This window comes from Tenrec ecaudatus, chromosome 18 (genome assembly GCF_050624435.1).
Source record: "Tenrec ecaudatus isolate mTenEca1 chromosome 18, mTenEca1.hap1, whole genome shotgun sequence".
Classification (NCBI taxonomy): Eukaryota; Metazoa; Chordata; class Mammalia; order Afrosoricida; family Tenrecidae; genus Tenrec; species Tenrec ecaudatus.
Window position 1 is genome coordinate 57,921,407 of NC_134547.1, and position 60,948 is coordinate 57,982,354.

The window sequence follows — 60,948 nt, forward strand, 5'->3', positions numbered from 1 at the left end:
AAGAGTCGACTGGTAGTTCAAACCCACCAGTCACTTTGCTCTGTGACCCTGTGCTTCTGTAAGGACTACAGCCTGAGAGCCCTATGGGGCAATTCTGCTCTGTCCTGGGTGGGTGCAATGAGTCAGCATCGAGTGGATGGACGTGAGTATGCTTATGTAAACAAGTGTTACCCAGGCTTCCCTTGGCAACCGACACTTAGAGCTGGATTCTCATACAAAGTATGAAGTTGCGCGAATGCTAGAACGTCAGTTTTTAAAAAGACCTTCAAGGCTGTCAGAGCCGCCATCCTTGGGGAGCTAACCCAGACTAACTCGGAGACTGGTGTTTTTGTGCCAGCCTGGTACATCCATTCCTTTTCCGGTGGCATTACAATGTCCACAGTGATTCACAGTAGCCACAAGGCAAAGATGAACAGGTGACCCAAGCTTGGTCTGCTAAAGTCAACTGCAAGATCTTTGTAAGGTAAGGAGGAAAGAGCCGTTCTCAAGTCTCTGGTGGAGCGGCCACCACATTAAGGTGAATCCATATGTGAATGATGCCAAGAGCGAGGGGAAAGCAGCCAAGAGACAGATTCCTCTGTTTCAATGACCCACGACTGCATCAGGCGTCTTGTCCTTCTGCTAGCATGTGCCTACGAATAATAACACACCCAAAGACTAAAAGGAAGTCTCGCCATTCTTGCTGTTAGCTAAGGAGTCCTCCTTTGTATTTCTTCCACGACAGACGTCTTCACCCTTCTGGCAGTCCCTGGTACTTTCAATGTTCTTCACCTTCCATCGTAATTCATTTTGCGTACTGTGGATGCCTCATTAGAAGAGACCAGTTCCTGGAAGAGGACATCATGCTTGGTAAAGTAAAGAGTCAACAAAAAAGAGGAAGTCCTCAGGAAATGTTTCAGACCAAACAATTATGAGGATGACGCAGGACCCAGCAGTGGCCCTGTTTAGTCCACGTAGGAAAGCTCACAGAGAGACAGGGTTTCTTCAACTTTAGGGGCTCCTTGCCATTCAGGGGTCTCTCTCTTGCTATCTGGGCCGACCTGGCCACATGCCCCTGGATGAATCCTTACCTATTTTAGGTCTGATTTTCCTGAACAACAAACAGCACAGAAATACTTTCCCTCTTGACCTTGAAGGCTTGGGAGGAAGATGTTCTCTGCTCCTGTAAAGATTTTTTTTTTTTAACTCAAGTTTTGGAAATCTACTGAGAGCCTTTCTAGTCTGTCCTATCTCCCCCAACCCCCACTTTGGGGGGAAGAGGAGGGGTCATTAGCCATTTGGGGTCGCCCTGAGTTAGAAGTGATTCCATAGCAGTGCGTTTGATTGGGTTTTCTTGAAAAGGGTTTAAGAGGATCCAGTGGGCGTGGTTGGGAGATTGCTTTGAAAACTGGGCTGCTCTCCAGCAAGTGCAGAATCTCATACCTGAACCTCATCTCGAAATGGCTTCTCTTCGGAAACAATTTTTTAAAAGCCTTAAAAACACACACACACACACACACACACACACGAGAAAAAACCCACTTCAGGTCTTAAAATTCACTTAGAGAGCAGCTTCCTCGTGGCATCTGGGGCAATAAGGAGCTGGCCCTGGGGGCAGTTCTCCGGGGAATAACTTCATCACCTGCTATGGGTTGAGTTCTTGAAGAAGTTCTGCACATGAGGGGCTTCGTAAGGAGCGTCCTTGTGCCCCAAACTTGCTGCTAGGAGATAAATGAAGCAGGATTGACAAGAGAGAGAAGTCAAGGTATACTGCAGGTCCAACGACAGCCTCAGGGGATCCCATGGGCTGTTAGGGCCCTTTCATGTTGCCCCGCCTGCCTTTATACCTACTTACTTCCTCCGTGATCAGTCTTTGGGTCTGAGCTGTCCCAGGGCTGAGAACACGCCCAGGTGTAGGGGCAATAAGTTCTACGTTGAAGGGGGATCTGGGTGACACATGACCACCAACACCGATTGGTGACGGCCAACCTCAGTCGCCCACAGTCCCTAAGTCGCAAAGCATTCTGGGCTCTCCCCTTGGTCAGCGGGGATGGGGTATCTTCCGTTTTTAATACACACACACCCCCAAAATTTTTTTTTACTTTTTGAAATGGGGGAAAGTTCACAGAGAAAGTCATCAGTTTGCCACTCAACCATTGGGACACCTTGTGTTTTATTGCACTCATTCCAATCCCCGCCCACCCTCATCCTACCTCCTCCCTGTATTTCTTTCCCACCTCCCTCCCTTCAATTCTCACCCTTCTGGGTGTTGTCTTTGGGCCAATGCTGCCTCCTTGACCTCAAAAGTTTAATTATTCCAAGGTGTGAACTTGTCACTAGTGTTATTGCTCCCCTATGGGGTATCTTCCTATGATCCAGGGGCCAGGGCAGGCATTGGGGAGGGGATGCTCTGGGTCTGCCATTCTGCCTGGCTCCATTGAGAAAAGACCCCTCAGAGCCTTCTGAACCCACCTTCAATGAAAGATGATGGTTTTTATTTTTTATCTTGACAGAGAAAGGACAGGGAGGCAAGTTAGACCGAGGAAGCCAGCCAGGGGTGGAGCCTAATTCATAGCCTATTGACTCCGAAGAGTCACTGAGAGGAACGGACCATTGTCTGCTTTAGGAATTGTCCCCTCTGTGTTTCTAAAGGGCAGGTAGGCTGGTAAGGTGACCAGGGTATCAAAGTGTTATCAGCAGGAAGACCAAGGGAGAAAGCTCAAAGAAGACGCATTTGGATTCAAGAGTCAATAACAAGCTGAAAGTAAGTGTTGAATTATTCAACCTCCTTTATTGATCCATTGATTTCTATCTGCCGAGGCTTGGTTTATTCTTAGCCAACATTTCCTGTGTCTGAGACACAAAGAAAACACATTGGGGGTGAGAAGAGAGCAGAATTTTGAGACTCAGGAAGAGAGGTGATGTAAAGAGCAACTTTGTCCTGTGGACCAAAGAACCTTCAAAAATCCATACCTTTCGGCCAAATGATGCTCTTTCTGGCCTAAGGACCTAAAAATCCCTATTCGGCTGTTTAAGAAAAAGCCGTAAGCATCACCACGGTCACAGCAGACCCTGGCCCACTGCATGGAACTGACTGTGTTCACACAAGGGGCTGTTATGGGACGGTCACCCCGTTTTTTTAATTAACTGTGAGTTGACTTACAGAACAAATCCTTTTTCCACTCAACAACTCATACCCCCTTTGTTTGATGTCATCGACTGCAAGGGCCACAAGGCAGCATACCCGCCTCCCACTTCCTCCCCGTGGTTCCTGTTTCCATTCCTCCTGCTCTCCCAACCCTCTGAACTTGGTCCTTGGATAACAAACCTGGTCCTTGTCATTTTAAACGGTTGATCAGTCTAAGTTTTGGGAGGGCCTCCCTGGTATTATTGTTCTCCTTATAGACACGTCTATTGTTTGGCTGCCAAGGGAGTCAATGGGGTGGCTCAGTTCCAGACCTGAAGGGTGACTAAGGGCCAGAGTCTCAAGGGTTCTACCAGGTTCTATCCAACCAGTATTCCTGGTCTTCTTTGTGTTTTTGTGAGCTCATATGTTTTCTTTAAAAAAAGGAGCGAGTTTTCCCAGCAGAATAAGGGGAGGGGGCATGCTACTAGAGGAAATGGCACAGAGGCCTGTGGGAAGCACAAGTAGGCCAGTGTGGCCGGAACGCAGGGTGCAGAGGGAGGCCTGAGGGAAAGCTGCATGGGTAATGGATGTGAGGGATTCTGAAATGCTGCTTGGGCATGGAGGGACTTTCTCTTTCCGCCATAGCCAAAAGGAAGACTTGTGGGACAGGAGACTCTTCGGGGAGGTGGTATGACCGGAAGCGCCCGCCTTCTCTTTTCCTCCAGCCATAAACACGCGAGTAGAGGAGGGAAGGGAGGCCGCCCAGTCAGCAGAGGAGCCAGGCCTCTGACCCCAGTCTGGCCCTCTTCCCACCACATCAGGCTGGGTCCCCATTTCCAGACACCCAGACAACCCTTTTTCCCTCCCTTCCCCCCTCCACCCCCCCTCCCCCATGACAAAGAGGCTCCTCCGTTGGAGCCTGGGCAAGATTTGCAAAACGTCAAACTTGTAATTACAAGGATGAAATCATCTGGTTCCTTTTAAGCAAACGGGTTTATTGATCCCCACACCGAAGAAACGCTCCTGCATCTGTTTGCTTTCTTCTGCCTCTGGGAGGCTGGGCTGTGGAGGGAAGGGTCTGGAGCTGGAGGAGGGGGAGAACCCATTGGGAAGGGAGCTTCTTTGGGGTCCCAGGGGTGAATTCATGGTATGTCAGTTTAAAAAGAAAATCTTTGGGGCCCAGGAAGCTGCCTTCTGCGGGCAGATGACACCCTCATACTGGTCTTAAAGACAGATGTCTTCTTCCCCCAAGCCAAAAACTGGATGGAGCCAGGGTTTAGGCACTGTGCCAGCTACTCATTCCCTTCTCTCCCACCCGCCTCGGAGTCTCATTTGTGGCTCCCAGATCCTATTTCTCCTTCAAGATGGCACAATATTTTTCAGCAGCCGAAGGGAAACTTGTTTGCTTAGGGGAAAAAATGGACTCAGGAGGCAGAGACCTGGGAGGCAATGCCCCACCCCCCTCAATCAGGCTGGTGGCCAAAGCTGGACAAAACCATGGTTTAGGCTATGCGTAGGGAAGCGGGCTGTGCAGGCTCTCATCTCTGAGTTGAGGAGGGACAGCCTTTTGGACACGACATGTAAGCTCAAGAGGCCCATGCAGCCACCAGACCCATAGTGGGGTTCTCTTGATTCCGCCTGTTGGGGACTTGTGGGAGCAGGGTAGGGAAGGCTCTAGGAAAAATGATCATGTTGGCAACTCTCAGGGGAGGACCTCTCGCATCCCTCACAGAAGAGACTTTTCATCAGGAAGAATAAGGGCATGGGCAGGTTCTACTAGCTGGGCAACATGCCACTCATTCTCTCTGAGCCTTTGTGTCAGTCTGGATGGACTAAAGAAGACCCACTTGTGTCTAAGAAAGAGCTTTAGATACAAGAACAGTTGAATACTGAGAAAACATCCCAACCCAGTCCAGATCAAGTCCACAGTCCGATATTAGCCCCTATGTCCAATACCAATCTATAAAGTCCTCTTCAGACTCACAAAACACATGCAATGATGTCAAATGCAGGGAGATCACAGGCCAGTGGGTGGGAAGTCTTGTGGATCCATTGGCGTTGTAAGCATCTCAGCACTGGCAGGGTTCTCCACGTGGCTTCTCTAGTTCCAGTGGTCTGGCTCCATCAGCCTCTCTCCATGTGTCTTCTCCACAGGGATGTCTCCCAGGGAGTGAGCATGTGTCCTGTCTCCAGCAAGCTATTTATCTCCTTCGTGCCTCCGAATGAGGTCATCAAGCTGCGACCCGATTGACAGGTTAGACTCCATCCCTTCGATCTGAATCCTCAGATTGACACCAGATTCTGTAACTATCACAGCCTCAGTTTCCTCATCTATGAAATAGGGTCAACCACACCAAAAGTGGCAGTGTCATGGTGAAACGTGAAAGGAGGTCCTGATGGTCACTTCTTTAACTGGTCAGCTTCCTCCATTGTCAGCTGGGGAGAGGAAGCGCTCAGAAGAGGCTCAAAAAAGCACCCAGCTCAGGGCTTCACAGTTGGGCCACACAATTGTGGGTCCCCCAACTCCTTGGTCAAAATATGATACATTCCCCTGATCGCTCGCTGAAGGTCAGCAGGGGCTGGGGGTGGGGGTCATACAAGAGCAGCTGCACACCCAGGAGAGGATGCAGAGGCTCAGGAGAAGCCCCTAAGAAAGGTACACTTCCGGCCTAGGGCTTCACAAAAGCCCGTCAGATTTGGGGAAGAAGACGGTTTCTAGGCAGTTAGAAAAATCCCCTTGGGCTCCCATCTGTGGGACCAAGAAGAGCTGCCATGGGTTGGTCCCCAGGCTCATCCAATCCCAATCCAACAGTCTATAGAAGCCGAGTTAAACATGCTCAGCCTGGGTGAACATTTCTTGTATTCCTTTCTATTTATTATTGCTATTATTAATAAAGAAATTAAAACAAACCTTAACAACAACAAAAAAGGCGTAGAGTTCAGGCAAGGAGATGGTCTCCTTCAGCCGGCAGCTTGTTCCCCCATGGGCCTGGCCCGTTGGATGCTGGACAATGCCCAACAGCGGCCTACTCTGTGGCCTGGAGTCGCCAAAGGACATCCGCAGTGCTGCTGTTGGGTCCAGCCCTTTCTCTGCCATTCCCTCATTCCCCATCCGGTGCCCAGTGACACCCACGGTCCCTGGGCCCTGCCCGCCTCTGCGCGCCCGCAGACCTGGGAGGGATTTGTCTCAACTCTTGACTTTTTCCTTCTCAAAGCTCCATCAAGAGCACTCAAGTGATCTTACAACTCTGATTTCGTCCACATTCCCCAAAGCAAAAAACAATTTCGCTAAGGTCCCACGGGCCAAGATCAGTTACAGGTTCCTGCGTTGTATGAGCTCCACTGGGCTCCATTCCGAGGCAGCGTGCTTGTGGGCCATTTGTTAGCAATGACTCAGGACGTGTCATGCAAAAGGCTCCCTATACAGAATGTGGGTTGTTGGATGGGGCCGTTTGATTTGGGACATCTCTGGGATGCTTTACTCTTTCTTTCCTTCTTCTTTTAAACCATGGGAAACAAGCAGCAGAAACTTTTATCCCCTGGGAAAGAACCTGTGGACAGTCCTTGCTGACGAGAAGCAGTCATTGTCATCAACTGTCCTAGGGCTCAAAGCACTCCTTAGCTGACCCCAGAAGACTTGCGAGAGAGGCAGCAGGCAAAGAGCTACCACTCTATGTTTCTTGGTTTCTCAAGGAGACTGTTACTCGCCTTCCAACTTAAGTTAAAAATATGTGTGTGACTTTGTTTGCAGGCGCTGTTTACAGGAACCTTGGTGGTATAGTGGGAGATTTTATATATATATATATATATAGCTGCTAACCTCGAGGTCAGCAGTTCTTTTTTTTTTTAAACAAAAAGTTTATTTAAATTACAGGACACTTGACTTGAAGGGAAAACTATCTAGGCTTCATTTCTTTGAGAGTAATTTACCCCGTACTTAAAGACAGATTTCCCTACATGTAACAGCTACGTACAAAAAAGTTATAAAATTGTACAATGATAAATGAAAAACATTACAATTCTCCAACTGAACAAGGTATGCAAGGATTTTTTTTTCTGTCGTTGTGTTTTTATGGTCAAACAGTGAGAGCAAAATAACTTACTGGAATCTAAAGAGAGGAGCTGAGTGAGCATGCCGCTGATGAAGAAAGGGGTGTTTTCACAGAAGCAGGATTTTCTCCATCCCATCTCCACTTGGTGTCGATCAAAACATACCATTGGCCATTTAGTAATAATAATAATAATAATAAACAAAGGGGAAATGCAGTATGCTTGTGCACATGCTCCCGTTACTTGATGTGCAGTAAAGGAGTGGGGAAGGGGAAATGAAAGAAACAGAAAAGGATACTGTCGGCAGGAGGAGGTGGAACCAAACCGTGGTTTTCTAATAGAGAATGGGTTCTCTGTCGGTAGGAAGAGAATGCTGGGGGAAAGGAGCAGGCTCCCTCTTAGAAGACGCCTCTTGTCTGCTGCTGGAACACACCCATCATATCTTCATCCTCCACATCCAATGGTGCAGGTGTGTCTGTTCCATTGATTGGCTGTCCACCAAATCGGAATCTGATCTGCCTCATTGACAAACCCTGTCGTTCACAATAGGCTTTCATTAGTTTACTAAGTGGTGTATGCCTCTTAACTTTAAATTGCACCCCAGAATCACCCTGCTCCTCCACTTTCAAGTTCATATGATACTTGTTCTCAGTCTTGACTCCTTCCTTGGGTTTTTCCTCAGCTGTAGTGAGCCGTAGCAAGCGCCTAAGTCTCCTCAGCTGCCACTTCACAAAAGGGGCACCAGGTCCACACCACAGGAGCACAAAGGCAGCTCCAGGAGCAGCAGAAGAAGGAGGCGGCAGTCCAGGTCAGCAGTTCTAAACCATCTGCTCTGTGGGAGAAAGATGAGGCTTTCTACTCCCGTAAAGGTTTAACCAAAAACCAAATTCACTGCCCTATAGTGGTTGCTGATTCACAGTGACCCTACCCAGTAAGATAGGGCACAACTGCTGCTGTGAGCTGCCCAGACTGTAACTGATTATCGGAGTAAAAAGTCTCATCTTTGTCTCAAGGGGCGGCTGGCGATTCAAACTACTAACCTTGCGGATCTAGCCCAATGCGGAACCACTATGCAACTGGGGCTCCTTCCCCATAAAGATTTACAAGCTTGGACATCCACAAGGCCAGTTTTATGGGGTCACTTTGAGTAGGAATTGACTGGGTGGCAATGAGTTTGGTTTGGGGGTTTGGATTTTGTTTGCACTGTGCCAGTGTTGATGTGGAGTTTCCCTACCTGTTTGACCAGAACTTTGGGGCAGCAAAATAAAAACAGCATCCGCTGCCAAACGCAGTTGGTACAAACTGTTCAGTGGGCCCACAATGCATCCCTCCCCTAGGTCACTCCCCTTGGGGAAGCTGCATTCCGGGCTTTCAACCACCAGGTTTTCTCACAGACTGCCTATCACCTAGGGGATGGTTCAGAAGGGTTTTCAGTGGTTTATTTGCAGAAATAGATTACCAGGGCCTTTATTTTAGTCTGTCTTAGTCTGGCAGTTGGCCTTGAAATCTGCCCACTATGGGCAACCCTCGCTGGCATTTGAAAGACCGGGCCAATAACTTCCAACATTGCAAATATTCCAATACAGCACACCGATTCCTGGACGGTGGTGATTTATGCTGGAAATGCACAAAGATTCTTACGTCTATAAAGGCACTCACGCTGCAGCGTTGACTGATTTTGGAAGTACGGAAACGGAGGCTGAAAGGTCTAGTATTTGGCAGGGTAGGGCAGTTATGTGGGGTCCCCGCTCAGATCAATCTGCCCCCACTAACCAACCGAGACCCTTCTCCACCGTAATACGGGTTTCAGTTGAATTCTTTGGTCAGCTTGCCCTTTTAGTGTCCGCTGGGCGCAGTCTAGACTCTCTCCCCTGGGTTTGGGGGCGCAAACTCCTCAAGGGCTCAGGATCCTTAGCGTTCGGGTGGCGATCTGGGGATGCTCCGCGCGGCTGGGGAGTCCAGAAGTTCCAGATCACCGAGGAAAGGTTTGGGAAAGGGTCTGCCCCGGGCGCGGCGCGCTCCGCCGTTAAAAGGCAGGCCACTCCGAGGGGTCCGCCGGCCACGGAGGGGAAAGGGCCGCCAGGAGGAGGAAGCCGGCGTCCGCCGCAGCCCCGCGGCCCCCAGAGCGAGCGGACGGGCGGGCGGCGCATGCGCGGCGCGGCCGCGGAGTTGTGAATGGTGCGTCTTGTTCGCTGGAGTTTGGGGCGGGCGAGCGCGCGAGGGGGCGGGGCGTGGCCCGCGGGGGCGCGAGGTGGGCGGGGCGGGGCCCGCGGGGGCGGGGCCGGCGGGCGCGCTAGGTGGGCGGGGCGGGGCCCGCGGGGGCGGGGCCGGCGGGCGCGCGAGGTGGGCGGCGAGAGGAAGTGGCGGCGGCGGCGGCCGGGGGCGGCGAGAGCTGGGCTGCGCGGGCGGGAGGCAAACGGCTGAGGCGGCATTGGCGACGTGGGCTGGGCTCGAGCGGGCTGCGGCGCCTCCGACTCCCGGGAGCAGCAACCCACGCGGGCGGGCGCCTGAAACAAAGGGAAGCGGGAGCCAGCGCGCCGCGGCGGCGGGGAGCCGCTGGTCAGTCGGTCAGCGCCGAGCCGGCCAGCTGGTGTCTGTCCGCACGAGCCCCGAGTCAGTCCGGCGGGCCGGCGCGGCCTCCGGGCGGGAAGATGCCGCGCGTCGTGCCCGACCAGCGGAGCAAGTTCGAGAACGAGGAGTTCTTCAGGAAGCTGAGCCGCGAGTGTGAGGTGAGGCGAGGCGGGCGGGCGGGCGGCGCGGAGGCCGCGGCGCGCCCCGCGTGGGCCCGGCGCGCTCGGAGTTGGGGCGGCGCGGGCCCCGGGGCGGGCGCCCAGGGGCAATCTGGCCCGCGGACTCGGCCGGCCCTTATCGGCGGGGCGCGCGGGCGGGCGGGCGGGCGGCGGCGGCGCGGATTTGGCTCCTGATTTGGGCCGCCTCCTCCCTGCAGATTAAGTACACGGGCTTCAGGGACCGGCCCCACGAGGAGCGCCAGGCGCGCTTCCAGAACGCCTGCCGCGACGGCCGCTCGGAAATCGTAAGTCGGCGGGGCGCGGGGCGCGCGCGGGGCACTTGTTGCGCGGGGGTCCGCCGCGGCCCGGGCGGCTCTGTGGGCCGGCGCCGCGGCTCCCGGAACTGAGCGGGCGCCGTCTCACTTCCTACTCGGGATTCAAAATGCGAAAGCAGCCACCCCTGGCGGGCCGCGTCCTAGCGCGGCGACGCGGGTTCCCGCGGCGGGTGGGGGCCGCGCCCCTGCGGGGACGGTTCTCCAGGCGGGGAGCGCGAAGCGGGGCCGCCGGGGCCGGGGGCGGGAAGAACCCCCCCCCCCGCACCCCGCAGAGGAACAAGAAGGGGACTTGGAGCTGCTGGGCGGTAGTTCGTTGCTTACAAGTTCGACTTACTGGGCAGCCCAAACGTGAAGCCATCTTTTCGCCCCACCGAGGAAAAATCAACTTTCCCATCACTTAGCTCCTGTACTGGGGGGGGGGGGCATCACTCCATAAAGAACAGGCTGCCGTCCTGTCTCCCGAGTGTTAACATTGGGGCGGAGGGGGGGGTGAGAAAGAAACACCGTGGTCGTCAGACCCGAGAAAACCGCCCCCGCCCCCCCGTTTGCTGCCCCCCCCCCCCCGTGCTAACCCACCCCTGACAGTGGTAGTTTGGCAGTAGATGGAATGCCTCCCCCTTTGGCGTCCCAACAAATTCCAAGTGTGCCTCTTGAGTCCTATTGGAAGTGCAAAGGAGGAGGGGGCGATGAGGCCAAAAAGTGGGTTGGAAGAAAGGAGGTTAATTATTTAAATGGGGGTTGAGGGGGAAAATAGGACTGTACAATGGAATCCTACAAAAAACTTTTGCAGCGGTTCTCAACCTTTGGGTCAGTGACCCCTTTGGGGGGTTGATCGACCCTTTCACAGGAGTCGCCCGATTCCTAACAGTAGCAAAATCATACTTATGAAATAGCAGCGAAAATAATTGGTTGTGGGGGGGTCCCCACAACATGAGGAACTGTATTAAAGGGTCGCGGCCTTAGGAAGGTTGAGAACCACTGCTCTGGAGACAGGAGCTCTGGCCATTTGCAAAGCCAGAATGAAGTATGAAGACACAATAGACATGACTGCCGCCCACTCCTCTGTAGAGGAACAATTTGTTTTCGTTGAGATGTAATTCACATACTATACAAAAAGAGGAGGGCTTCAAAATTTTCGGGGGGAGGAGATTCCATTACTTTTCAGTTAGGTTTTTTGAAGCTCCACAGGCACTCCTTTCAAACAGGCAGTTAAGTGGTTCTTGAGGAGCCCTGGTAGTATATTGGCTTCTATTTGGGGCAGCTATCCTGGAAGCCTATAGTTGGAAACTGCCAGCCACTCCTCGGAAAACTCTGAGGCTCTCATTCCAGTAAGGAGTTACAGACTCAGAAACGTCCGGAGGTGGTTCTGCTCTGCCCCCCACCCAGTGTCAGTATGAATCAGAATGGACTGGGCAGCCATGACTTTGGTTTGGGCTTAAGGTGTTCACAAGGTTGTACCACCATCAGCATCACAGTCACTAGGGAATCCCAGAGCGAACTCACTTTGGGCTTTTGCTTTTTTAATGAATATTTTTATAATTAAATGAAGGTTTTTTTAAAATCATTGTATGAAACGCTCTGGCACATCTGCTCTTTGAAACTTGTTGGGAAAGGAATCTTCTGTTTGTAGCCTCTTGAGCACGTATAGCTTGTGTATGACACAAATATGTAAGGCACATAATTTGAGCTGTGGCCCGGAAGCTTAGAAAAGTCAGTATTCATCCAGTCCCGTCATGGTATCAGCCTTGGCCTGGACTCCCTTTTGCATAGCTGCCTGGTATGCTTGATCAGTGGACTTTCTGGAGGTGATTGATCTCATTGTAAAAAGATGAGATAGAAAGTGCCCTTGATACAGTTTTAAATTCAGAAACCTGTGGGAGAAAGACCAGGCTTTCTACTCTCATGGAGATTTGCAGAAACCCAGAGGCAGTTCTATTCTGTCCTATAGGGTCACTGTATGTTAGAATTGACTCAGTGGCAGTGAGGTTTCTCTTTTGGTTGTGTTTTGGGGATGTTTTTCCCCCATAAGCCTAGTAATGCAGAGCTTTAGGGTGTTTTCTGTCACATCAATTTTCTGCATATAGTTATGAACTGAAAGCTTAAGTGATCACCGAATATCCAAGTGACTGTGTTACAACATTGTTATAATAGTATAGTAGTGCTAGAGGTTGTACTTGTTGTGATTTAACTTTTTTCTACACCCCCCTATCAAATTCTACAGATTTTAGTAGATTTGTTATATCTGACAGGTATTAAAGGTTAAACAAAAAAATGTGTGCAAGATTTGTACTTAGCACACGTACGTATTTTATTGAATGGTGTTATTTGCATCTGGGTAGGGAATTTCACCATTCCTTCTTTCTAGCTTCTCCCTTAATTCAGTACTCCCCACATTTAAATTATAGGATTATTAGTTCCTAGAGGGTAGAGACATAGAACTCTGTGTGTGTGTGCGTGTGCGTGCGCGCCGATCTATCTAGCTCCTCCATTAAGTACTTGGAGCAAATGCCTTATGCATGGTGGTATGTATTTGATTTATTGGTTGCTTAATTTAATACCCCAAATTTTCTTATGGCCAATGAACAGACTGATTTTTACTTAGACTTGGTTGTGGGAAATAGGTAGCAGAAAAGGTATTGTGTCTCTACTCTGACAGACACCATATACAGTAAGAATATATATGTATATTCCCAACACATTTCCAGCCCTAACTACCTCCCCCTATTTTGAACATCGTAAAATCAGTGAAATTAATGAAGACTTTATATTATGTGTAGATGTGAAAGAACTTAAGATCCTTGATGCTTGCCTCTCCTTAACTGTTTTTCTAAAAGCTGAAAAACCTATATTCCTTAACACAGCCTGAAGTAAAAGTCATTAGAAGGGTAGAATCTCTTAAAAGTCTTTAGAGAGGTAGAATCTATTTGGTAAGATCTGATGTATATGCTCTTACCATAGCAAAAGAGAGATAGGTCTTCAAAATAAATGATTAATGAAAGTAAAAATACCAATGCAAAGTATCCTTCATTTCCTGGAACAAAATCAGTAAAAGCTAGTTTATTTTTTAGTCCTGACATTTGAATGATAAAAGGTATAGTGAATTAGCACATAGATGTACAGTTTTTTTTAACACCCATAAAATATAGGTGGGACAATGAATGTACAAATGTGCTTTATACAATTGATGTATGTATAGATTGTGATAAGAGTTGTATGAGCCCCTAATAAAATGATTTTTTTTTAAAGGAAGAAAGCAAAATATAGTTGGGACAATCTGGAAATTGCACATAGAGCATTTTTATGTTTTTGAGCCGAATTTCTCCAACTGTTACATATGTGTAGATAATCCATACAACAGTGATTCTCAACCTGTGGGTATCGACCCCTTTGGAGATCGAATGACCCTTTCAGAGGGGTCACCCGATTCATAACAATAGCAAAATTTAAAAAAAACAATAGCAAAATTACAGTTATGAAGTAGCAATTAAAATAATTTTATGGTTCTCGCAGCATGAGGAACTGTACTGAAGGGTCACGACATTAGGAATGTTGAGAACCCACTGCATTAAAGAAAGAGATGGGGGGAGGGGGAAGTGTGTGTGTTTTTCTGTGATCAAAAAAGTTTGGGCCCTGCTCTTCTAGAGCGATATGCCTCTGAAAGTGCAATCTTGGTGAGATAATGGGCCTAAAGTGATGAAGCAGGAACTCTCTTCTGGAGTTGGCATTCAGACAGGAGGTGAGGTAATGAAATCTGCAGACTGTCTACTTCTCACAGAGCTGTTTGGGGTAAAATGGGTGGGGGGAGGGGGAGAGAGAGAGAGGGAGTGCGCTAGCTCGAAGCATCTTGTCACAGGGCATTCTTCCGTGAGCTGCATCTCTAGCTTATCTACCATGCCTGAAACACATAAATAACATTTACTCCATATGATTGGTTCTAAGTACCTTACAAATAACTTGTGAGGGATCGGAGGCCCAGAGAGGTTTAGCAAGTTGCCTCAGGTCCCACAGACCCGGCAGTTGCTTCTAGAGTATAGGTATTTCATTTGAACTAGTGTTGGTGGCATTTTGGTTGATTCATTTCATTTCATTGCTTTTTAAACCGATGCTAAAAGGGCAGGGCAGGCTTTTTTTTTAAAGACTATTAGTCTCTTAGGGTGCTAGTGTAGTCTACTCACCTGAGAAGTTTGCCACAGTCAAGGGGTTTATTTCAAAGAAACACCATCACACAAGTTGAGAGACGTAGCGGTGAGGTTGGCAGAGGTATCTACAGTGCTGATGTTTAGAATGGGCAGTGCCGTTTTTAATCTAGAGACTTTGAGCTGTAACCATCAGGGGAACTAGTTGATAGCCGAATCAAATGTGACCCCCTTGCTTTCAGATGAAGGCGCTGCCTGACACAAATGAGGCCCCAGAGTTTTACTTTTGTGAAAAAGGAGAAAAACTTTGCCTCGTGTAAGCAAAGAAGAGTTTACATGTAGATGATAAAAAATGTATTTTCAAAAGCCTTTTTACTCATTTATTTTAACTTGTTTCTCAGTTTCCCTCAGGCAGCAGGGCGATTTTCTATTTTTTAAACCATCAGGGAAGTAAATACAGTTAAATTGCTCAAGGGCTACACTGCATGAGACTTCACTGAAATGACTTGTAGCTGGTTCTTTGGAGCTGTGTCATTCCAGTCTGACAAATAACAAATGAGCACTGCTCACTTGGGTTGGAGCTGGAGCCAGGTCTCTGGAATTTCAGTTTTAGAAAGTGCATATTTATTAATTACCCAGGGTTTGAGATGAAAGATGTGGGCACATGGAGTGTCTAGTTTGTCCCTGGAGAGAGTACCCTAAGGGCAGTTTTTAGCAGGGCGTCTAGAGGGTGCTGGGGTTTCTTTGAGCCAGATCAAGAATTAAATGGTTTCATTTGTACCCTTTCAAATTGTCAGATGCTGGAAAATACAGTCTAAATCGGAGGTTTTCCTACTTTAAAATGCAAGTTTAAATGTTTCTAGGGAGACGTTGGCAATGCGCGGTCCTAACGTCAGCAGAAATGACCTGAAAGAAAGTATTGATTCCATGTCTGATTTTATATGTCGGCAGCCAGTGGCCAGTGCCCTCAAAATGAAATCAGATGTTTGTAACTTAATACTAGGAGAAAAATGATGAGTGCATGTTTTTTACTTTTAAGTATTCTCTGTGCTGCCTGACTTAAGACATAAACTGATGTAAAAATAAATGACTGCCTGCAGAATTTATGTAATGTCCTGCTCCTGATCCTGTTTGTATTGATTTTTCTAAAAGGCTTTTGTGGCCACAGGAACCAATCTGTCTCTCCAGTTTTTTCCGGCCAGCTGGCAGGGAGAACAACGACAGACACCTAGCCGGGAGTATGTCGACTTAGAAAGAGAAGCAGGCAAGGTAGGAAATGCATCTTTGGGATCTGAAATGCTGTGGGTTGTTTCGTTAGCGATTGTCTCCGGATGTATGTCTTAATAAAGCAACTCGAGGCCTCATCACCTCGGCATATGATCGGATTCGTTTTTCTTTGTTACAATTTTAAAAAGTCATTGTCAACCGTTTTTTATTACCACATCATTACTAATTTCTTATGTCAAACGTTCACTATGAACTGCTTCTTTCTCCATGTAATAGTTAAAAAAGCTTTTAATGCTTTTTAAACTACTGACTATGTTTACTAAAATGTGCGTTATTACAGTGCTGTAACAAAGACGAAATTAAGGGGAAAGTTTGTAGGCTTAAGCGTTCAGATTTAGAATTAGAAAGCAAATGATTTGAGAATGATGAGGGCAACAAATGTACAGATGTGCTTGATACAATGTATGGATATATGGGTTGTGATAAGAGTTGTATGAGCCCCCGATAAAAAATGATTTTTTTTTAAAAGTTCATATTTAGGAGAAAGCTCCAGGTGACTTTCTAAATAGAGCATATTTAATTTTGAGAAAAACGTCATCTTGGGAAGATTCATTTTCCTTTTGTTTGGAGGAGAGGCTTCTGGGAAAACATCCAATGCTTTAAGATTTTAATGTTAAAAGTTTAGGTTGAAGATAGGAAAAATATAGCTATAAATATTTAAACTAATATCTTCCATTAAACGTACTGTGTGTTTTGAGTGATGTTTTTAATGAGTAATATCTTAGATTGATCTTAAAAATAAAAACTTCTAAATTTATTTTTCTTGATAATATATTCCGCAGAAACGATACCAAACCTACAATTTCTACATGTACAACTCAATGACACTGATTGTGTGATTATAGTCCTCAAATTGTGCAACCATTCTTACCGCCTTTTTCTTAGCTGTTCCTCCCTGTGAACATAAACTCACTAGGGAACTTCAGGGCCTTATTCCGTCTCCTTGGCTCCAGAAGGTTAAGTTGGCTGATCTTTTAATGTAGTTGACTTTAAAGGGGGCTCGGGGGAGAGATCCAATTTTCCTTTGTGATTTGTTTGCATGAAGTTGGTTTTAATCAGTTTGCTGAATAACTTTTCTAAGTTTAGTCAATAATAGCGTAGACTCGCTTTAGTTGCAAAACTTAAGGATCATCTAGAATTCCTCTGAAGAAATTAAAAGATTTTTCTGATTCGGCTATATTTATATATTTTTTTGATTAGGCTATATTGTAAGGAAAATTTCTCTTGTATCTGTATAGTGAAGAGTTTCTTTGTTTTCTTAAATGTTATATTTCATCTTTTATGGCTGACGAACAACTAATTTTTGGAAGGAGGAGGATAGATTATCAGATTTTTTAAATTAGTAAGAGACCGCAATTAATTTGCTCTCCTGTGCATTAGCTTGTGTGTTTGGAAAATTAAAAGCAGTTGCTCTGGATTTTACTATTCACTCTTTTGTTTGTAAACAGGGAGTGCTTAACAAATGCTTAAACATGAAGCTGGTGACTAAACAATTCATAGTTTAAATCCCTTAGAGGTGCCTCAGAAGAAAGACCTGGCAAACCACCAGGGCATTTCCATTTTACCAATATTGGTTTTCATACACCCACTTACCAGCATTAGCAGGTTCTGAAGGCTTGGTCATGGAGGGCTTATGAGCCTTAGAACCTGCAGGCTAACAGCTGCTAGGAAGGAAGAGAGGAGGGTGGCTTCTGCTGCAGCTCCTGAGCCCGGAATTATCCCCATACTCTTCCTGCTGTAGAACTTGCCCCCTCCAGGGCTCTTGATAAAGGGGAGCAGCAGTAGCAACTTCTCCCACCCCTGCTTCGAATGAGCACCCCAGCTGCTCAAGAAAGGCTCCCACAAAATCTGCCCCAGTTTCCTTATTTGCAGGAAGAGCCGAAGCTCCAGCAGGTGGGGTGGAATTGGCAAGGGCTTCAGCTGTGAGCCTGACAGGGTGGCTCGGCTTGCTGGAAGCTGGACCTGAGAAGGAAACATAGGTTAATGCAAAAATAATCACATCGTTGATTTTTGTGCTATTGATATAAATGCAAGTTATGTGTTGGCTTACAGTCTGCACGGTCAACAGTTCTAAACCACCCAATTGCTCCCCAGGAGAAAGACAGGGCTTTCTACTAACAAACACTTACAGCCTTGGAAACTCACAGGGACAGTTCTACCCTGCCCTAGAGGGTCGCCAAGAGTCAGCATCAGCTTGGTTTGGTCATAATTGTGAGACAGATAACCATATAGTCATTAAGTAAGGAGTAGGTATGCTACACTGCACTGTTTCCAGTTTTTGACTATAAAACTGCTATGAAAATTGTTTACAAGATTTCTCTAGATAAATTCCTAAGAGTGAAAATACTAGACTGTATGGTAAAGTTTAAAGAATGTCTGAAGGTAGCTGTTTCAGGAGTTCAACCTTCATGGCTCCAGGAAGTCTGGAGTCAATGGGAATTTGAAATTCTTAAGTGCATTTTCCCTTTTTGGTCAAGATTCTTCCATGGAATCTCTGAATTGTGTTAGTCCAAGTAAACTAGAGAAACAAATTCATAGACACACTCATGTGTATAAGAAAGAGTTTTAAAGAAAATTATACATTAAGAAAACATCCCAGTCCAGATCAAGTCCATAAATCCGATATTAGACCATATGCCTGATACCAATCTATAGTCTTCTTCAGACTCACAAAACACATGCAATGATGCCAAATGCAGGAAGATCACAGGCCCGTGGGTGGGCAGTCTTATGGATCCAGTGGCGTAAGCATCTCAGTGCTGACAGGGGTCTCCATGTGGCTCCAACTCAGGGCACCAGCGTAGCTCCATGTGTCTTGTCAGCTGCAGTGTCAACCCAGAGAGTGAGCATGTGTCCCACCTCCAGCAAACTGTTTATCTCCTTAGTGCCTCCAACTGAGGTCATCTAGGTATAACCTGATTGACAGGCTCGACTCCACCCTTCACTCTGAATTCTCAGATTGACACCAGATTATGTAACTACCACAGTAATGGTAGCCGGGCATTGTCCAGTTCTTTTGGTCTTATGGCAAAGGAAGCAACTGTCCGTGGAAGCAATTGGCCACACATTTCTTTTCCTCCTGTTCCTGACTCTCTTGCTTCTGTTGCTCCTCATAGAGACTGTTTATTATGCCTTGGATGGTCACTTGTCAGGCACTAAAGACCCCAAGCACTAAATGGTGAACTTGGAAGTAGAACAGAAGTACTAAACATGTTATTAGACCAATTAACTGGGACATGCATGAAACCATGACCCTAAACCTCCAAACCAAGAAACCAAGCCTTAAAAGGTTTTTGGTTGTACACAAGCAGCTTCAGCAGTATTTTTTTAAGTTAGTAAATCTCTTTCACAACTTTTACCAGTTCAACTTTTTATAGTCGTATAAGCTTGTGACAACAATTAGAATAATTGTTTTTTTAAAAGGGGGGAAATAATTGTTATAGTCTGTGCGCTGCTATCCTTAATAGTGAAATACATCTATCACTGTTAGCCCCAACCCTGGTAACCACTAATTAACTTTGTTCTCTCTACTGCTTTTTTGGTCTTTTGTTTTGTTTTGTTTTTATTTTATTTTTAAAATTTTTTTTATTTTAACAATTTATTGGGGCTGATACAATTCTTTTCACAGTTCATACATATACATACATCAGTTGTATAAAGCACATCTGTACAGTCTTTGCCCTAATCATTTTTTTCTCTTTTCTTCTTTTACATTTTATTAGGGACTCAAACAACTCTTACCACAATCCATACATATACATACATCAATTGTATAAAGCACATCCATACATCCATACATCCATTCCCTGCCCCAATCATTCTCAAGGCATTTGCTCTCCACTTAAGCCCCTTGCATCAGGTCCTCTTTTTCCCCCCCTCCCTCCCCATTCCCCCCTCCCTCATATGCCCTTGGTAATTTATACCTCGTTATTTTGTCATATCTTGCCCTATCCGGAGTCTCCCTTCCCCCCTTCTCTGCTGTCCCTCTCCCAGGGAAGAGGTCACATGTGGATCCTTGTAGTCAGTTCCCCCTTTCCAACCCACTCACCCTCCACTCTCTGGTCTTTTTTATAGAAATAAGGTTATACAATATTTGTCCTTGGGTGATTGACCTATTTCAAGATTCCATTTCTCTTACTAGCTGAGTAGTGTCCCGTTGTATGGATGGGCCACATTTTGTGTGTCCATTCATCTGTTGATGGACATTTAAGTCATTTCCATCTTTTGGCTATTGTGAATAACAGTATTTGCAACAAACACTGACTTACAAGTGTGTGTGAATCTCTGCTTTCAAGTGTTTAGGGGAATATGCCCAGAAGATAAATTACTAGGTCATATAGTAATTCTATTTTCCGGGAGAAACCACTGTACTTTCCCTTGCACAAAAGCTGTATCATTTTGTCTTTCCACCAGCAATGGATAAAGATTTCGATTTCTTTTCCCTGCATCCTCACCACCATGTGTCATTTTTCTGGCCTGTGTGTATGTGTTTGTTTTGTTTTGTTTTGACCATGGCCAACCTAGTGGAAGTGAAATGGAATCACAATGTGGTGTTGATCGCTAATGACGCAGAACATCTTCTCTGTCAGGTGGCACTTTATTGGGTCGATGCTTAATTTCCTGCAGGTGAGATCATCCCTTCCTTAAGTCTCAGTGGGCAGAGTCCCATTTGCTTCTGGGAAGCTTGCTCTGAGATGTGACCTCAGCCAGTTCTCTGCTTCTTGACAGTCAAGCTTGACTACCATATATACTAGTGTATAAGCCAAGTTTTCAGCACATTTTTTATGCAGTTTTTTGTGGTAAAATTGGGTGCCTCAGCTGATAGTCGTCGGGTCAGCTTATCCTAGAGTATATACAGTATCTCTTTCTCATACTTTTAATAATTGCCTCTGTGTATATATTGGGCTTCTTGAGTTTTTCCCAGACTCCAGTTTGTAAAGCATTTTCCATTGTAGCTAGTTTGCCAAATTCTTAGGATAATATTTGCATTTTTTTTCCAAAGGAGAAATCATTAATATGCCAGTGGAAAAATTAAATGCTTTTATAATTTTGTTAGAAATGTCTAGATCTTTAGGAATTAACTCACATTGATTTACAGCTAGGTTATTTTGAAATCTTTATGCCTACCCAAGTAGATCACCTGAATAAGTCATCAATGCTCTGGCACATAGTGACTCTCATCAGTCTCATCTTCTCCCAAGCAGTGAGTGGCTGGTGGGTTGAAACTGCTGACTTTGTGATTAGCAGCCCAATGCCTATCCCCTAGTGCTATCAGGGTCCACTTGGCGGAGTTTAGGGCAAATTGGATTCACTTATGAAGATTTTTTTAATAGGCATTCAGACATACACACCCCACAAGTTGGCAAGTTCACTGCAGCAAGAGGTGACCCTATAGTGTCAGAGTAGAACTGTGAGCCTTAAGTTTTTCCAAGTAGCTTGTGAAATCCTTGTGTAAAATCACACACATTTTGGAGGTAAACAGAACTTGTATACGTAATTTATTTAATTGAATCAATGAATAGAATATTCATTTCTCTTAATTAAGGTTCTGGTTAAATTTGGATACGGTGTTTGGCAGAATTTAGAGAATGAATTTTGACCACGAGTCAAATTATTCGTATACTTAGAAAATGAATTTTGAAGCCACTTTTTTACATTCAGAAAATAATTTTATTATACAATGATCAAAAATTATTAGTTGACTTCAGTTTGTGGAATTTTTTTTTAGCGGGTTTTTTTTTTCCCCAATCATTTTCAAAGCATTTGCTCTCCACTTAAGCCCTTTTCATCAGGTCCTCTTTTTTTTTCCCCTCCCTCCCCGCTCCCCACTCCCTCATGAGCCCTTGATAATTTATAGATTGTTATTTTGTCATATCTTGCCCTATCCAGCATCTCCCATCCCCCCCTTCTCTGCCTTCTGTCTCTCAGGGAGGAGGTCACATGTGGATCCTTGTAATTGGTTCCCCCTTTCCAAACCACTCACCCTCTACTCTCCCAGTATCTCCCCTCACACCCCTGGTCCTGAAGGTATCATCCACCCTGGATTCCCTTAGCCTCCAGCTCCCATATGCACCAGTGTACAACCTCTGCCCTATCCAGTCCTGCAAGGTAGAATTCAGATCATGGTAGTTGGGGGGAGGAAGCATTCCAGGATCTGGGGGAAAGCTGTGTTCTTCATCGGTGCTACATCGCACCCTGACTGACCCAACTCCTCTATGAGGGGATCTCCAGTGGCCGACAAACGGGCTTTGGGTCTCTACTCTGCGCTTCCCCCTTCATTCACTATGGTGTGTGTGTGTATATATATGTGTATATATATATATTTTTTTTGCATGATGCCTTATATCTGGTCCCTTTGGTACCTCGTGATCGCACAGGCTGGTGTGCTTCTTCCATGTGGGCTTTATTGCTCCTCAGCTAGATGGCCGCATGTTCACCTTCAAGTCTTTAAGACCCCAGACACTATCTCTTTCGATAGCCGGGCACCATTAGCTTTCTTCGCCACATTTGCTTATGCACCTGTTTGTCTTCGGCGATCGTATCCTGGAGGTGTGCAGCCACTGATATGATTTTTTTGTTCTTTGATGCCTGATAACTGATCCCTTTGGGACCACGCGATCACACAGGCTGGTGTGTTCTTCCATGTGGGTTTTGTTGCTTCTGAGCTAGATGGCCGCCTGTCTATCTCCAAGCCTTTAAGACCCCAGTCACTATCTCTTTTGCTAGCCAGGCACCATCAGCTTTCTTCACCACATTTACTTGTTCACCCGCTTTGGCTTCAGCAGTTGTGTCGGGAGGGTGAGCATCGTAGAGTGCCAATTTAATAGAAGAAAGTATTCATGCATTGAGGGAGTGCTTGAGTAGAGACCCAAGGTCCTTCTGCCACCTTAATACTAAACCTATAAATATAGACACATAGATCTATTTCACCATCCTCATATATATATATTTGCATGTACATGTCTTTGTCTAGACCTCTATAAATACCCTTTGACTCCTAGTTCTTTCCTCCATCTCCCTTGACTTTCCTCCTGCCCTACCACCATGCTCCGTCCCCACCTGGGTTACAGCTATACCTCTTCTTTACGTAACCTTACCCTTGATCATTCCCTACCAGGCCTGCCACTCCCCACTCACTACCATTTTGGGTCCCATGTTGTTCCCTTGTCCCTGTGTTTGTTAACACCACTTCTTCCCCCCCACCTCTCCCTATCCCAAGTCCCCTGGAACCGTCGGTCCCGTTGTTTCTCTAGATAGTTCATCCAGCCTGTCTTATTTAGACAGACCTGTGGAGACAATAACATGCATGAAAACAAGACAGAGGAAAACAAAGCAACAGTATACAACCAGACAACAAAACAACAACAACAACCACCCACTGACAAAGAACAAAACAAAACACATCAAGAAAGAAAAGCTTGTAGTTAGTTCAAGGATCGTTTGTTGGCCCTTAGGAGTGTTTTCCAGTCCAGTCTGTTGGGGCACCTCGCCCTGGCCCCAAAGGCCACTTTCAGCATTCCCTGGGGACCTTGCCACTCCATTCCCTTGGTGTTCCGCTGCACTCCCCCAGTGCTTTGCCTCGGTGTGGTGAGATCAGTTCAGGTGCAATTCAGTGGGGGGGGTTTTGTTGGAAATTTTTATATAGTAAAATAACTTTAAAATCATTTTAGTTGAGGCACATACAGCTCATCACAATCCATATATACATCAATTGTGTAAAGTACATGTGTACATTCATTGCTCCCATCATTCTCAAAACATTTGCTTTCCACGTAATCCTCTGGCATCAGCTCATTTTACCCCCTCTCTTCCCACTCCCCCCTTCCTCATGAACCCTTGATAATTTATAAATTATTATTTTGTCATACCTTACATTATCTGACGTCTCCCTTCACCCACTTTTATGTTGTCCCCCAGGGAGGAGGCTATATGTAGATCCTTGTAATCTGTTCCCCTTCTGCACTCCCCCCTCCCGGCATGGCCACCCTCAACACTGGTCCTGAAGGGATCACCCACCCTGGATTCCCTATGTTTCCAGTTCCTGTCTGTACCAGTGTACATCCTCTGGCCTAGCCAGATTTGTAAAGTAGAATTGGGATCATGATAATGGGGAGGGGGGAGCATTTAGGAACTAGAGGAGAGTTGTATGTTTCATCGTTGCTACACTGCACCCTGACTGACTCGTCTCCTCCCCACGACCCTTCCATAAGGGGATGTCCAATTGCCTACAGATGGGCTTTGGGTCTTCACTCCGCACTCCCCCTCATTCACAATGATATGATTTTTTTGTTTTGATGATACCTGATCCCTGCGACACCTCTTGATCACACAGGCTGGTGTGTTTCTTCTATGTAGGCTTTATTGCTTCTGAGCTAGATGGCTGCTTGTTTATCTTCAGTCCTTTAAGACCCCAGACACTATATCTTTTGATAGCAGGGTACCATCAGTTTTCTTCACCATATTGCTTGTGCACCCATTTGTCTTCGGTTTGATATCGGGAAACTGAGCACACAATGATACGATTTTTTGTTCTTGGATGCCTGATAATTGATCCCTTAGGCACCTTGTGTCACGCGGGCTGGTGTGCATCTTCCATGTGGCTCTGTTGCTTCTGAGCTAGATGGCCACTTGTTTACCTTCAAACCTTTAAGACCCCAGATGCTATAGTTTTTGATAGCCTGCCGCCATCAGCTTTCTTTACCACATTCGCTTATGTACCCGCTTTGTCTTCAGCAATTGTGTCGGGAAGGTAATCTCATGGAATGCCAGTTTAACAGAACAAAGTATTCTTGCGTTGAGGGAGTACTTGAGTGGAGGCCCAATGTCCATCTGCTACCTTAATACTAAACCTTTACATATATGCACATAGATCTATTTCCACATCCTTATATATAAATATATTTACACATGTACATGCTTTTGTTTATACCTATATATATGCCCTTTGCCTCCTAGCTCTTTCCTCTGTTTCCTTTTACCTTCTTGTCCCACTATCATGTTCAGCCTTCCTTTGGGTTTCTGTAATTCCTCTCAGTTACGTTATACTTGGTCACGCCCTACCAGGCTTCCTACACCTCCTCACCACCGATTTTGATCACTTGTTGTTCCCTTGTCCCTGGGTTTGTTAACACCACTTCCTTTCTGCCCTCTGCCATGTCCTCCCAGAACTGTCGGTCCTATTGTTTTCTCCAGATTGTTAGTCCAGCCTATCTTATTTAGACAGACCTGTGGAGATAATACCATGCACAAAAATGACAAAAATCAAGCAACAAGAGAAAACAAAACAAGCCAATGACAACAAAACAAGAAGAAAGAAAAGCTTGTAGTTAGTTCAAGGACTGTTTGTTGGCCTTTAGGAGTGTTTTCTAGTACAGTCTGATGGGGTGCCAAGTCCTGGCCCCAAAGTCTATTTTTGGTATTTCCTGGGGACTTTGTTGTTCTGTTCCCCATGCTGTTCTGTTGCATGCCCTTAGTGTTTTGCCTCTGTGTGGTTGGATCAGATCAGGCGGAATTCTCACACTGCGTCTCCAGTGTCGTCCCCTGTAGGGCTATGGGTCAGTGAGGGATACGTGTTTCATATGGGGCCAGCCATATGGTCTTCTCTGTGGATTGGCTGCTCTGAGTGGGAATATCATTGTCAAGGTTTGGTGGGCCAGGATGTGCTTCCTTCCGTCTCTCTTCCTCCCCCTTCATTTGCTCCCTTGTGCTCTGATTAGACATGTTCCTCTCCCTGAGCTGCAGATTCAGTGCTTTGAAATCAATTCTTCTGGGGGGAAGGGCAGGTGTCCATGTAGTTGGGATTGGGCTGCCTGTAAAATAAATTTTCTAACACCTCTTCAAATCTGTATGCGAGCTAGAGACATAGTATTAGAATTAATTCCTTTTAGAAATCCTGTTACTGTGAATTGTTGCTTAAATCTGTTTCAGACATTCAATGCCATGTAGCAAGTTACCTTAAAACATAGAACAATAGCTTACTGTTTGTTATCCTACCTGTGGTTTTTGAGGATAAAGAATCTGGGCATGGCGTGGCTGGGCAGGCTCTCATGAGATCGTAGTCAGTCTATCGGCTGGGACTGTGTAGCCTGTGAAGACATCCTAGAGCAGGGTCCACTTTGCAACATTCCCATGTGACTATTAGCCAAAGACTTCACTTCCCTGCCATGTGGGCCTCTCCACTAGACTGTTTACTACATGGCTTCCCCAGACGAGGGACCCAAGAAAGAAAGAAAAGGAACAGAATGTGTGTGGCCTGCTTTTGTGACGGACTTTTCTGCGAGTCACTTAGTGTAGCTCACAAGCTCCAGGGGGGTAGGGGATTACCCAGAGGTGGGAGCTTTAGGAGGCAAGGGAGCCATGTTAGAGGCCAGCTGCCATAACCCACTTGTTTAACAAATTCAGAAAGATGGTGCTCTCGATTACTGCGGTCTTTGGTCACCGCATTGGCGCGGCTCGGGCCCGGCGCCTTCCTCGCCCGCGGCCTTCTGAAGACTGACGTTTCTGTTCGACACAGTGGAGGCCATGGGGAAAGACTATTCCTCATCAAGCCCTCTGGATTCTATGACAAGTGTTTTTTGTCTTTACTGGTGAAGCTGAATTAGCAGAGATTCCAGAAGGCTATGTACCTGAACATTGGGAATATTATAAGCATCCTATATCAAGATGGATTGCACGTAATTTCTTTGACTCTCCCGAAAAGAATTCTGAAAGAACGTTGGCTATCCTTGAAATTGAAGCTGAGAAAATGGAATTACGGTTAAAGGAGCTGGAAGTCCAAGCCTTAATGCGGGCGAGAGTTGATGGGCCCTGGTATCAATATCCGACTATCGATAGAGCACTTATTAATCATTCTCCAAAAGCATCTTCTGACAACTAAGCGGTTTTTCCTCCCAAATACAAAGTGTGTTCTCTTTAGTGAAAATAAATGCATCAATACATTCAGCAACAACAAAAAAAGATGGTGCTCTCTACTGTCATAAAGAGTTAGTCTCCAACTCATGGGCATACTTCTACCCTGTCCTCTAGGGTCACTGTAAGTCAGCACCAACTCCATGGCAGTGAGTTTGGGTTTGGGGTATTTTGTTGTTTGGGTGCTGTCTTAGAGGATCCATGGTGGTTTAGTGGTTACGTGTTGAGCTGCTAACTGCAAGGTCAGCAGTACTAAACCACCAGCCAGTCTGCAGGAGAAAGTGGCAGTTCTTCCTTGTCCTATAGCAGCAGTTCTCAACCTGTGGGTCATAACCCCTTTGGGAGTCAAACCCCTTTCACAGGGGTTGCCCAATTCATAACAGTAGCAAAATTATTCAGTTATGAAGTAGCAATGAAAATAATTTTATGGTTTGGGGGGGGTCACCACAACATGTGGAACTGTCCTATAGGGCCACTGTGAGTCAGCATCAATTCCATGGCAGTGAGTTTAGTTTAGGATTTGGTACTGTCTTATTAAAGTTCTCTCTTTTACCTCTCTGGGTTCTAATGTCCATTGTGATGGCTGTACAGAACTTCAGGGGGGAAAATTCGTGATTAAAGGGTTTATTAGGGAAGGTAACAAGTTTTAACGCCAGTTAGAAATGCTCAGGGTTGAGTTGTTTATCAGGGCATGTTACAAAGTTATTTCAGGTCTGCTAATAAATGTCCAAAAGGGCATATCACTCTGCTATAAACCTCAACCCCAAAGCATTCACCTCAAGCTGCATGGGCAGCAAACCCAGCTCCCTGAATTAAGTACCCAGAGGCACCACACTCCAGTAAGCCTCAGCCTGAAGGCACTTAGCTCCACTTCTGTGCGTCAGCAAGTCCAACTTCCCCAATTAAGTGCCCAGAAGAACTCCACTCCTGCACAAAAGCACTTATCTTTACTTGTTCTGTGGGTTGGGAAGTTCATCACTCTGTTCTATAAACTGGCTCTTGCTTCTGCTCCTCTGATGTTATGCCTGTCTTCGGGATCCAGGAGGTTCACTGTACAGGAATTTCAGATCCAAAGGACATGCTCCACTCCTGGCTCTCGCTGATAATGAGATCCCTCCTCCGAGTTCTCAGAATTCTCCTTTTATACGCAGCAGTATAGTATTCCAGACAGTCCTTTTCACAATTACTCACAGGTAAATCCTATCGGTATCTTCTCCCACCTTCTTACCAGACCCATGCAGGAAAAGCTCAGTTGGTGGGAGTTAGAGGTTTGACTAGAAGAGTTAATAATTCACTGCCCTTGTAAATGCCATTACCAGTTGCTTATCCGGTCAGTTCTGACTCATGGCAGCCCCATGTGTTGCAGACTAGAACTGTGCTCCACCGAGTTTCCAAGGCTTTGACCGTTTTAAAGATTGCCAGACCTTTCTTCAAAGGTGCCTCTGGGTGGGTTTGAAATGCCAGTATTTTGGTTCAAAGTCAAAGGCTTCCCTGGTGACACTAACCAATGACTTGGTATATTATTGGTAACTGGCCGTAAGTGGGTGTTTTATGCAAGATCAAGTCAGAAAGCCAAATTTTGTAATAATATATTTGAAACTTTAATACTTAAGTGTCTACTGACGTCTCTACCTGGGCTTCTTAATAAGGATCTTTGCCAGGAGAGGTTGAAAGTCATACAGGATAGTGAGAAAGACCTAAGTATGAGTCAAACAACTCTCAGAACTGTTTTCTATACCTGTAAGTCCGGGGGCTCAAGTACCTCATGTGAGGACGAAATGAGGTGCCAGGCTATGTAGAAATAAATGCCTTTTAAGTTGAAAAACTGTCCAGTTAAGCTAATGGCTTGGTAGAATGGGATTGTGAATACTACTATAATCAACATTTGAGTGCTTAAGTATGCCACAGGTCAGTTTCACTTCACGTAACCATACATAGTGTTGGAACACCATCTTTCCCAAGTGATCTGCCCTAATGTGTTACAGACCCTGACAGCCAGAATGTACTTCATTCAATTCTCTTACCTAAACTCATCCTTAAGTTAAATTCTTAATAAGCGAATGTGGTGAAGAAAGCTGATGGTGTTTGGCTATAAAAAGATGCAGCATCTGGGGTCTTAAAGGCTTGAAGATAAACAAGGGGCCATCTAGCTGAGAAGCAACAAAACCTACATGGAAGAAGCACACCAGCCTGTGTGAAGAACAAAAAATCGTATCATTGTGAGTGAGAGGGAGTACAGAGTGGAGACCCAAAGCCCATCTGTAGGCCACTGGACATGCCTTACAGAAGGGTCACAGGTGCAGTATAGCATCGATGAAACATACAACTTTCCTCTAGTTCTTTAATGCTTCCTTCCCCCCACTATCAGGAATCCAATTCTACTTTACAAATCCGACTAGACCAGAGGATGTACACTGGTATAGATAAGAGTTGGAAACACAGAGAATCAAGGACAAATAAACCCCTTAGGACCAATAATGAGCGTAGTGATACCAGGAGGGTAAGAGAAAGCTGGGGGAGAAAGGGGAAACCTATCACAGTGATCTACATATAACCCCCTCCCTGGGGGATGGACAACAGAAAAGTGGGTGCAAGGAGACATCGGTCAGTGTAAGACATGAAAAAATAATAATAACTTATAAATTATCAAGGGTGCTGGAGGGAGGGGAAAAATGAGGAGCTGATACCAGGGGCTCAAGTAGAAAGAAAATGTTTTGAAAATGATGATGGCAACAAATGTACAAATGTGTTTGACACAATGGATTGACTGTGATAAGAGTTGTATGAGCCCTCAATAAAATGATTTTAAAATGTTTAAGTTAGATTCTTAAAGACCCAACAACTCCATTCCCTTTGTTCTTTCCTCCAAGGACCTATCTCCAATTATTTATTTATTTTTATTTCAACTGAATGCAAATGATGATGGTTGAACCTAAGTTATTAGTCAAGGGTTATCAGGTTAGTGGTTTTTTGCATATATTGTGTATTTCAGATCCTCAGTAGAGTTTTCAACTAATGATTGTGGACATATTTATTCCATGATCTAAATTTACAAGCTAAAGTTGTGAAAAACAAGATTTTATAAACTGGAGGGAAAATGAACTTTATAGTACTACTACTTAGTTATTGTTTTCCTGAGGAAATCGAATATAGGATCTTGTGTTAATATGTTGGCTTCAAAAGGAGAGGCTAAATTTTCTGAATGGTTTTATCATTTCAATTGATAGTCAAGTGACGTTATAGTACATGTCAATAAGTAGTGAGTATGTCATCAGAATAGGTACTATTTAAAAGTTTAAGTTGTGGGTTTTAAAACAAACACCTTACCCTTCATTGAATTTCATGAGAATTAAATTGCAAGCCAAAATTTAAACAGCATTTGATGCCATGAATTGGTAAGTGGGGATAGAACCTTGTTTTAAATGGCCTTCTCCAAAGATCTATGACTCTGCTTCTTCTGGAATCTCTTGCTTACTTGACTGCAGGATCTTTGTCCCAAAATAAATTCTGCGTCTGGTTATATGCCATCCACAATTTGGCAGGGTTTCCAGGACTCGATGTTTAGCTTTGAGAAGTCTTCTTCAAGCTCAACAAGTTCCCTCGCCATTTAGATAGCACAGTCACTCCAAAGAAAAGAGACCTGTGGAAAAGTTGGGAATGTGATTCACCCAAGGGAAATGGAGACAGCCGTACAAGTAGCTATGTTAGCTCTGTATTTTAAGTATTTCAGTTCAACTAAAATATAAAGTATATTTTTGGTACTTAGTGACGGTTTAGTATATCAAAATATATTGTCTATCCAGTTTACTTGGGTATGCTTCAAGCGTTGTGTAATGGTTTAAGAATTGGATCATACAATTAGTGCTAGAAACCTTATAGTCATTCAGTTCAGTGATAGGCTTACTATGTTGTAAAAGAAATTATTTCAGCGAATTATTTTTAAGTTGACCAACTTCATGAATAAATAGTTTGGGTGGTTTTTTGTTTATTTATTTATTTTTGTTTTTAGTTCAAGGTCTGCTTCTTGACCTTTAGGAGTGTTTTCTGGTAGAGTCTGATGGGGTGCCACACCCTGGCCCCAAAGTCTATTTTTGCTACTCCCTTGCTCTGCTCTCTTGCTGTTCTGGTTGCATGCCCTTAATGTTTTCCTTGGTGTGGTGGGGTCAGATTAGATGCAGTTCCCACACTGTGTCTCTAGTGTTGTCCCCTGTAGGGTATGGGTCAGTGAGGGATGTCATGTCTTGTAGTGGGACAGGCCATATGGCCCTCTCTGTGCATTGGTTGCTCTGAGCAGGGATATCGTCCTCAAGGCTTTGTGGGCCACGATGTGCTCTACTCTCTCTTCCTCCACCTTCATTTGCTCCCATGTGCTCTGATCAGACATGTCCCTCTCCCTGAGCTGTAGCTTCAGTGCTGTCTTCTGAAATAAATTCTTCGTGGGGAAGGGGCGGCTGTCCACGTATTTGGGATTGGAACCAGCCCCTCAGACTTCTCTACTAGTTCCCTGATTCATGCGATGTGTTGCATTCACATCTTGGAGCACCGGGTAGTTTTTGTTCTTAATACAACTTTTCAGTTGGTTTATTTCCTGTATCTTTCTATAAGAGATGTATTGTTTTATTTTGCAAAACCATACAGGGAGCACAGACTTAATTGTGAATAAAAGGCTGTAATATCATGTCTAAGATGAAAGCTCCTGGGAGAAGATAAGCTGAACAGACTCTCAAGTGTCATATCTGGCTTCAGCTTCCCTGAGAATCTTGGCGAGCCCCCTCTGGGCAGAGTCGCAAGTGAGTCATGGGACTCCTGGGGCCCACACTGGAGTTTGGGTCTGGGCAGTGTGGAGCTGAGGCTGGGAATATGATCAGAGGAACTGATCTGCTTTGTAAGTGCCTGGTTTCAACACGTACCTTGGCCAGCCTACCTGTCTCAGGAGTAGGTCAGTGCAGATCACCTGTATGAAGTGAGGTGAGTGTCCTTAAGCTGGTCCAGCCACAGAGCACAGAGGGCAAAGTAGGAATGCCTGTGTCTTAAAATGTCCATTGATTGCCTGTGCACTGCTCTCATAGTGGGTTCTCCCTCCTTTCTGTCTATAGTAGATTTCTCCTGTTTTTTAGATTACATGCCTTTCTCTTGGTTTATAGTCTTCATGTTTTGGAAAAAGACCACCTAAGAGCTAAATTTTTTTGAGTACTTGCATGTTTGAAAATGTCTTTTAACTGCATTGAAAGTTTGACTGGATTCTGTTGGGGAGTGTTTTCTTTTAAGAAGACCTTGTTTCTTTGTCTAACTGTTTTCAGTGTTGCTATTGAGAATCTCTATCCATTCTGATTCTTGATCTATTGTTTGCAATCAGTCTCAACCACCTCTCCTACCCCCCTTGCACACATGTTTGTTCACTCTTCCTTGTTTCCATATTTTAGTGTTGTAGCTGGTGACACAGTAATACAAGGACAATTAGTTGTTAGCCAAAAAGTCATTGGCTTAAACCCACTCAATAATTCTGGGGCATAAAAACATGGTAGTCTACTTCTATAAAGAGCACAGCCTAAAAGCCTTGTGGCGCAGTTCCATTCTATCACATGGGATCGGCAATGAGTCGAACTTGACTGAACAGCATCTAACAACAGCATTAGATCCATACTCACTGTGCAAGGTACGTTGCGGACCTTTTCAACGTGATGTTTTATATCATTCCATCCTTTTCATGTTCCTCTTTTTGAAATTCGTATTATTTGGATATTGGATGTCCAGGACTGGTTTTTTTTTAATCATTTTATTGGGGGCTTGTACAACTCTTATCACAATCCATACATACATCCATGTGTCAAACACATTTGTACATTCGTTACCATCATCATTCTCAAAACATTTGCTTTCTCCTTGAGCCCTTGGTATCAGCTCCTCATTTTTCCCCTCCCTTCCCTCAAGAACCCTAAATAATTTATAAATTATTATTATTTTGTCAGGACTGTTTTTTTTTTCCAGCTTTTTTTGTTTTTACTGTTTTTTTACTTTCTCGTTGTCTTTTTGGTCTACCTTCTCAAAAACTTCCTCTACTTTATCTTCAAATCCTCCTAGTTGTACTTTCTACTCTTGATATATTTGATTTCTTAGTTCTTTCTTTGTTTTACAAATGTTCCTTTTTGAAAGCACCCTATTCTTGTTTCCAGGGTGCAGTATTGTTATCTAGAGATATCGCTGATAGCTTTTCCCCCCTGCACACCCTCAGAGGAAATAAACAGCAACGGAACGGAAGCATAAAAGAACTTTGGATTGGCTTTTTAGGGGAAGAAAAATACAATGAAAAATTATAGAGCATGTTAGTGACACATTCATAGGTTTTCTTGATCTGTTGGGGGGGAAAGAAGTCTCATTTATTCCTGACTAAAGCCTTCAATTAGATGTGTATATATGTGCATACCAGCACACAGTCTAATAAAGTGCCAACTACACTCAGCAGTTACCCATGTTATGATTTCTCTATTGAACTGTTTGAAGTAGATTGGTAAAGTATACACTAAGAAGAAGCTATTTTTACCCTTCCATGCAGCCCAATTATGATTCAGCGGCAAATGAGATTGAATGACTGTAGTGATTATCTGGCTGTGCATGTATAAATGGAGCGGCACATGGCCAAGGGAAGGATGAGTCACAAGTCAGTCTCTTCTGAAAGAATCTGTTAAATAGACCCAGAAATAACTATCACCAAAGGACAGGGTATGGACTTCTTTAATGGAGTATCTTGATGTCCTGAGTACCCACCACCATCCTAAGATGACTGCTTGCCTCCTGCTTCAATGGCCTGTGGGTGGGAACAGCTGTGCCTTGCCTGGGGAAGTAGTTTCTTTCCCTTGGAGAGTAATTATGATGGGGAAACATTAGTGGAAAGTGGATATGGGAGCACTCAGTTTCTGTCATGGTTTTTCTGTGTGTTTCCTGTGTTTTGTGTCCACTGACTGACCTCATTTTCACCAGCCCCTATGAAGAAGGTAAGTTTTAACCCTGACTTTCTATGTGAGAAATGTGAGGCCTAGCAAATAAATGTAAAGAAACACTGATGAACCCAGAATTGAAACCCAAGTTCTATCAGATTCCACATTTTCTTTCTTCACATTCTGCCTTAAGGCAGAGCATTGTGATCATTCTTTTTCTTTGCTATTTTCCATAAGTTAGTTTAGATATTTTCTTTTTACGACAAGTATACCTATTGAAGAAAAATTAGAAATGCACAGTAGGAAAACTCTTATCTCTACCACCCAGAGGGAGCTGGGGGCAGTGCTGGTTCAATGGGAGAATGCTCAGCTTTCATGTGGGAACCCAGCCTCAATTGCTGGCGAATACATCTCACGTGCAGCCATTAGTCGGCAAATGGAAGCTTGTGTGTGGCTGTGATGCTGAGCAGGTTTCAGAGACTCAGCCCTGGAAAACTCTATGGACCATGGTGGTCCAGTCCATCACTGAGCCTACGGAAGGCACAGTACCAGGTGATGTTTCATTCTCTTGTACCTGGGGTTGCTAACAGCAGTTACCACCCAGCGTTAACAGCTCCGGACAACTTTGTGAGTATCTTCCGAGCCCCTTGTGTGTGCATATGTGTATACACAAATACCAATGTTCAAACCAGTTACCACTGTTTTTTGACTCTTGGCAATGCTGCGCGTAGAGCTGGGGTTTTAGTGGCTCTAGTTTGGCAGTCATGCATCACCAGACCTGCATGCTGCTGATTAGTAGCTGAAGATAGACTGTGCCACCAGGGCCTGACCCTACTTAGAAGTCCCGTGAACATTCCAGTGCAAGTCTTTCTGTCGGCACATGTGTGGCTTCCCTAAGTCAGAGAAGTAGAATGAACACATAGTGTGACAAGTGGATGTTTAACTTCAAAAGAAGCCACCAAACTGTTTCTAAATAGTTGTCCCATTTTCTGTCCCCATCAGCAGGGTAGTTCACTAGCATTTTTTCATCCCCCCCTCCCAAACATAAGTCCCATACTGCCTTCCCTTGTCCTGGTAACCATTAGTAATTTTTATATCTGTACATTGCTTGAGAGGAACCCTCGTGGTATAGTGGCTATGTGGTGGACTTCAATCTGCAAGGTCTCTTTGGGAGAAAGGACAGGGCTTTCTACTCTTATAAACGGTTTCTGTCTCAGAAACTCACAGGGGCAGTTATACCCTGTGTAAAGGGTTGCTATGAGTCTGCATCAACTACCCTGTTTCCCCGAAAATAAGACAGTGTCTTATATTAATTTTTGCTCCCAAAGATGCACTAGGTCTTATTTTCAGGGGATGTCTTATTTTTCCATGAAGAAGAATACGGTACACATTTATTTTATTGTTTTATTAAAAGAGACCTCGCACTTCCTGTCTGCTCCTGCTGCACTGGGGCCAACAGTGAGCTGCATGGTGGCTTCCGCCACTATGGTCCAGAGTTATGGTATCTTCGGAAGAGGGCTTATATTTAAGCAAGAGGCAAAACTGTAAGTAGGTATTATTTTCGGGGGATGTCTTACTTTCGGGAAAACAGGGTAGATGACAGTATGTGAGTGCATTGCTTATTCAAGTATTTCAGATAGAAGTGGGAATCATCCAGTAAGTATCCTTTTGTATCTGACTAACTTTACTCAGCATGGTTATTTTCAAAGTGCATTCTTCTTGTAGCATGTTTCAGAACTTCATGTCCCTTTATGGCTGAATAATATTCCATTGTATGGAGTTACCAGTGGTGGTTCTCCATTCATTTCTTGATGGGCACTTGAGTTTTACCACAGTCATATGGTGGACACATACCTGTTTGAGTTCCTGCTTTCAGTTTTCTTGGACAGGTGCCTAGAAGTGGAATCACTGAGTCATGGTAATTCTAGGTTCAACCTTTTGAGGAACTGCCAAACACAGTGGCTTTAACATTTTACATTCCCACCTGCAATGGACCAGTGTAGGAATTCAGTACACCTGCACTGACATTTATTATTTTCCTAGCAGCCATCCTGGTGGATATAAAGTGGTATCTAGTTGTATTCTATTACTAGTGTGTTAATAGAATTGTGTGACCCTAACTATTATCTAATTGCAGAACATTTTCATCAGCCCAGAGAGAAATCCCATACCCATTAGCTCCCCATTCCTTCCTCCCCCAGCCTCTGGCAACCACAAATCTACTTTCTGTCTCTGGATGTAGCCATGCTGGGCATTTCATACAAAGAAATCTTCCTGTGAGGCATTTTTTTCTGGCTCTTTCACATAATGTCGTGTTTCCCAGGTTGATCCATGTTACAGGAGGCATCAATACTTGATTCGTTTTTGTAAAACCAAACCCACCATTGCATCAAAACCCAGCTCTTAGCCTCCCTGTAGGACCGTGGAAAGTCTCCACTGTTGTAAGTCTTGACCGGAGTGTAGCTAGCCTCATCTTTTCCTGAAGGGCCAGTGCCGGCTGGTGTGTTTGAGCCCTCACCTGGAGTTAGTAGCCCACACATAACCCACAGTGCCCCGGGCTCCTCTTCAGAGCTTGTGATGCTCCACTGCAGGAGAATAGCACCTTAAAAATGTCCTTTAGTTTATTTATTCATTATTACTGTACTTGAGCTAGAACTGAAAAGCTTTAAGGTATTTACCGTACAATCTAGAATGAGTATAGCGTGACAAGGAGTAGTATTTAGAGCTTGAGGTGATTGGGTTAAACTACCTTATTTCTCAAAGAATACAAAATGTGAAACCAGTCACTTTAATGCCGTCAAGTCAGATATTTAAAAGGATACGTAAACTATTTTGTGTGTGATTAGCTGAATCTGTAAGTTAAAAGCAAGAATCTCTTGTATAAAATATTTTATTATTTTATTTTATATTTTATTATTCTAGGACAGTGGATTTAATCCCTACACTAGGTCATATTGTAATAACTTTTCTATAAGCCATCATCATCTGTGGGAAATGTGTTTGTGTTTAAATGACATTATTGAATTAAATTACAAAATGTCAAACTGATTAATTTTCTTTTCTTTGTAATTTGAGGTTTGGTCTTTATAAATTCATGAAAGCTCCAAACATTTACTTTGAAGATCTACACATAAAACTATGTTTACTCAAATATGAAAATCTAAATAAATCACCAGGATCAAATAAGTATAATTTTAAATTATGATTCTAGACACTAGATTTGATTCAGAACTATAGCCACTTTCTGAAGCCATTTAGGAATTTCCCTGAACAGATCAGTGGTTTCCTTTGTCATAGAGGACATTTTAAAAGCAGGAATAAATGGACTTTTTAAATTTTGTAATTTATAAAGAAAATATTTCTGACTATGGAAGATAATTAGGATGAATAAATAGACTTAGAGAGTATTGAATCCTCCGTTCTAAACAGTATAAACCATGGATGAAGAACTTTAAAAATATGATTAAAGAGGTTTATAGTTGACTGGTTCTGAGAAGAGTTCTCTCATGACTAATAAGAACATTTAAAATACTCGGTTACTTTCATAGGTGAAATGTACCTCCCACTGCATGCTTCCCTCTCCCTGTTAGAAGGCGGGGGTGGGGTGGGGTGGTGGTGGTGTTAAATCTTTATTAGAAGACGTGGTGATTAAAGTTAGAATGATTGGTGAGACGTATTGAGGAGGAGGGCCTGTTTTTAGGTGTTTACTACAAGGTAGTCCTCAGACACTTTGGTGGAGTTTGAAATTTGCCCTGTGGGTGGGAGCAGCAGTTATCAGAACAGAAGGAAGTGTGGTTAAACGGCTCAGCTGTCACTGGGGGCTATTGCCATTGGCCCAAATGGAAGGGGAAGTGGAGCCCTAAGTTTGTCTCTTTCTCTGATACAAGTAGACCTAGTTTACATGGTGGTGCTCAGTAGGGGAGGTGAGCGCTAAACATCTGTACAAAGACCACTTGCACATCATTGTTTTGCAAGTGACTCAGGAGTAATTTTTCTAGCCTGTTTGTAATTATTAGCAATGGATTTTTCGTAACATCTCTAAAAACTAGGAATTCCCATGGTTCACTGTTAAAGATACAGCTAAATTGAGAATAACAATGCTTCCAGCTTTTTCCTCAAAATGAGAATCTACTTTGTCAATTTTATTTAATTATAAAAAACAACAAATGCAAGTGGAGAGCAAATGCCTTGAGAATGATTGGGGCAGGGAATGTATGGATGTGCTTTATACAATTGATGTATGTATATGTATGGATTGTGGTAAGAGTTGTATGAGTCCCTAATAAAATGTAAAAGAAGAAAAGAGAAAAAAATGATTAGGGCAAAGACTGTACAGATGTGCTTTATACAATTGATGTATGTATATATATGAACTGTGAAAAGAATTGTATGAGCCCCAATAAATTGTCAAAATTAATTAAAATAAATAAATAAATAAAAGGGAAAAAACCAACAAATGCAAATTAGTACCTCACAAAGTACTGGGTTTATGCATAGAAAGTATAGTTTGTGCAGGTGAAAGAACTTCCTTTTAAAAAGTGTATTATGCCTCAACATGGTGTGAAAATGCATCCAAGTCCTGCTTCCTCTGCATTTTGAAAGCCATGTTCACAGCAGTAAATGATAAAAATCTAGGCTCACTTTTATGAGCTGCCCAAATTAAATGAATGGAAAACACTTAAAATAATGGTATTTTAAAGAAGTGATTGTTAGAACTGACTGAATTGTACATGTAGAAACTTGGTTTGGTGTATGTTTTGCTCTCTGCAGTCTCAAACTTTTTTTTTTTTTTCAGTCACGGGTGCCTAGAATGCAAGAGTATAGGAGCTGCAATACCTTTCTCTCTGTGATCCTCACTGGTTTACAGGGAGGACTCCTGTACCTTTTCTTAAGTACCCAGACTTGCTCTTGAGAACACACTGATTTTGGAGCCTATATGTGAGTTAATTTGATATAGCGCAATATGAAAATGACCAGAACCTGGCGATCATAGGTAAAGGGACTTTGGCTGAAGGGCCATTTATTGACTTGACATTGTTAAAGAAAACTACTTATTTTTTTGCAGAAGAAAGTTAAAGACATCTCTGAAACGGGTTGTTTTTTTTTTTTTAAGTCCAAAACACAAGGATGGAAGCATTTCCTGATAAAACGGGAGGATTACAAAATGAGAGAAAATGTTTGTTTCAGCCCCTTAGAAGCTCCTTGAGACACCTACTCGGGTGCTCTTCTGAATTCCGTGCATGAAGAATAAACCCAAACCTCTTGCCTTCCAGTCAGAGTAGAGCCACCCACATGAGTTTCAAAGGCTATAAATCTTTACCAACGTGGATTGCCACGACATGGTCTCAGAGTGCCTGGTGGGTTCAAACTGCCAACCTTTGGATGGCATCCAAATGCTTTAACTTATTTGCTACTTGGACTCCTTAAAACAAGTGGAGCCTGTTTTCATTTGTCAGTGATTTGAGCTAGTTTTCTAACCCGCAACAGATGGAGGAATTGGATGTAGTAGGGGGATGCTTGGCTAATTTTCTCACTCAAGTGTAATGTAGAGATTAAATTGTCCTAATTTCATATTTATAAAAGTATTTTACAATTTCAAGAGTATGTTTTTGAATTAATTAGATTTAGAGTTACAGTAGCTGTTTCTACACATTTGGTGTGATCTTAAAACTATTTTTTAAAGATTGAAGTAACTTGAATTAAATTACATATAAAAGGTGGCAATACTTTAGCTTGAAATGACTTTGGAAACCTGAGCATAAACCATATGTCATCTAATGTGACATGACATGTGGATTATATTAGTAAAGATTCTTTGGTTAAAAAGCAGTAGAAGTAAGTTCTGGCTAGCTTAAGTTTAAAAAAAAAATGTTTAAAACCGCATTATTGTGACACTGGGAGGTAGCTTAGAAAACTGAAGGGCCGTGTGGAGAACCTGGCCCTTGGTGGCTCTGGGGGACTCAAGCAGAGCGACGCAATGCAGGTAAGTGGACTTCGGACACTTTCCATCTATCCTGCCCAAGATTAAAAAAAAGTCAGAGTGAAGTGTCTCAGCTTCAGCTAGAACAGCAGTTCTCAACCTGTGAGTCACGACTCCTTTTTTGGTCAAACAATCCTTTCACAGGGGTTACCCAATTCATAACTGTAGCAAAATTACAGTTATGAAGTAGTAACGAAAATAATTTTTATGGGAGGAAAACAAATAATTTTATGGTTGGGGGGTCACCATAACATGAACTGTATTAAGGAGTCGTGGCATTAAGAAGGTTTAGAACCACTGAGCTAGAAGAACGATGGCAACTTCAAGAATCCCCTACCGTTTTTACACATCCTACAAATGTTTTTACAGCCTTTAAAAATGAATCTGCAATAATTATGACTAAAATTCTCACTGGCCAGATAATAGAATAACATGTGGTCAGATGTTATAGTTTATGTACTTTGTTATAATTCTTAATTTTATAGTAAATCCATCTTGTTTAAAAAGCACCTCAGAGTCTACATGTGTAAGTTCAATCCCGTGATTGGGTTTTCCCTTGGTTTTCACCCTCCTTTCTGTGCCTTAGGTGTATTTGAAGGCGCCCATGATTCTGAATGGAGTTTGTGTTATCTGGAAAGGCTGGATTGACCTACAGAGACTGGATGGTATGGGCTGCCTGGAGTTCGATGAAGAGCGAGCCCAGGTAGGGCAACTGTAGGCGCTATTAGCTCCTAATCATCCCTTGTCTGGAGACCCATTTTTCCCAGTCTTGAAGAGTAAGTATAGAAAGTATTACGCTTAAGTGGTATTGAGGAATCTGAAGATATTGAGACCCACATTCTGCTCTTGATTTGAGAAGTTTTTGCTGTGGTAATTCTAAATTCTATGGGTTTACCCCTCTGTTGACTTTAAGACCTCAACTTCAGAAAATTGCCCCGTTTCATATTTACTCTTAATCTTTAGAACACTGATAGAAGAGAGAAAACACAATTCAAAATAAAATGTAGGCACAGGACTGTGGGAATGACTGATCTTCTCAAAAAGCAGTGACAAACTTAGCAAAAATATTTTTTAAATAACCCCTAAGGAGCTCTGGAAATTAATGAAAGGTCATTATTTCCACTCCTTGAAGCATTAATTCAAGAAAAGCTTTTTTTTTTTTTTTCAAGAAAAGCTATTGATTCTCACAACAGTGAGAACATTTTAGTCAAGATCTACTTCCCACCCCTCTCCCCAGCTCTCTATGACCCACGTTCTAATCCAAGCAGGTAGGGCAAGCTGCTGCTCTATCAAAGAAAGCTATTTTAGAGTAGAGCATTAAAAATCTATGCCTGGGAATAGTGTCAAACAACAGAGGCTTCATTGTCAAAAAATCTGGAAAGCTAATGTTGCAATCAATCACATTGGCCACTAGCCAGACATTTACAAAGTGATCCGGGGAAAGAGAGTGGGCCTGCTAAGAGAACTGCTTAGCCATCATCCTCCAGAGGCTCTGAGGCACTGCTGCTCAAGGGATCTAAAGCCCGTCTCGTGGGTGTGATAATGGATCATTTTGTGAAGTATGACTTTCACCCCTCTTTAATGGAGATTTTCTTTTGCTGATGAGCTTAGGGGGTGAGCCAGCAAGCAGGGCCCTTTTTGTATCCCAACACATCTTCATTTCTTTCTTTTAATTAAAACACATGCAGAAGTAACTAGTAAATGAACCCAAGACAGATTTCTTGCAAATTCACTTGTTTCATTCATAGTTAGTTACCTAAGTCATGCTGTAGTATAATTTGGTATGTAAGTAGAATGAGCATACTATAAAAAATATATAAACAGACATTCCTGACAGTGAGAAGGGTGTTTAAAATCATCATTTAAAAATTTTATTGACCCACAAATTGGTTTTATTTTACAGCTGGAGTTAAAACATTTCAAAAGTAGATGTTTTATTTAAAAAATGAAATAGTATATCTGTGTACACTTAAATAAAATTAAAATGTATGCCTTTATGTTGATCTGAACATTAAAATGTAATATCCATTTATGTTTCTTAAAAGTTTCTTATCCATATTTGTAGCTAGTCTTTTTCTGATATTTTTCTGAAAGCTGTACAAATACTTTTCTTCTTCTAGTTGGTCTTTTCATTTCCCATAGAAGTTCTGATAGTCCTCCTTAGAAGACTATAATTAGTAATAGTTAATAACTTGGAACTGTTGGTACCTCCCCTTGACTCTCTGGCAGACTATATAAAAACGTAAGAAGATGCCTTCTCACAGATGCTGAGGTTCCTATTGTCTCAAAAACAAAGGTGGTAAATGCAGGAGAGTCATCACTCCATTGTTACAAATTACAGAAATATTTTCACAGATGTTATCTTTTTTGCCTTGGTTCAGTGTATCTTCCTTTGAAAAATATTCTGTATTGTAAAATAAGACCTATCAAATTCTCCCGATATAAAATTGTTCAGAATATTTTGCCAAATGTAGTTGCAGAATTACAGCTCTCTAAGAAAGGCCTAAGACTTAAGGGTTGAGGGAGGAAGATACATAAGTATTTGCAGATGTGTGCTTAGAAAATCCAAAAGAATCTGTTCACAAGGCCTTTGAATATAATTCAGTATCAGTACCCCAACCCTTGTGTGTCTACCCATTATTGGAATTATAGCAGATTTTCTATTTTGAAATTACCTGGTATAACTGGTCTCCCTTAGCTGTTTGTAGGGTTTTTGTGTTACTGGAGCCAACATATAAACAGCTTTGCTCTTAGTACTTTTACAAAAATGTGAGACCAATTAATTTAGAAGTCATTTATTTAAATGAAAGATTAGATTCTACAGAATTGTCTGTTAAATGTACCATTTGCAGCTGCACATGTTAAATTGTTGCCTTTGAATTAGATGATTATGCTGTTTCAGCAGATTTATTCCCTTGGATTTTCGTGAAATCATTGATGACACGCTGGTTTCCACAGAGAATGGAAAATGTCTGTTTTTTTCTACAGATTATATGTTCAACTTTTTACATAAATTAAATTTTTATTCATTAAATACACGTTCCCATTTTTATAGTTCATGGCTACAGAAAGGGCTTCTGAAATAATGGTATCATACCATAATATATATATAATGTGTAGCTATATTTGTAACAAGCCTACATATACCGCAGAACCTACAGTGCCTGCTCCTAGGCCATCTTCACCGCCATTGCTGTGCTAGAGCTCAGTATTGCAGCCACGGTGCCAACCTGTCTATCTTGTTGAGGGTCATCTTGTTTGTTGACCTTGTACTCTACCAAGCATAATGCCCTCTTCTGTAACTGAGACTTACTAGTTATTCGTAGAATACATGAAAAAGTAAATAGATGAATGTACAGGACAGAAGTGAAAGAAAAATCCTGTCATCTGGAAATGTGTCCTAGCCAATTCCAGACTACATAAATACATTTGAGAGCAGCAGCCTTTTGCAGCTGTGGCTGGTTTCTCGAGTGCATTTGGAGAATAGATGTGTGTAATGATATCAGATGTGTAAATTTCATATGTCCATGAATATTTGTAAAATAATGTATATTGAGTAATATAATTATTGAATGCTGTCTGCTCACATGCTTTTTATGTATTTTCATTTAATCTTTACAGTTGTCTTGTGAGGTAAGTATTGGGCTAATATATTAATTTTGTTGGGAAACCTTACCCCAACCCACCTTTTAGCCCTGATCTTGCCCCTTCATTCAGACTTCTCATAATGCAGAGAAAATTTAAAAGGAGCATGATTTTGAGTCCCTCGAGGATACCCCACACTGTCATTTTAATATGACAGAAGTGCCAAATTCTGTGGGGGAGGGTTAAAGAGATGGAAGGACCTCCTTTATACCGTCTAGACCACCAATCCTTAACCTGTGGGCTGCGACCCCTTTGGGGGTCGAACGACCCTTTCACAGGGCTCGCCTGATTCATAACAGTAGCAAAATTACAGTGATGAAGTAGCAACGAAAATAATTTTATGGTTGGGGGGGGTCACCACCACATGAGGAACCTGTATTAAAGGGTTGCGGCATTGAGAACCACTGCTCTAGACCCAGATGGAGGGCATGTCATGAAACAATTGTTCCGTATTTTGATAATTTTGTTTCATTAAGGTTTCTATGATTTTTGTAGCAATACTTTGTTTACTTAACCCTCATATGATCCAAAATCTTATATCTCCAAACATTGCATCAGAGAGTTTGGGGTATTGTTTTAGATCTTCAAGTTTCTTCTGTGTTATCAAAAGACCCAGTATTGTGAAATGTGTAATTACAAAGTTGAGTATCACTGCTGTCGGCAGTGAAAGGACTCTTAAACGAGATAGTGTGGTGGCCCATGATGCTTTAGAACAGGTGGGCGGCAGGGGTGACAGAATGGAAGACCATTGCAGTCATGCAGGTGAGAAAAGCTCTGAGGTGTCAGAGCCAGGAGAACGTATGCAGGAATGAAGAGGAGACTGCAGTTCTCCAAAATACTTAGGGCAAGCGGGTAGGACTTAGTGGTTTATTGGCCCGGATTCAAAGGGAAGAACAGACTCAAAAATGACTTCAAGAGCAGTGGTGCCACCCCCAGAATGTACTGAAGGGAAGAATTGACATGAAATTGCAAGTGGCGGTGTTGGACATGTTTAGTTTGCAGTGTCTGGGTTTCCTTTCTGTGCAGTTTGTTAGCCTTTCATTGGGACATGACTAGGATACATTTTGTTATATGTAACGTGGTTTTTGTTTGTCTTTCTAATTTCTCTTGTGTATTTGCTAGTTTTTAGCATTTGATCAATTCTGTTCGTCTTTATATTATTAGTTCAGACTTTAGTGTCATGATTAGCAAGTACCTCTCCTATCTCAAATCATAGACTATTTGCTAGACTTGGTGGTGGCGGTATTTGTTTGTTTCCTGCCTTATGCTTCTGATTTAAATACTGGCTTGATCTAAATTTACTTTTGATGACTGGGAGGAGGTAAGGCTCTACCTTCACTTTTTCCTTTTTTAGTTTATTCCCTCCTGTACCTCAATACTATTGCCTACACTAAGTGTCCATTATTTTTTAAAGGTCAGATGAACAAAGAGCTGCAGGACAGTAGGAGCACCGTTTTCTCTGTGTGTCTTTAGGGAGCTCCCTCCCTGGTGGCACAGTGCTCACCGACAAGCAGCCCCTCGCAGAAAGATGTCAACGCAGGAGACCCCAGGGCTCAGTTCTGCTTTCACTGTACAGGGTCACTATGAATCAGAATCGACTCACTTACCCTCCTATTTAGCAAGGAAAATGGAAGCACCTTTGAACGTTAGTATGTAGTTGGGCATGGTTACTGCTTCCAGTGTTCTAACAAAATAAGAAAATCGTGGATTTTCTTCTAAAAAGAACCTCTTGACAATTTTTTAAATGTGGATTCTTATCTCCTTAAAAAAATCAAACATTCCATTAGACAGTGACTGTCAGAATGACATCTCCATGTCCTGTATCCCTGTGACAGCAGGAGGATACACTAGCACAACAGGCCTTTGAAGAGGCTCGGAGGAGAACCCGAGAGTTTGAGGATAGAGACCGGTCTCATCGGGAGGAAATGGAGGTGAGAGTTTCACAGCTGCTGGCAGTAACTGGTTAGTACTTTCCCCAAAACTCTCAGGCTATGTTTGTGATGTGTGTGTGTGTGCGATGTTTTTTTTTTTAAACATGTGACTGTGATTTTGTTTTTCACTTTTAAAAAGGCATGTTTTATGTTTATTTCAATGTTTTTTGTTATAAACTCTTAATTTTAAAACTACGTAACTAAATATTCATTAATTAATTTACTCTGGCAAGCTTTATTTGTCTTGACTTATTGGTCTAGTAACTTAACTCTTTTATTTTAATGGTTATGTTTCATACTATTGTAAAAATGACCTTTTATCAGAATGTTTTTGGTTATTTTTTAACATTATTGAAACTTTGGGGAAATGGTAATGCATTTCATTTGTCTGTGAATATGTCTTGGTTTTGTAAAAGTACAGGTTTTTTGGCTATTAACTTACTCTCTTTTTTTTTAATCATTTTATTGGGGGCTTGTACAATTCTTTTTTTTTAACAATTTATTAGGGGCTCATACAACTCTTATCACAGTTCATACATATACATACATCAATTGTATAAAGCACATCCATACATTCCCTGCCCCAATCATTCTCAAAGCATTTGCTCTCCACTTAAGCCCCTTTGCATCAGGTCCTCTTTTTTTTTTCCCCTCCCTTCCCTCTCCCCCCTCCCTCATGTGCCCTTGGTAATTTATACATCGTTATTTTGTCATATCTTGCCCTATCCGGAGTCTCCCTTCCTCCCCTTCCCTGCCGTCCCTCTCCCAGGGAGGAGGTCACATGTGGATCCTTGTAATCAGTTCCCCCTTTCCAACCCACTCACCCTCCACTCTCCCAGCATCGCCCCTCACACCCTTGGTTCTGAAGGTATCATCCACCCTGGATTCCCTGTGCCTCCAGCCCTCATATGTACCAGTGTACAGCCTCTGCCCAACTTAATCTTTCTACTGAAGGAAAATTTGGTGTTTTTTTAACTACTAAAAAATTGGAATTAACAATGACTTTTAAAAATAATCTTTTTATTGTGAAGTAAAATACAGATACAGAAATCTACATAATAGGAGTATATAGTTAAATGAATTATTGTAAGGTTAACCCATAAAAATGCCTTCCAGGTCGGAATGGAGATCCAAAACCCATCTGTAGATAATTGGACATCCCCTCACAGAAGGGTCACAGGAAGGGATGAGCCAGCCAGGGTGCAGTAATAGCTTTTACCTTACAAATCTTCCTAGACCAGAGCATGTACACTGGTACTGATAAGAGCTCTCAGCAGATAGGATCTAGAACAGATAAACCCCTCAGGACCAATGATGGGAGTAGGGATACCATGAGGGTAGGGGGAACGTGGAAGGAGAAGGGGGAGAAAGAGCGAACCAGTCACAGTGATTGACATGCAACTTCCCCCTGGGGGGGGATGAACCAAGTGAACGGAGACAGTCAACGGTGTAAAATATGAAAATACAAATAATTATCAAGGGTTCACAGGGGTTGGGGAGGGAGTGGGGAAAAGTTTATATCAAGGGCTCCGAGTAGAGAGAAAATGTCAAATGATGGCAACATGTGTACAAATGTGCTTGATAAAATGTATGTATGGATTTTTAAAATCATTTTGTTAGGGGCTTGTACAACTCATCACAAGCCATACATTCATACATGTGTCAAGCACCTTTGTACATTTGTTGCTGTCATCATTCTCAAAACATTTGCTTTCTACTTGAGCCTTTGTTATCAGTTCCTCATACGGATTGTTAAAAGAGCTGTAAGAGCCCTCAATAAAATGATTTATTAAAATAAAATAAGGGGGAAAAATACCATCTAGGTTAAATAATAAAACCCCAGGAGTCCTTCCTACTGCATATCTAATTACAACCCTCTCCTTCCCTTCAGAATTAATCATTATCCTGTTGGTTTGTTTTTTTTTTCATTATCCCATTTTTGTAATCACTTTTATTGTATGTTTTTATAATTTTCTTACCCATGAGTTCCATCTTCGACACTGAAGACCCTTGCCCCGTTTTGGTAGCTTCTCTTGACTTGGAGATTTACTTTTTTTCCTACACACAAGTATATACTCTGTTTTAAGTAGACCTGCCATAAAAATTAATAAAGTATACATAGGACTGTTCAGAAATATAAATTCTGTACAAAATGTATGCAAGTAAAACAAATTAGACTAACAACTAAAAATACTGGTTCAACATCATTATATCATATGCTTCAAGTTTATAACACAGTAAAGTAGAAAAAGATAGCACATAAACACTTAACAATCACAAGGACTGATACATGTTTATGGTATATGAGAGTAAGTAGAAAAGTATTCCTGCACAATCATGTTGCTGCTAGATACAGTCAAATTGATTGCAACCCTGTGTCCAACAGAACAAACAACACCCTATCCTGCATGTCCTCGCAATTGTTCTTAATGTTTGAGCCCATTATTACGGCCACTGTGTCAGTCCATCTTGTCAAGGGCCTTTCTCTTTTTCACTGTCCCTCCACTTTACCAAGCAGGATGTCCTGCTCCAGGATTTGATCTCTCCTTATAACATGTCCGTAGTATGTGAGATGAAGTCTCGCCATCCTTGCCTGTAAGGAACAGTGTGGCTGTACTTTTTCCAGGACAGATTTGTTTGTTCTTATGGCTGACATGGTACTTTGAGTATTCTTTACCAGCAGCATAATTCAAATGCATCGATTCTTTTTCGGTCTTCCTTATTCAGTGTTAACTTTCACATGCATAGGAGGCAGTTAAAAGTACCATGATATCGAGAATATAAAAATGTCCAGCAGTTTTTTAAAAGTTTTTTTTCTGGCGTACAATTCACACTTAACACAATTTAATAGCTCATCATGAAACTTTTGTTTCTTGGCATATCACCTAAGTCTGTACACTTCTCAAGGCAGTGTTTGCTTCCCCTCTGACCCAGAAAATCCTGTCGTCTGGTCAACACTGTGTCAAAATGGCAGCTTTGAACTCAAGTCTTGTTCTTTTTAAATTTGCAGAACAAAAGGAAGTCTGAAAGTAAGATCAGGGCTGTAGGGGTTGGAGTACGGTTTTCCAACACATTGACTTAAAAGGGCCCTTACTGCCTTTACAATGAACAGATAGATGCCTTGTCGGGATGGAGACTGTCTCCTCTGTGCAGCCTACTGGCCTTTTTCTCACCAATACAGTTTTCAGTTCTCCTAGCACTTCTTTCTAGTAAGCCCCAGGGATGGTCTTGTGTCCTTCAAGAAAATTTTTATCAAGACCCCTTTGTAAATCCAAATAATACCAATTGTATTATTGTAATGCCAACTGTCATAATTGCCATAACCTTCCGAGTTGATCTCTCTGCCTTGAATTTAACTGGTTCAGCAGATACCCCTCAGAAGCCACTATTAACGATTTTTTGAAGATCCCTCCCTAATGAGACTAAGACAACAAGTATATTTCTGAGAGAACTTGTGTGCACTGGTCACAGACATGTTGAAACTTTCATTGTTTGGAATAAACAGGATCCTAAGTCTATAACGTGAACCTTAGTACCAATACTTTTCAGTCACTAGGATATCAGTAAACTAATCATTTTCAGTCATTGTAAAAAAATCAATTTTATATAATACAGAAAACTGTGGTGTTGTTTTTTAAAGCACAAGTTATATGCATAATACTAATATCAAAATTTCTGTGTATGAAGAAAGAGAGTAGTTCTCAGCCCAGACTTTGGAGCTAGACAGCTGATCTGGCTAGCTGTCATTTACTGTTGTCACCTTAGGCAGTTTATTTTCATCTGACTGCGTTTCCTCATCCATAAAGTAGGAGTGATGTTAATTCCTCCAGTTCCTGGGGATTGAATGAGGAAATACAGGAGTAAAGGCTAACTAGGTATCAGCTGTTCTTACTGTATCTTTTAATGACTGATTGATCCCTTTTGCGGTGCATTAATTTAGCCCATGAACTGGCATGTGGTAGAACAGCTGAGGATGTACCCAAGAATACTTTGCCGCTAAGGAAAAAAGACAGGAAGGACATAGACCATGTATGTATTGTCTTTGCAGCTTTCATAGTTAGGGGGATCAGCTCTCCCACCCCATTGTCTTTCGGAATGCTGTACCTATAATCTGGAGGCATTCTTAAATGTACAGTAGACATTTATTTATCTTACACCTCTGAACCTTTTTGCTCATTCTCTCTTGCTCATTCCCTAGAAGGTGCTTTTCTGCTTGCCCATCACAGTCCGACCTCAGTGTTAATTTGTTGTGTCCTTCTATATGGACACTTCTCTGCCCTATACTTTACTGTAAACGCTGTGAGATGGCGACCCTGATTTTGTGTCCCACACTAAACATCACAGTATTTTATACATTGTCCACGGGAGATCTCCAAAAAGCAGATTCTCTCCTGCCTGTCTGAAAACTAGAGTTACAGAATAGCCTGTAGATTAAAGCAAATAAGAATGTTAATGGGCTCTGAAAAGATTCTAATATCTATACATTTAAATTGTTAAACCATGTTGAATTGTTGGTTTATATTAATTAGCAAACCCCAACTCTTCGTGCTAGATTCTATACTACCAGCCTAATACACAAGTCCATTCTGCCACGCTAAAACCTGTAAGACAAAATAGACCTTGGCCTGAGGGATCCTGGAAATCTTTACAGAAGCAAACTTCCATTTCTTTCTCCACAGGAGTGGCTAGTGGATTTGAACACCCAACCTTACAGTTCACATCTGTGACCACTGCACCACTAGGGCACCAGATTCTATATTCTCTTAGAAACCCACTGCCACTGAGGGGATTCCTACTCATCGCAACCCCACGGGACAGAGTAGAACTAACTCTCTGTGGAGTAGAGACCCTGAGCGTTCTCCTGTAGCGTAGCTGGTGGTGTTAAACTGCTGGTCTTACATGTTAGTAGGCTAACAGGTAACCCACTAAGATTTATGTCAGGGGCTGGGAAAGATGGTGATGGAAATGAATGGTTTCTGCCCTTCAGCAGCTTTGAATCTCAACAGAAGATAGACGTATGTATATAAACAGACGACCGGAGGCTTAAAAAGAAGGCTTTGGTATTGAAGGAGAAAACCACTTGAGCCCGCCTCTCTGTACGGGATTCACTAGAATCCACTTGCAGGCCTGTGAAGGACGAGGGGAAGTTTGCCAGCTGAGTGAGCAAGTTGGGGCGAGCACTTCAGTCAGAAGGAACAGTGTATGTGGAGACAACGGAGCCCAGAACTTGCTGTGGTAGAGAAATGCATGTTGGACAGTCTTTGGAGCAAGTTATAACAGTATCTCTAAATCAGTCTAAGACTAGGTTCCTAAAAGTACTCTTTAGCTATATTATATTTGAAGAATAAATGTTTGGCAATAAGATAATATTTAAGAAAGTTTTTTTTTCTTCTTTTAAAAATTTTCTTTTGTTTTAATAAAAGTTTTAGATTAACTTAGGCTAAGGTTTTTCTTTCGTAAATTGTGAGCTTGGTTGGTTTGACTTGGGGATAATGTTCTTTGAAGGAAAACTACTGTGAGAATTTATATATGAACAAGGTGACTGAGAAAGGGATCAGGCCCCATTGCTCCGATGGACTGTTTCTGGTTTCCATTCCTGCGCTATCAACTTGCCCATATTTCTATTTTTTTCTTCCCATCTTTCTTAAGCCTCAGTTTCCTCTCTCAAATTGTGTGAAAACTAAATGATCGGTGCTTGTAAAGCCCTGAGGACAGTATTTGGAACCTGTAAGTCTGCAGTGAGTGATAGCGCTGAGTACTACGCCAGCACTGAAAGCTCTCTGAAGGGCCGGCTCCAGCTAATTGAACTGTCTGCGAACAAGACTACCTTTTAGTTCTCTGAAAGGCAGCGGGCACACAGACCACATTGCATTGTCATCAGTGATCTAAGATCCGGTAGCCCCCGCAGATACTAAGTGAAGACAGCAGTTCTGTCATCCAGAGGATGGGGTCAGGCCCGGGCCCCAGGGCTGACACTGGGGGTTACATGCAGGTGGTGGGGTACTTGGCACTTGGGTGTGTATACTTTGGTACTTCATTTTTTTTCTTTTTAATCCATACTTAATTTCTAACGGCTTATTTTCTGCAACCGAACTCCATTTTCCTAAAAGAAGACTATTGGTGGGAAACTGTTACTTTACCTTTGTGATTCACACATCTTAAGAGGCATGGCACAGCTAATCTTATTTTTCCAGCTGAGGTAACTAAGACCCTCAGAAAGATGAATGGACCTGCTCTCTTTCAGCCGTATACAGCACACTTCCCTATGTTTTAAGAGCCCACCCCCACCCCCAGTGTGCATGCTAGCACTGAGAAATTATTTCCACATCGCCCGTAAAGATGATTAAGCTGAAAAATAAAATGTGCCACAAGAGGTTTTGCCTGGAAAAGAAAAGGCTAAGGCAGAAAAGAATAATAATGGTTTCAGTGGGTGGTCCTGGTGCCTGACTGGAGCTTAGCGCCAAGGAACAGTGGTCACCGTGGGCGGCCCAACCCCACTAAATGGTCCTTGGAAGCCTTAGTTCCTGGCAGAACTGAGACATAGGATGTCTGCTCCCGGCTGGATCACCCAACGTGTCAGAGTGCCGACCAGGAGCCTTCAATGTACCAGTAAGGTTACGACAAACAGTTAGTAGGACACCAGATCCCAAGAGGTGGGTGGTGGTGAGAGTTCTAATTTTCATCAGTGTCCTTAACCTGAAATCAATTAGTAAGCTCCTCCAAATGAAATATTTTCATTTCACCAACTGTGTCAAATGTAGATAGTGTCCAATCCATTATTCACTGTAGAATTTAGCTATTTTATTTTGCTGACTTTGTGAAAAAGGATATGTCACAAGCATGCTTTTTTAAACCTTTCAGAGCTTTTAAACCTTTCAGACTACCACTAATTTGGCAAGTGAAAGATCTCCAGTGAGATAAAGGAGCCTGTTTATTTCAGCCCCGAGCCCTGGCAGCATAGTGTTTATGAGCATTCGGCTGCTAACTGAAAGGTCAGCAGTTCAAAACCACCATCCATTCCACTAGAGAAAGACAAGGCTTCTACTAACGTAAAGAGTTCCTGTCTCAGAAACCCATGGGGGCAGTTCTGCCCTGCCCTTGTAGGGGCTTCATGAGTTGGAAACTACTTTGATGGCCAGGAGTTTAGTTGTGGAGTTTTATTTCCACAATCTTGACCAGAATTGAGCATTTAGTGTGAAGGAAGAGTGAAGAAGATTCCTCAACTTGCCATCTGTATTTGTTCCGTGTTGTCGTTTTTATATGATCCTGCATTTGAAGTCTTCCTCAGAATCCTAATGGAGAAAATACATAAGCAGTACCATTCTAGGTGAAGTAGTGTCATGCTTGTTCTGGGGTCTCTCTGGGGCCCCTGGAATGCTTTCAGGGAATAAAGGCCATAATTTTAGGGAGCCTTTGCTGTCATGGAATGAGCAAAGAGTTTATAATGGCAGGGCTCTCGTTTGGAATCCCAGTGTTACTATTGGTCAGGTGACACTTGGAAGTTGCAGATCCTCTGTGACCCTTGCCTACAAAACAGGGTTAACACCCACCTCTTGTGTGCTGCTGTCCAGCGTCCCACTGGTAGGTCCAGCTTAGAAGTGAGAGTCAGCAGCAACTCATTACCTCCTGCTCTCTTCCACCCAGAGATTCAGTCTGTCAAGATGGGGGGAGGGGAATGTTTTCACCTTAATCGTGAAGAACTCAGTTTTGCCAAGATTCTTGTACGTTAACAGTCAGCAGAGGATTTTGAACTGTTCGTAGTTGGAAACAAGGTAGTAGTTGCCCTGGGAGAGGAGCAGTTAAGGGGATGAGTCCCTGGTTCTGGTAGTATTCTTAATCTGAGGACTCGTTAGAGGTGATGTCACTTGTGAAAATTCATTATTCATTGTACACTCAGTGATTGGCGTGCTCTTCTATACAAAGGGGCTTCCAAAAGTTGGTGGGAAAGCTCTTTTTTTTCCCTTTGGTGGGGGGATGTGAATACTATTATCTGTTCTTTCCATTTTTCCACAAACTTTTCAAAGCCCCCGGGTACCAGTGGCACTGTTGGGTAAGCATTGGACGGATGACTGCAAGGGGACAACCTTTCAAACCCCCCGGTTGCCCCAAGGGACAAAGATGAGGCTGTCTGTTCCCCTAAAGATGTCCAGCCTTGGAGACTACGTGGGTTCTGTGAGTTGGAATTGACTCAGTGCAGTGAGCTTTTTTGGATTTCATGCTTTAATAAAAAGGTAAGACTTTGAGAATGATGATGGCAACATGTGTACAAATAAATGTGCTTGACACAATTGATGTATGTATGGATTGTGATGAGTTGTATGGGTCCCTAATAAAATGATTTTTTAAAATAAAATAACAAGGTAAGACTTTTAAAAGAAGAAAATTATCTCAGACATCATTCCATGAAATGACCTGACCACCTAGTGGTATCTGTTGCCACACACAACAAGGCTGTTGCCTCTGCTGCCTGACAATCTGTCTGTAAGTAAACCTCTTCCTCAGGCACGCTCTTCAGTTACTCATCCCGCAGCTGTCATTCAGGGTTGGTTTGTCTGAGCAAGATTGAGGCTGATGAGAGCTAGAGCGAGTGCTCTGATCATAGCTGACCTGGAAATAGTTTTGTCACCTGTTTGATACCTGCTCATACAGCGTCTCAGTGTCTGCAGATTGCCTTTGACTGATTGGCTCCTAAACCCAAACTATAGCAAACTGTTGGCTCGTGTGAGTGATTTTCGCTCTTGTTATCTTTTTTTTTAAACGTTTTATTAGGGGCTCATACAACTCGTATGACAGTCCACACATACATCATTTGTGTAAAACACATTTGTACATCCAGTGCCCTCATCATTCTCAAAGCATTTGCTCTCCACTTAAACCCTTGGCATCAGGTCTCACTCTTGTCATCTTAAGAATGTTTTTCATTTGGGTTAGGCTATAATGTGTTTGCAAGCAAGTGGTCTTTAATGTCAGAATGGGTAAGTCATGGCTTTTTCTGCAAGCAGTTTTCATTCAAATCACAGGAACATTTTATGTGAAGACAATTTGGAAATTAAAACAGGCACAAGGTTTTATGTGGTTTTTGCTTTTGTGTTTTTAAACCTCCCATTTGTGTGGTCCAAGAAAAGGGGGGAGGGGAGAGCAACTCGGGGTCTATTTGTTTTAAGTTCCTACAGCCTTCAGTTTCCAAATCAGTAACTATACTAGCACCCGTTTTGAGTAAGAGCAAAGTCAGCATAAGACCATATCTGTGCTGGCCGCTCTGTGATGGGCCCCATGGGAAAGGGCAGCAGAGGAGCGTGAACTGGGAATGTGGACTCGGGCTGCGGTAAAGAGAATGACTGTCATCGAGCTGATGCTGGTGCAGAACGACCACCATATGGGGCAAGACAGCACTCTCTCTGTGGGTTTCCGAGACTGTAATTCTTTTGGGGAGTAGAAAGCCTCATCTTTCCCTCAAGAGGATGGTTTTGCTGTTACCACCTTCAAATGATTGAATAAGGCCGACCCACTTATGAAAGATAGTCTGCTCTACTTTAAAATCAGCTAATTGTACATGTTAATCACATATAAATGCCTTTGAAGCAACATCTGCACCTGAACAGAGACCCTGGGCAGCATGGCATCTTGACAGAAGATTAACTACCATACCTATAAAGTTGCTTGAGGGTGATGCTTGCTTTGTAACAACTGGGTTTGGGTTTGTTGTTTTTTTTCTTAAGCAGTGAAGTTTATATTTTCATTTTCTCTCTCTTTTTTTAAAATCATTTTATTGGGGACTCTTACAACTCTTATCACAATCCATACATCCATCTATTGTGTCAAGCACATTTGTACATTTGTTGACATTATCGTTCTCAAAACATTTGCTTTCTCCTTGAGCCCTTGCTATCAGCTCCTCATTTTTCCCCTCCCTCCCCACCCCCTAGAATTAGGTATTTTTTGTCTGCCTGTTGGACCAGCTCTTGCAGTCTACTGATCTGACAAGTGTTTGTCATTTTGTACAGACTGTGTTTTCACCTTTTTGAAATGAGTTTTGGGAAAGTGATTTTTTTACATATATATAGATTATAATAAAGTCATAGAGAATAAGGAGAGATAGAAGAGAGATTAAAATAATGGAGTCAAACACATTTCATGGTAGCATGCTCACCTCAGGGAACCAGGGGAGAGAGCAGGAGAAAAGGGAAAGTGATTTTTTATTAGCTTCTTTTCTTACAATATTAGGACTTAAAATATCTGCCTGTGTCTCCTTCGGCCTTAGTAATGGGGGGTCGGCATATGGCAGTGAGTCTGAAAGCTGATATTAATGACCATTCTGAAGTAAGCATGCATTGTTCAGTTGGTGCCCTTGGGACATCACTTCCGCCCTCCTGGTCTGGCAGGTGTTGCCATCTGTAAATGACCTTTGGACCAGGTCTCTGAAGGCCTTCGCTGCTCTGAATGTCAGATGTAAAGTGATGAGCACAGTGTATAGACTTGGTGGTTGCTCAGTAAATCATGGCTATTTGTAGGTAGTAGGGCATTTTGCCATCAAAATATTTTAACTTTGCCTTGATGACCTGGTTAATAGTAGAGTGGAAATCAACCAAGCTCTTTTGTGTCACTGGTCAGCCCCATGCTTGGCTCTGGCAGAGCCCTGGCCCAAGGGGTTGCCTGCTTAGAGCACTGCCCTCCCCTTTTGGAGTTGTCTCCTGACTGCCTCTAGAGCCCGATTTGTTGGGTCTCTGGGGGTCAGTCTACTGACTGAGAGCAAACAGACAACTGGTAGTGAGAGGACTGGAATAATCTTCTATAAATATTAAAAACATGTGTTCTGAAGTCAGGCGCCTGAGCATCTGCTTTATGTTAAAAGCCTGTGCTGAAATAACTGCTAGTAAATAGGTTAGACTCCAGGGCCTACTTGGGTCGACTGAGGAGAAAGGAACTACACCTGACAGACCCGTGTTCTCTTAGAAGCATCAAGTCCAGGGCGTTTCTTTGCCATCACTTCACTCAGCTTATTAATAAACTAAGAGAATTTCATCCAAAATGTTCAGCCTCTGTCCCATGGCCCCATCCCGTTGCTGAATTCCAGCCCTAGGGAAGCCGCCTTTTCCCTGAATTTGAATCTGCTTTTGTGTTTGTCTCCATCCTGTGGCAGCATCCCAAGCCCAGCTCTCTCCCCGTCTTCTCCCATTCATCCTCTAGCTTCCCTTTTCCTCTCCCTGACCCTCCGTCTCCCTCCATCTTGTCTGTACAGCGGAAACAGGAATGTCAAGCTCAAATACACAGTAACAGGCCTGTATGCCTGGGCTCCATTCTGTGGCCAAACAGACAACTTTAAATAGAACCATGACTGGACGGTCAGGAAACTCCAGCTCCTGGTGACACTTTCTGGTCACTCATTGTGGACTCATCCCATAATGTGAAAATTGCTCAGAGTGGCAAGACAAAAGCTAAAGTAGTCTCACAGGATAGTAGTGATGGGTTAGTTTTGGTTTGTAAATATATAATTAGGATGAATTTTTCTCAGCGTTTCCTCGTGGCTCAGCCTCTTTCTAACCTTCATTGACTGAAAGCAGATGCGTGTATCACCATCACTGGCATTTCAGAATTGATCTGTCCTGTACCACAGGTAGCCCTGATTCTCTGAGCAACCAAAATTGGCTTCCTGGTGCAGATGACTCCCTCTCGTAGCTCACAGTCTGTGGTCCTACATCACTCCGACCTGCCTATTCCCTACAAAGAATGTGCCGGGATTTAGTCCATGTGCATTCTGCTTAATGCGAACAAGAAAACTATAGTCCAGCCTTCCAACGGGTCTGAGGGACAGTGAACTGGTCCTTGTTTCAAAAGTTTGCGGACCCAGCTCTTGACAAAGGGTGACCAAATAGGATCTTAGCTAAGAACTAGTAGGACCCCTGGTAGGGCAGTAGTAAGAGCTCAGCTTCTAAGCAAATGGTAGGCAGTTTGAATCCACCAGTCACTCCCAAAGAGGAGATGACAGTCAGTTTACAGAGCGGTTCTATTCCATTCCTAACAGACACAGAGTCAGAATCAACCCTGTGACTACAGAGGGCCAGGTTCAGAGTACAAGTGTGACTTGTTGAAATCGTTTCTTAAAGAGCAAGCATGGTCTTTTTCACACAACTGTTTTAGATGTAAAGAATTTAAATCGGAATGTGATTTGGTGGTGGTGGTGGTGTTAATTTTGTTTCCAAAATTTGACATAGACAGTGGAGAAGCCATCTGTCCCTTGGTGATCCTTAACATACTACATGTAGCTAAATGGAATAGTTGGTATTCTTACCCTGTGGGGTTGCTGAGTCAGAATGAAGACTCCGTGCCGTGGGTTGTTTTGCTTGTATACACTATGAGTTGGTAGCTGTTCACTGTTCACTCTTTGCCATCAGTATTTGAAATAAGAATGTTCATTGTAAAGTGAATGTTGAGCTCTTGTGTGTGTAACTGTCAAGCCTCTTTTTTCTTTTTTTTTTAAAACATTTTATTAGGGGCTCATACAACTCTTATCACAATCCATACAAATACATACATCAATTGTATAAAGCACATCTGTACTTTCTTTTTTTAAAAAAAACAATTTATTAGGGGCTCATACAACTCTTATCACAGTCCATATATATACATACATCAATTGTTTAAAGCACATCCATACATTCCCTGCCCAAATCATTCTCAAAGCATTTGCTCTCCATTGTACTTTCTTTGCCCTAATCATTTTCTTTTTTTTTCCTTTTCTTTTTTTACATTTTATTAGGGGCTCATACAACTCTTATCACAGTCCATACATATACATACATCAATTGTATAAAGCACATCTGTACATTCTTTGCCCTAATCATTTTCTTTTTTTTTTTACATTTTATTAGGGGCACCTCTTGGTTCTTAAGTGGTGTTGGAACAGAGACTTCTTTTGTATGCACCAAGGACTCTCTTTATACTTCTAGCTTTGCTTTAGAGACACTTTACTGTCTGCTAAAAACTCAGTTGACTTAAAAAAAGAAACACCAAATTAGCAGAGATGGAATTCAGAATGACATGGCAATTCACTAGCACATTTCTCCGTGATTCAGTGGCTTTATAAAATGGGGATAAATAATAACACCTGTGCCACACATTGTTGGGTGGAATTAAACTGTTCCTCCATAGAAAGTACTTATAAGAGTGCCTAGCACTTAGTGGGTACCCAATACATATCACCTGCCCCTCCCACCTTTAGCAGTTTTACTGGCATATATCATATATACCATACAATTTGATAGTTTAAACATTTTAAGAGTTGTTCACTCATCACCACAATCAATTTTAGATACCAGCTGTTTCTAAAAAGGAAAGGTTGCTACTAAGGTGATAAGCTAATAAGTGTGATATGTTCACATTCTTTATGCATAATATATAAATGTATGGTCATGAATGTAAAATAAGGTGAGTTTTTTTTGTTTTTGAGGAAAGTGGGAAAATCTTCATGATTTAATTGTTCCATTGTCTCTTACAATGTGATTCTGGTTAATCTATTTATATATTTTTTATTTATTTATATTTTAATGTTATATGTTGCTGTATCTTGTATTTGCGTGTATTGTGTTTTAATTTCAAAACACATTCTGATCCCACGTTATTATTTTTCCATTGCAGGCAAGAAGACAACAAGACCCTAGTCCGGGCTCTAATTTAGGTGGTGACGACCTCAAACTCGGTTAGTTAGCAGCACGGCGCATGTGCCGCGCATCTTCACATAGACGTGGCTTCTAGCTGGTAGAAATAATTGATTACAAGACCAGAAACTGTGATAACTGGAGGTACTAGGGCAGGAACAGTCATCACAACTGCCATGGTTTTGCACTATGATTAGAATACCTGCATTTCTGATATTTTAAGCATGCAGCCAGTAATATTTTGAAAATTTTTTTCTATGCAAGCTTAACTTGTTGGCATTATTTTAGTAAATTGAGACTTCCCATTTGTAAAGCCCCCCCTTTTGTTTTTCTTCATCTTAATTTAAAAGTTCATGTCATTTAAAATCAGGTCAAGAACTTAACATTTGTATCAGAGGGACTTTTAGTCCCCCAACCAGTTGTTCTCAGTTTTGTTTTATTTTGTGTTTTACTTTCAGCTGCATTTTCAGTAAGCAATCTGGAATTGATTGGTCTTTTTCCCCGTTTCCTTTTGTGTTCCTGTAGACCATGGCATTTTAGAACTGCTGATGTGACTGCATTATTTACAAGCTAAAAAACAAGTAGCACAGAGCTGTCTGCCACAGCCTTCTAACACAAAGTTTACAGTTGTTAAAGCTGCAGTATCCTTTTTAAATACTAGTTTCAGCACCCTGTTTCCTTTTTGAACAAAATTTTGATTTATTACCAGTAACTAATCTGCACCAGATCTGTTTTCAATTGTTCTGTTATCATGAGTTTGAAAGGAGATATTCTCCATAAATGATACTGTCCTACTGAAATGACTGAAGAAGTCACAGACTGGCTTCTGCTTTATTCAGGGATCTATATTTTTTATCTTAAGTCAACCATAAAGGGATACTGGAGCTTCTTCCCGTGTGTAACAGCATATTAAACTGGAGGCAGTCATCTATCAGCTACAATGATAATACTGTATTCAATCATGTCTCAGATCGCTGCTTTTTTGTGTATTTTGTATTGCATGCTTTTGCCAAAAAAAAAAAAGAAAGAAACAATGCTAGGTGATAAACCATTAGTTTTGTTTGGGTTTGTTTTGTTTTGTTTTTTTAATTAGTCTTAGAAAATTCATCTGTGCAGAAAATACATTTTCTTCCATTCTCTATTTTGGAAACAAAAACCGTTCACAGCTATATAGATAGTGTTTTCCAAACAAGACTATTAGTAGGACCTTTTGAGATGAATTAGTGTAAGGTTTTTTGTTGTTTGTTTGTTTAATCAGTTCATTATCAAATTGAGTGTAACTTTTTTTTATTTGTTTAAATACAGAACTGGAAAAAAGTGCCAAGCCATATGGCACCTTACAAATATTTTCCATGGTCGTATTCATTAATTGTTACATTTCTGACTTTTTGCAAAAATGTATTTTAGCATAATAGAATGGCATTGTTTTAAACTGACACGGTCAGTTCAGAAAAAGAACTAGTGTCTGGGTGAGGTCATTACATTTAAAACCATGTCATAGTCTTGGTTGATGAGGGAACCCTGACTTTCATGGTATATAGGTCTTAGAATTCCTAAACAGAAGCCTGTATCTCAGAATTAAAATAGCTCTGATATATTGGAAGTCGTGCATGGTAAGGAGTGTGTTTAAGTCACCATAAACAATCATTGGTTATAAGGTCATGCTGATCTTCCCTGTCCGAGGACTCGATGGATGGGGTTGGTGTTTGATGGTGTGCGCTCCCATGTTTACGCACTCGGTGCCCTAACTTCCCCTGAGGAAATTGCCTTTTAAGTGGTCCTTACAGTGGTCGTTTACAGTTACTTTATCACAGGGCTCCTTGGCTTTTGACTTCTGCACTTACCTTTTTTTTTTTAATAACAAAATGATGATGGTACTTTTTATCTGTTGCTTCTAGCTAAGTAAGGGCTTTCAGGTCACCAGTAAATAAGATCAACTGTTATTAAATTTCAACGTCGCCATCTTTATGTAAATACTGAATTTTTTTTCTTTGGTCATTTAACACTGCTGCTTCTGCCTGTCTTAATGCTGGCATTAAGACCGTGAGCCCTTTCTTCCAGTAGTGCAGGCTTTACGAGTTACTTTTTATTAAGTTATTTGATGCTGTTTGTTTTTTCACAACCTCTATTTAAATGAAATTACAGCATCGCATCATCTTTTCTAAATTCATGTCAATTGAAACTTGCCTTAAACTACCAGATTGCTTTTGCCACCATTAGCCATACTGTGTGTTGTATGTTTAATTTACTT

The 60,948-nt window shown here is 42.6% G+C and overlaps 1 protein-coding gene across 7 annotated transcripts; it reads left to right on the plus strand.

Moving 5' to 3' along the window:
- Window positions 1–9,535: 9,535 nt before the first annotated feature.
- CBFB (core-binding factor subunit beta) lies at window positions 9,536–60,552 on the plus strand. 7 transcript variants are annotated; one of them, XM_075537707.1, is made up of 7 exons: window positions 9,536–9,885; window positions 10,104–10,190; window positions 15,509–15,625; window positions 40,053–40,169; window positions 44,950–45,042; window positions 58,678–58,738; window positions 59,156–60,552. In XM_075537707.1, the coding sequence occupies exons 1-7, from the start codon at window positions 9,808–9,810 to the stop codon at window positions 59,269–59,271; spliced, it is 669 nt and encodes a 222-aa protein (XP_075393822.1). In that variant the 5' UTR covers window positions 9,536–9,807; the 3' UTR covers window positions 59,272–60,552. The 7 variants fall into 7 exon arrangements, with proteins under 7 accessions (XP_075393822.1, XP_075393821.1, XP_075393827.1 ...); XM_075537706.1 differs by having other exon boundaries at window positions 9,541–9,885; window positions 44,947–45,042; XM_075537708.1 differs by having other exon boundaries at window positions 9,543–9,885; window positions 44,947–45,042; window positions 59,223–60,552.
- The last annotated feature ends 396 nt before the right edge of the window (window positions 60,553–60,948 follow it).

What these genes read in the sequence shown, in the direction of transcription:
- CBFB (XM_075537706.1), top strand. Translation starts at nt 9,808, where the DNA reads ATGCCGCGCGTCGTGCCCGACCAGCGGAGCAAGTTCGAGAACGAGGAG. An exon ending in GCGACGGCCGCTCGGAAATC is followed by an intron (nt 10,191 to 15,508) that starts GTAAGTCGGCGG and finishes TTTTTCTAAAAG; the next exon opens with GCTTTTGTGGCCACAGGAAC. An exon ending in TGGTGACGACCTCAAACTCG is followed by an intron (nt 58,739 to 59,155) that starts GTTAGTTAGCAG and finishes TTTTACTTTCAG; the next exon opens with CTGCATTTTCAGTAAGCAAT.